Source organism: Rutidosis leptorrhynchoides, chromosome 5 (assembly GCF_046630445.1).
Source record: "Rutidosis leptorrhynchoides isolate AG116_Rl617_1_P2 chromosome 5, CSIRO_AGI_Rlap_v1, whole genome shotgun sequence".
Classification (NCBI taxonomy): Eukaryota; Viridiplantae; Streptophyta; class Magnoliopsida; order Asterales; family Asteraceae; genus Rutidosis; species Rutidosis leptorrhynchoides.
In genome coordinates, this window is record NC_092337.1 from 368,799,857 (window position 1) to 368,860,804 (window position 60,948).

Here is a 60,948-nt window from a genome sequence, read left to right on the forward strand (position 1 = left end):
CAAGCTGACCTGGGGCTCTGTGGAGAAGGTCGACCCCAGCCAGGGGCTCTGCCCCTTGGACCCCGCCAGGGGTTGCCACCCCTTGGACCCCGCTTATCGGGGGCGCTGCCCCCGAACCCCCGTCATAATCAAGATAAGTTCAAACAAGTGTGCACTCCACACTTCCCCAAACTTGTTCGATATTTATCAAGATTATTTTGGTTACAAATTAATCCCATTACACTTAAATCATATTGGTGACATAAATCACAACACATTATAGATTGTAAGTATATATGTCAAAGAACGTTACATATAGTTATCGTTTTGAAAACTTAAGTTAGTGGTCCCAAAGTATACTTATAACTCATTGTTGTTAGTTCACAATGAAATGTTAAACCATCCTTAAATCATGTTAAATATGTATAGATATGTACATATACATAATCGTATAATTATCGTGTGTTATATAGTTCGTGATATCATCGGTCAAATTGGACGGTCAAACGTTGTGTAAAACTCTTTTCAAAAATATAAGTCTCAACAGTTTGGATTGCTTATCATGTTGGTAAGGTTTAATTTATGTAAATATTAATCTCATAAGTATAGAACGGTCGGAAAATTCCAGGTCGTTACAGATAACTTATATTATTTTCATAATAATATAATTAATAATCCTAATCATAGTAATAATGATAATAATACAACTATTAGTGATGATAATAATAATAATAACCATAATATTTATAACACTTTATAATAATAATACTAACAATAACAATAATAATAATACTACTAATAATATTAATAATGATAATAATATAAATCATATTAATGATAACAAATTTAGTAACCATGTTATTAATAATAATGATAATAATCAGTAATACAATAATCCTAGTAAGTAATAATAATAAAATAACAATAATAATAATAATAATAATAATAATAATAATAATAATAATAATAATAATAATAATAATAATAATAATAATAATAATGATGGTGATGATGGTGATGATGATGATGATGATGATGATGATGATGATGATAATAATAATAATAATAATAATAATAATAATAATAATAATAATAATAATAATAATAATAATAATAATAATAATAATAATAATAACAACAATAATAATAAAATAGAAACTACCTTCAGGAAGTTTATTAAAAAGAAATGCTTCCGACCGGACTCGAACCCGCGACCTCCCGCTAACCCGTAACACTCTTAACCATTACTCTGTATCAGTTTATCTGTTTTAAAATAGGATTCAAATTTATTTAACCCATTTTTGTTGCTCTATTTCATCTTCTTCCTCCCAAAATTCAATTTACCAAGACTAAATTAATCACAACAGATAATTTAAAGGTGTGTTCTTGGAGTATATTTAATCGGTTGTGATCGTGTTTAAAAAAAATAAAAGAAGTGGAATAGAACAACAGCAGCTGTAATATTACGCGAAAGAAAAAAAACAGAAGCTCAAACACTGATTCAACGATTAAGACCATTTTAGATAATGCTTTCAACATGAAATAGTTTGTAAATCATTCCTATAAACTTTCCAAATCATCAATTGTACCTGAAACATTAAAACGATTTCGAATTTTTGCAAAGAACAAAACTTTTGACTTTGTTTCAAATTAACTTTGACTTCGAAATTCAAGCTCAAATCGTGGAATTGGAATCTGAAAACTTTCAGATAGATTATGTAAATGATTGCTAACACATCTGTATTTTTACATTTTGAAATCTAATATGAAATCGAGCTTTTGATTGATTTGGCTCAAGAACAGGGTACGAGTTGTATTTAAAGAAAAATTTATGTTTTAATTCACCAGATAAAAGCTAAAGGGTTTGTATCTGATAATGATAATGTAAAGTCGAATAAATTCTCTCCAATGTCTTGTATTAATCGTTTGTTATATAGCCTGATATATGGTGGACAGAGAATAAAAGAATAAAATAAATATAGAAAGCAGATAGTGAAATTTAACAAATTGTACGATTGAAATTGATGTTTAACAAAAATTTGTTTTGTATTGAGGGTTGGGTCGACAGAATCACAATCAAATTTAAAAGCAGATGGCTGCATTCCCTCTTTTTTATCTGTATTATTATATTTAGTGTTATTAGTTAATAAATATAAATATATCATTAATAATAAAAATACTATTAATAATAATAATAATAGAACTTAATAATAATATTAATAATAATAATCTCAAGATAATACTAATAATAATAATGCTAATAATAATAAGAGTAATAATAGTAATAATATGATGATATTAATAGTAACAATAATACTGATCTTAATAAGCTTGATAATAATAATAATAAAAATGACAATATTAATTTAATATTACTAGTGATAATAATAATGATAAAAATAATGGTAGGCATAATTTTTAAATAAAATGATAATTAATAATAATAGAGTTTATAATAATAATAATAATAATAATAATAATAATAATAATAATAATAATAATAATAATAATAAAAGTAATAATAATATTAATGATAATAATAATAATTTTATTAATGATGCTAATAATATTACTAATGTTAGTATTATTAATGATAATAATACTAGTAGTAATATTAATAATATAACAATATAAATTTTCATATCTATATATCATATATTTATATTAATCATATTAATAATACTAATATTGCTATAACTATTGAAAGTAATAATAATATTACTATAACAATTATGATTTACTTTATAATTAAACTTATTATATTAGTTATTAATATTACATATTATTAATTATGTAATATATATAATAACATATATTAATTATTTAAATTACAATATATATAGAAATCATATATATATTCATTTCAATAACAACTTAATTATATTATTTTTACATTTTAATTCAGATGATTAAAGTGTACTTTATTAATTTAAAATATTATATATACACTTATATTTATATAAATTTTTATATATATATATACACACACAATTGTTCGTGAATCGTCGAGGATGGTCAAAGACTTAAATGTATCCATGTAAACAGTTTAAAGATTTTGTGATTCAATTAAATAAACTTTGCTTATCGTGTCAGAATCTTATAGAGATAAAGTTTAAATTTGGTCAGAAATTTCCGGGTCATCACAGTACCTACCCGTTAAAGAAATTTCGTCCCAAAATTTGAGTGGGATCGTCATGGTTATCGATAAAAAATGTTTTTATGATGAATATGAGTTGATAAATAGAGTTTTATCATCATTGAGTAATATGGATAAAACAATCCGATTATTCGAAGAGCACGAACGAAGCTATCATAAAAGAGTGAGATAAATAAATAAAGTTTCGTCTTAACTTTTGACGTTGTCTTGGTTGAATTCCGGAATTCCAGGGATTTAAAAGAAAATCTTTGGAAATCTATAAGATCTGATTCTTCGGCGAATAAGGAAAATCAGGATCTTTCTAATTAAATGTGGAGATCTGACTTGATTACTCTGTCTGGCATTTCCATTATAAATTAAACTCTTCCGTTCCATTATTCTCACCATTTCTATACTTTCTTTCTTAGTTCATACATCCAAAAGATTGTGAAAATGCTTAATCCCGTTCTAATCCTTGATATTTTCCTAATTATCATTTCTGTCATCCTTCTTTTCAATCTTCCACTAGAAGAATCTGTTTACTTCTACTATTACCTTCGGGTGATACTATTCTTAATTATACCGTGTCTTTATATTGTTATTCGTATTAATATCCACGGTTTGTACCCTCCGTGTTATTATTGGGCTTTATATTTTCTCTTATATTTTGGAGCTCTTTGCCTTTTTATTATCTTCTCGACCTCTAGTAAAGCGAGTAATGATCCAGAATTCGTAAATATGGAGTTTCGAATGAACTCCATGTTCTAAGCAAGAAAGAACGTGATCGCACGATTTGATTTGTCAAATTACCAGAATCACTGAGAATAGAACTATCAAGAACATATTTTCTTGATATGTTCAGAGGTTAAACAGAATGAAAGAGTTATGTAACATGACACATGATGACGTTATAGTCTGTAAATCATCATGTTTCATTAGAAACTCAGCATGACTTACTGTAATATAATCACGTTGGCCGGGCGTCATTATATTATACTAACCCATGCTTCAATTCCCAACTCTTCTCCATAATTCATTCATAATTTATACTTAGATTTTACAGAAGTTTCCAATATAATTGAATACAGAAAACACGAAGAGATAGATAATTTCGAACTAGAATATTTATGAAAATATCCTCAGAAATATCGAAGATATTTGTGATGATATTTTGGAATTTCCAAGTTCGGAAGTTGATGAAGAAAAATTTTTTGCAAGATTTTTAACATGTGTACGGAGCAAGATATTCGTTGAAGGTTTCATCGGGTCCAGAATTACCTGGTTTCTTTGAATATATAGTATGGTCCTTGTATTTGACCTTGGTCTCCTTCATGGTTTGCTCAATCCGTTTTTCAGTTTCAACTTTTCTGAGATTTGCAAATATATACTATTCTTTATCATCAAACTTTTGACTGTTAAAGTCGTGTACATTTATTGCTGTTGTATTTAGCTTTTTCAGAATTTGAAGTATTGATTTGTAGACTGGGTGCTTTTCAGAATTTCAGAATGGAAGATCATAATTCTAAGAGATAAATGTTATATGTATATATAACTTTTGATGTAGAAACGCTGCGAGATTCAAAATACTGTTTGCTGATTTCCCGATACTTGGCATGGCAATTCTCGTTACAAGATACGGATAAGGTTTTGATAAATATAATGATTTTTCGGAAAGTCCAAGATCAACGAAGTTGTTGGTAAGTTTACTGCTAATGTAATGAATTATAAACGGTTCTCCGGTAACGATGATGAAAGGCAAATTTATATATTAAGGTTATAATAAGGCTAATCCGAATGAAAGTCGAAGTTGATTTGTTGGAGCTGTGACAAAAGTTGCTAATTTGAAAAAGAATTGAAATGTTATTTTTGATAATAACAATGCCAAAGGAGCTAGAGCAGATACGTGTTAGACGTTTATTCAGGTTTCGAGTGTTTTCAGGTGCATAACTATATGTATCAATCTTTTCTTCCGTAGATGAAGTTCGGTTGGTTCATCCTCTCGATTGAGGTGTTTTCAAGAATCATGAAAGGTTTGAACGCAGATTGTAATCGTCAAGATACAAGTGAGGTTTATGATGAAATCAAATGGCAAACTTGAAGAAATGTTTAGTTTCATATGTTATAATCAATATTTTAATTCATTTTAATTGTCCAATGGTATTATTCCACAGTCGATAGTCCACAGTAACAGTCCAATAATTCATATATAGTTTAATATATAATATTCGAATTAATTAATACGTATCGTGACCCGTGTACATGTCTCAGACTTGATCACAACTCAAACTATATATATTATTGTAGAATCAACCTCAACCCTGTATAGCTAACTCCAGCATTACTGCATATAGAGTGTCTATGGTTATTCCAAATAATATATATAGATGCGTCGATATGATATGTCAAAACTTTGTATACGTGTCCCGATATTTAAAGTGCGTAAAATAAATAACAGAAATTAAATGACTATAAATAAAATTGCGAGAATTAAAATTGCGATAAATAAAATGCGATAAATAAATTGCGATAAATAAATTGCAATAAATAAAAGGTAATACGGAATTAACAGTTAACTAGGAACAGTTAGCTAGAAACAGTTAGTGTGGATTCTTAACAAAATTTCTCATAGTTAATTTGTTTGTTTCTAACAAATTTTATTTTGTCCAATGTTTTCTTCATTATGCCACTTGTTTGATCAAAATCCAAATATGAATTTGAATAAAAATGGTTATTCTGCGGTGAACGGATACATATATCGGTGGTTGTAAATAGGATAGTAAACAACTGTTGAATCAGATTCGAAGAATATACAGTGTAACTTATTAATGTGAAATCTAAATATTTCTAGGGTATTACCTACCCGTTAAAATATTTTTACCATTAACAGTTTGTACAAAAGAATTTTTAATTACATTCTTTATGAAAATATACTTACATATATATTTTCCTCAGATGTAATCATGGATTTAATGAGTTAATATGATATTAATCTCATTTGCTTTTCGGTTTGAGCTAGAATAAATAATCTCTAAGACTTTAGAGATTACATAATCGTCATGAAGAACGAAGGTAATTGATGTAGATCGATACGTAGAACGGTGATTATACTTGAGGTACAGAATGAGATGTTGAGGCGTGTGTTGTTGATGGTATGGGTGCTATTGCTGGTGGTCATGTTGATGTCGGTGATGTTGCTGAAGCTGGTAAGTTTGCACCATATTTTCCAAAACTATTACTCGAGCACGAAGTTCGCTGACTTCTTGTATTACTCCGGGATGATTGTCGGTCAGAACGAGTGGATGAATAAGGTTTAGAATTTTAGATAGTATATAATCGTGGCGAGATATTCAGGAATTGAGGGTGAAAATGGTGTTGCTGATAGGTTCGCCGGTAAGTGCTTCGGGTTCTTCACCAAGAGGTGAATTCGGTTGACGGAAAGGATCACCTTGTTCTTGTCTCCAATGATTAAGTAGACTACGATCTCATCAGATGAATTGGGGATGGCTGATTGGCTGATTTATTCTGGTGACACTGCTTCTGGAGCTTAGGTGAAATTTCATATCGGAATAGCTGTCGGAATCCGAGGAATTCGAACTGGTTGAGGGATTCATTTCGTACGATTATATGAAGGATTTTCAATAGGAAATAGATTATAGAATGTAGATTAGTACCCTGCAATATATAATTTACATATGCATATATAATACTAAAATCATATAAGTTACGGAGGAATCTACGGAAGCTGTCAGGCAAAGTAACAATAACAGATACGCTAAGATATGAATCTATCTATACATTGTCTATGCAATGGAGGCAGTAAGACGTGTCTGGACTTTAAGGATGATAAGCAAATAATTTTTCGACACTAAATGATAAGCAAAACTTTTGACATGCAGACACGGTCGAATTCCAGAGTCACTAATGTATCTAAACAACTATCAGTTAGACACACTAATGCAAGACCTGGTTCGCTAAGACCACCGCTCTGATATCAACTGATATGCCCCATTCATATACAATATAAACGATTCACAATAGTTGATTACATCACGAGGTAATTGACCTATATATGATACATTTTACAAACATTGCATTCGTTTTTAAAAGACAAACTTTCTTTACATCGAAAGTTGACGGCAAGTATACTATTTCATAATACCTTCAACTATAATTGACTTAATAATAATCTTGATGAACTCGAAGACTCAAATGCAACGTCTTTTGAAATATGTCATGAATGACTCCAAGTAATATCTCTAATATGAGCAAATGCACAGCGGAAGATTTCTTTCATACCTGAGAATAAACATGCTTTCAAGTGTCAACCAAAAGATTGGTGAGTTCATAGTTTTATCATAAAACAAAAAAATTCATCATTTTGATAGACCACAAGATTTAAATCCTGCATGGTACAAATGGGCCCAAATCTTATACCCACCTGTAATGTACATGCGATATCTTTTAAATACAGTACACCTTTCTCGTGTACGAAATCATCTTTCATAAATCTTAGTAACCGTACACATATCTTGTGCACAAAAATGACATACACATAACCTGAGTATAAAATCATTCTCTCGATACATAACATTCACTTTTCATTGCTTTCATAGCTTGGCTTGGTAACCGACCTTAACATATAATGCGCATAATAATATCCCCAAAACAGAACATCTCGTCTGTATAATAATCATATAAAATTCGAAGTACTAAATACCACGCCCACTAGCCCTTCCGTCTAGTGAACATTCTGGGTGGGGGTGTTAAACCCGGTAGCTACCTTTAGGATTCGCGTCATTTAGGCGTGCACTAATTCTCAAAATTAGTGATGTTCCCTAATTCTTAGGTTACCAAGCAATAATAATCAGGGGAAAAATATTCATATCAATTGTGGCAATTATCACGTCCACATAATTCAATGGTGGTAATTATCACGTCTACATAATTCATTCGAGGAATGTTTTGCTTGTGTCTATCTCGTCAAACATCTATAAAAGCATTTCATGTATTCGCAGTTCAAAATGTATTTCAAAAGCATTTAATAAAGCAATTGTAAAAGTAGCGCATGTATTCTCAGTCCCAAAAATGTAAAGAGTAAAAGGGAATTAAATGAACTCACTATACTGTATTTCTTAGTAAACATACATATGACGTCATTGAACAAGTGCAAGGTTGGCCTCGGATTCACGAACCTATATCATTTGTATATCTATTAAAACATATAATGGAAATCACATAAATTCATATATATATATATATATATATATATATATATATATATATATATATATATATATATATATATATATATATATATATATATATATATATATATATATATGATTAATATTATATTTAAAAATCATTAGTTTGTTATATGTAAGTATTTATATAAATAAAAATGTTAATAGGTTTGATATATAATTACATGAAATATTAATAGGATTATTGTATATGTAATAAGCATATTTTTATATACAATAAATTTATTTGTAAAAAAAAAAATTGTTAGTTTTGTTGTTAATGATTTACTAATAATAATAATAACTTTATAAAATAATAATTTATAATAATAATGATATTGTTAATAATGATACTTTTATTTAATTATAAGAATAATAATACTAATAGTTACAAAAGTGACACTAATACTAATATTAATGAAAATAATGATAACTTGTATTATTTTCATAATAATATAATTAATAATCCTAATCATAGTAATAATGATAATAATACAACTATTAGTGGTGATAATAATAATAATAACCATAATATTTATAACACTTTATAATAATAATACTAACAATAACAATAATAATAATACTACTAATAATATTAATAATGATAATAATATAAATCATATTAATGATAACAATTTTAGTAACCATGTTATTAATAATAATGATAATAATCAGTAATACAATAATCCTAGTAAATAATAATAATAACAAAACAATAATAATAATAATAATAATAATAATAATAATAATAATAATAATAATAATAATAATAATAATAATAATAATAATAATAATAATAATAATAATAATAATAATAATAATAATAATAATAATAATAATAATAATAATAATAAAATAGAAACTACCTTCAGGAAGTTTATTAAAAAGAAATGCTTCTGACCGGACTCGAACCCGCGATCTCCCGCTAACTCGTAACACTCTTAACCATTACTCCGTATCAGTTTATCTGTTTTAAAATAGGATTCAAATTTATTTAACCCATTTTTGTGGCTCTATTTCATCTTCTTCCTCCCAAAATTCAATTTACCAAGACTAAATTAATCACAACAGATAATTTAAAGGGTGTGTTCTTGGAGTATAGTTAATCAGTTGTGATCGTGTTTAAAAAAAATAAAAGAAGTTGAATAGAACAGCAACAGCTGTAATATTACGCGAAAGAGAAAAAAAACAGAAGCTCAAACACTGATTCAACGATTAAGACCATCTCAGATAATGCTTTCAACATGAAATAGTTTGTAAATCATTCCTATAAACTTTCCAAGTCATCAATTGTACCTGAAACATTAAAACGATTTCGAATTTTTGCGAAGAACAAAACTTTTGACTTTTTTCAGATTAACTTTGACTTCGAAATTCAAGCTCAAATCGTGGAATTGGAATCTGAAAACTTTCAGATAGATTATGTAAATGATTGCTAACACATCTGTATTTTTACATTTTGAAATCTAATACGAAATCGAGCTTTTGATTGATTTGGCTCAAGAACAGGGTACGAGTTGTATTTAAAGAAAAATTTCTGTTTTAATTCACCAGATAAAAGCTAAAGGGTTTGTATCTGATAATGATAATGTAAAGTCGAATAAATTCTCTCCAATTGTAACAACCCAACCCGTTAACCTTCCGAAAATGTGCCACAAAAAAAAATTTCCGGAACAGTTGATCTGGACGGCGTCCAAAAGCTTGGACGGCGTCCAGCACTTAAGACTGGGACGGCGTCCAGCCATCTAGGATGGCGTCCAGATGTACTAAAACATTCTGATCAGTTTACAAACACACGCGGGTAAAAAACCCGCTTCCTGACACTTTTAAACCAAAACACTTTCACAATATATTACAATAGTTTAAACTAAGAGTTTTTCATTTTTATATTATTTTTACATTTTAATTCAGATGATTAAAGTGTACTTTATTAATTTAAAATATTATATATACACTTATATTTATATAAATTTATATATATATATATATATATATATATATATATATATATATATATACACACACACACACACACACACAATTGTTCGTGAATCGTCGAGGATGGTCAAAGACTTAAATGTATCCATGTAAACAGTTTAAAGATTTTGAGATTCAATTAAATAAACTTTGCTTATCGTGTCAGAATCTTATAGAGATAAAGTTTAAATTTGGTCAGAAATTTCCGGGTCGTCACAATGTACATCTCTCTCGCAGATCCGTCCGTTGATTGTAACAGGTTTATCGGAGGGAGTGATGGTATCAAGTGCTGGGCAGGAGATCTCTTCCCAGTCTATCACTTCTATTTTTCTGAAATGTCCCGTTCATATTGATTATAAACGTTCCATATTAATTGATTTCGTTGCGAGGTTTTGACCTCTATATGAGACATTTTTCAAAGACTGCATTCATTTTTAAAACACCCATAACCTTTATTTTATCAATAAAGGTTTCAAAAGCATTACGTAGATTATCAAATAATGATAATCTAAAATATACTGTTTACACACGACCATTACATAATGGTTTACAATAGAAATATATTACATCGACATATGTTTCTTGAATGCAGTTTTTACATAATATCATACTAACATGGACTCCAAATCTTGTCCTTATTTTAGTATGCGACAGCGGAAGCTCTAAATATTCACCTGAGAATAAACATGCTTTAAACGTCAACAAAAATATTGGTGAGTTATAGGTTTAACCTATATATATCAAATCGTAACAATAGACCACAAGATTTCATATTTCAATATACATCCCATACATAGAGATAAAAATCATTCATATGGTGAACACCTGGTAACCGACATTAACAAGATGCATATATAAGAATATCTCCATCATTCCGGGACACCCTTCGAATATGATATAAATTTCAAAGTACTAAAGCATTCGGTACTTTGGATGGGGTTTGTTAGGCCCAATAGATCTATCTTTAGGATTCGCGTCAATTAGGGTGTCTGTTCCCTAATTCTTAGATTACCAGACTTAATAAAAAGGGGCATATTCGATTTCGATAATTCAACCATAGAATGTAGTTTCACGTACTTCTGTCTATTTTGTAAATCATTTATAAAACCTGCATGTATTCTCATCCCAAAAATATTAGATTTTAAAAGTGGGACTATAACTCACTTTCACAGATTTTTACTTCGTCGGAAAGTAAGACTTGGCCACTGGTCGATTCACGAACCTATAACAAATATGTACATATATATCAAAGTATATTCAAAATATATTTACAACACTTTTAATACATTTTGATGTTTTAAGTTTATTAAGTCAGCTGTCCTCGTTAGTAACCTACAACTAGTTGTCCAAATGCGGGTATTTCTTCTGGAAATAAATGCGGGTATTTCTTCTTCATCTGATCTTCTCGTTCCCAGGTGAACTCGGGTCCTCTACGAGAATTCCATTGAACCTTAACAATTGGTATCTTGTTTTGCTTAAGTCTTTTAACCTCACGATCCATTATTTCGACGGGGTCTTCGATGAATTGAAGTTTTTCGTTGATTTGGATTTAATCTAACGAAATAGTGAGATCTTCTTTAGCAAAACATTTCTTCAAATTCAAGACGTGGAAAGTGTTATGTACAGCCGCGAGTTATTGAGGTAACTCAAGTCGGTAAGCTACTGGTCCGACATGATCAATAATCTTGAATGGTCTGATATACCTTGGATTTAATTTCCCTCGTTTACCAAATCGAACAACACCTTTCCAAGGTGCAACTTAAAGCATGACCATCTCTCCAATTTCAAATTCTATATCTTTTCTTTTAATGTCAGCGTACCTCTTTTGTCGACTTTGGGCGGTTTTCAACCGTTGTTGAATTTGGATGATCTTCTAGGTAGTTTCTTGTATTATCTCTGGACCCGTAATCTATCTATCCCCCACTTCACTCCAACAAATCGGAGACCTGCACTTTCTACCATAAAGTGCTTCAAACGGCGCCATCTCAATGCTTGAATGGTAGCTGTTATTGTAGGAAAATTCTGCTAACGGTAGATGTCAATCTCAACTGTTTCCGAAATCAATAACACATACTCGTAGCATGTCTTCAAGCGTTTGTATCGTCCTTTCAATCTGCCCATCAGTTTGTGGATGATAGGCAGTACTCATGTCTAGACGAGTTCCTAATGCTTGCTGTAATGTCTGCCAGAATCTTGAAATAAATCTGCCATCCCTATCAGAGATAATAGAGATTGGTATTCCATGTCTGGAGACGACTTCCTTCAAATACAGTCGTGCTAAATTCTCCATCTTGTCATTTTCTCTTATTGGCAGGAAGTGTGCTGATTTGATGAGATGATCAACTATTACCCAAATAGTATCAAAACCACTTGCAGTCCTTGGCAATTTAGTGATGAAATCCATGGTAATATTTTCCCATTTCCATTCCGGGATTTCGGGTTGTTGAAGTAGACCTGATGGTTTCTGATGCTCAGCTTTGACCTTAGAACACGTCAAACATTCTCCTACGTATTTAGCAACATCGGCTTTCATACCCGGCCACCAAAAATGTTTCTTGAGATCCTTGTACATCTTCCCCGTTCCAGGATGTATTGAGTATCTGGTTTTATGAGCTTCTCTAAGGACCATTTCTCTCATATCTCCAAATTTTGGTACCCAAATCCTTTCAGCCCTATACCGGGTTCCGTCTTCCCAAATATTAAGATGCTTCTCCGATCCTTTGGGTAATTCATCCTTTAAATTTCCCTCTTTTAAAACTCCTTGTTGCGCCTCCTTTATTTGAGTAGTAAGGTTATTGTGAATCATTATATTCATAGATTTTACTCGAATGGGTTCTCTGTCCTTCCTGCTCAAGGCGTCGGCTACCACATTTGCCTTCCCCGGGTGGTAACGAATCTCAAAGTCGTAATCATTCAACAATTCAATCCACCTACGCTGCCTCATATTCAGTTGTTTCTGATTAAATATGTGTTGAAGACTTTTGTGGTCGGTATATATAATACTTTTGACCCCATATAAGTAGTGCCTCTAAGTCTTTAATGCAAAAACAACCGCGCCTAATTCCAAATCATTCGTCGTATAATTTTGTTCGTGAATCTTCAATTGTCTAGACGCATAAGCAATCACCTTCGTTCATTGCATTAATACACAACCGAGACCTTGCTTTGATGCGTCACAATAAATCACAAAATCATCATTCCCTTCTGGCAATGACAATATAGGTGCCGTAGTTAGCTTTTTCTTCAATAACTGAAACGCTTTCTCTTGTTCATCCTTCCATTCAAATTTCTTCCCTTTATGCGTTAATGCAGTCAAGGGTTTTGCTATTCTGGAAAAGTCTTGGATGAACCTTCTGTAGTAACCAGCTAGTCCTAAAAACTGGCGTATGTGTTTCGGGGTTTTCGGGGTTTCCCACTTTTCAACAGTTTCTACCTTTGCCGGATCCACCTTAATACCTTCTTTGTTCACTATGTGACCGAGGAATTGAACTTCTTCCAACCAAAATGCACACTTTGAAAACTTAGCGTACAATTCTTCCTTCCTCAATACTTCTAACACCTTTCTCAAATGTTCACCGTGTTCTTGGTCATTCTTTGAGTAAATAAGTATGTCATCAATGAAAACAATGACAAACTTGTCAAGGTATGGTCCACACACTCGGTTCATAAGGTCCATGAACACAGCTGGTGCATTAGTTAAACCAAACTGCATGACCATAAACTCGTAATGACAGTAACGTGATCTGAAAGCACTCTTTGGAATATCATCTTCTTTCACCCGCATTTGATGATACCCGGAACGTAAGTCAATCTTTGAATAAATAGACGAGCCTTGTAGTTGATCAAATAAGTCGTCGATTCTCGGTAGTGGGTAGCGGTTCTTGATGGTAAGTTTGTTCAACTCTCGGTAGTCGATACACAACCTGAATGTACCATCTTTCTTCTTGACAAACAAAACAGGAGCTCCCCACGGTGATGTGCTTGGTCTAATGAAACCATGCTCTAAAAGTTCTTGTAATTGGCTTTGCAGTTCTTTCATCTCGCTGGGTGCGAGTCTGTAAGGAGCACGAGCTATTAGTGCAGCTCCTGGTACAAGATCTATTTGAAATTCAACGGATCGATGTGGGGGTAATCCCGGTAATTCTTTCGGAAATACATCGGGAAATTCTTTTGCGACGGGAACATCATTGATGCTCTTTTCTTCAGTTTGTACTTTCTCGACGTGTGCTAGAATAGCATAGCAACCTTTTCTTATTAGTTTTTGTGCCTTCAAATTACTAATAAGATGTAGCTTCGTGTTGCCCTTTTCTCCGTACACCATTAAGGGTTTTCCTTTTTCTCGTATAATGCGAATTGCATTTTTGTAACAAACGATCTCTGCTTTCACTTCTTTCAACCAGTCCATACCGATTATCACATCAAAACTCCCTAACTCTACTGGTATCAAGTCAATCTTAAATGTTTCGCTAACCAGTTTAATTTCTCGATTCCGACATATATTATCTGCTAAAATTAATTTACCATTTGCTAATTCGAGTAAAAATTTACTATCCAAAGGCGTCAATGGACAACTTAATTTAGCACAAAAATCTCTACTCATATAGCTTCTATCCGCACCCGAATCAAATAAAACGTAAGCAGATTTATTGTCAATAAGAAACGTACCCGTAACAAGCTCCGGGTCTTCCTGCGCCTCTGCCGCATTAATATTGAAAACTCTTCTGCGGCCTTGTCCATTCGTGTTCTCCTGGCTCGGGCAATTTCTAATAATGTGGCCCAGTTTTCCACATTTATAACAAACTACATTGGCATAACTTGCTCCGACACTACTTGCTCCGCCATTACTCGTTCCGACACCATTTGTTCCTTTCGTTTTGTTAACCCCTGGTCCGTAGACCTCACACTTCACCGAGCTATGACCATTTCTTTTACACTTGTTGCAAAATTTGGTGCAGAACTCCGAGTGATACTTTTCACACCTTTGGCATAGCTGCTTCTGATTGTTGTTGTTGTTGCGGTTATTATTGTTGTTGGGATGATTGTTGTAGTTGTTGTTGTTGTTGTTGTTGTTGTTGGGCCGTTTGTTGTAGTTGCGATTGATGTTGCGATTGTTGGGATAGTTGTTGCGATTATTGTTGTAATTATTGTTGTTGTAGTATTGGTAATTCTTATCACCGTTTTCCTCCCACTTTCTTTTGACTTGCTTCACATTGGCCTCTTCAGCAGTCTGTTCTTTAATTCTTTCTTCAATCTGGTTCACTAGTTTGTGAGCCATTCTACATGCCTGTTGTATGGATGCGGGCTCGTGTGAACTTATATCTTCTTGGATTCTTTCCGGTAATCCTTTCACAAACGCGTCGATCTTCTCTTCCTCATCTTTGAACGCTCCCGGACACAATAGGCATAATTCTGTGAATCGTCTTTCGTACGTGGTAATATCAAATCCTTGGGTTCGTAACCCTCTAAGTTCTGTCTTGAGATTATTGACCTCGGTTCTGGGACAGTACTTCTCTTTCATCAAGTGCTTGAATGCTGACCACGGTAGTGCGTAAGCATCATCTTGTCCCACTTGATCTAGATAGGTATTCCACCATGTTAACGCAGAACCTGTGAAGGTATGCGTAGCGTACTTCACTTTGTCCTCTTCAGTACACTTACTTATGGCAAACACCGATTCGACCTTCTCGGTCCACCGTTTCAATCCGATCGGTCCTTCGGTTCCATCAAATTCTATAGGTTTGCAGGCAGTGAATTCTTTGTAGGTGCATCCTACACGATTTCTTGTACTGCTAGATCTAAGGTTATTTTTGGTATGTAGCGCAGCCTGTACTGCGGCTATGTTTGAAGCAAGAAAGGCACGAAATTCCTCTTCGCTCATATTCAAGGTTTGTCGAGTAGTCGGTGCCATTTCCTTCAAAATAGTCAAATGAAACGAGTTAATCATATAGAATATCAAGAGTAGTCAATAGTATTTCATAGCGTAATATGAATTTATTTATAAAAGCTCTTTCTTCATATTAGCCTTTTATACTCTTTAATTCGGGTAGTACCCACCCGTTAAGTTCATACTTAGTAGCTAACATACCATTTCAACTACTACAATTCTATATGAAAAACTAATCACAAAAAAAAAAATATCATATTCAAACCTTTATACAATAACTTGCAAACTTACAATACCGCTTTTTTTTACATATAGCATGAAATATAGCACATAAAACTTTGATACAAAGTAGTTGCGAAGATAATTCTAGTTAATAAATAAGGCGTTCAGCAAAGGCAATAAAGACACGTAATTCATACGTCCAGAAACAAGTCATGCATTCTGGTTTTACTAATACCACTTCCCATCCTTGGTTTTGTGGAACATAACCGTTGTGACCGATAGTAAGACAATGTGTTGTAACGTCGTCAAAAGGATGAAGGTTACGTAATGACCAACAGTTTCGTAATAACCTAAAAACCTCATTTCTTACCCCAATTACCGACTCCGTCACTTGTGGGAACGTTTTGTTTAATAGTTGTAGCCCGATGTTCTTGTTCTCACTTTGGTGAGAAGCGAACATTACTAACCCGTAAGCATAACATGCTTCTTTATGTTGCATGTTAGAAGCTCTTTATAATTCACGAAATCCTATGTTGGAATAATGTTGAGTCAAAATAGGTTCTTAACCCGTAGCGTAAAACTGCATTTGGGTTCCCCGCATTTAAAGCTTTAAAGAAAACACGGCGTAACTTAAAGTCTCCCCAATGTGATATACCCCACCTATCAAAGGAAAGCCTTTTATAAACTAAGGCATTTCTAGAAAGTCTTTCAAATGTTTGACAAGTTAATTTCGCCATAACTAAATGTGATGATGAATTCTGACCGACTCTAGACAAGATTTCCTCAATCATATTCTCTGGTAGGTCTTCTAAAATATTCGGTTATCTACCCTTAACGTCCATTTTGTTTTTATATTGTAAAATAGACAAGGATTAGATTCGTAATAACAAACAACACAAGCAATTTTTACATAGAACATAAAAGTACAAGCACACTACAATACATTTATTACACAACATGCTCACACCCCTCTAATCTGAATCACTGGTTTCTTCTTCTTCGGACTTGGTTCTTTTTCCTAATTTTCTAGGGATATATGATGTTCCTCTAATACTAGCCGTCGTTTTCCACATTGGTTTAGAAAAACCTGGTGGTTTAGAGGTTCCCGGGTTATTGTCACAACTTAAGAAATACGGGTGTTGACGATACATATAAAGTTCATCGGGTTTGGAATCAAATTTCTCTATTTTTATGCCCTTTCCCTTATTGTTCTCTTTTGCCTTATTAAATTGTGTTGGGGTAATTTCTATAACATCATCGGAATCCTTGTCGGGATCCGATTCATCGGAGAATTGGTAATCCTCCCAATACTTTGCTTCCTTGGCGAAAACACCATTGACCATTATTAACTTTGGTCCATTAGTTGAGGATTTTCTTTTATTTGACCGGTTTTCTGTAGTTCCTACTATTCCCCCCTCCGGAACCTCTTCTTCTTCCAGTTCCTCTTCTTCTGGTTCCTCTTCTTCCGGTTCCTCTTCTTCCGGTTCCGTTTCCTCTTCTTTCGGTTCTTCGGGAACTTGTGAATCTTGCCAATATATATTCGACTCTTCATTATTATTAAGTAAGTCAATGGGATTTGTTCTAGAGGTAGACATCTATCACATAATATCAAACACGTTAAGAGATTAATATATCACATAATATTCACATGTTAAAAATATATAGTTTCCAACAAAATTTGTTAAGCAATCATTTTTCAAGTAAACATGGTCGAAGTCCAGACTCACCAATGCATCCTAACAAACTCGATAAGACACACTAATGCAAAATTCTGGTTCTCTAAGACCAATGCTCGGATACCAACTGAAATGTCCCGTTCATATTGATTATAAACGTTCCATATTAATTGATTTCGTTGCGAGGTTTTGACCTCTATATGAGACATTTTTCAAAGACTGCATTCATTTTTAAAACAACCATAACCTTTATTTTATCAATAAAGGTTTCAAAAGCATTACGTAGATTATCAAATAATGATAATCTAAAATATACTGTTTACACACGACCATTACATAATGGTTTACAATAGAAATATATTACATCGACATATGTTTCTTGAATGCAGTTTTTACATAATATCATACAAACATGGACTCCAAATCTTGTCCTTATTTTAGTATGCAACAGTGGAAGCTCTTAATATTCACCTGAGAATAAACATGCTTTAAACGTTAACAAAAATGTTGGTGAGTTATAGGTTTAACCTATATATATCAAATCGTAACAATAGACCACAAGATTTCATATTTCAATATACATCCCATACATAGAGATAAAAATCATTCATATGGTGAACACCTGGTAACCGACATTAACAAGATGCATATATAAGAATATCCCCATCATTCCGGGACACCCTTCGGATATGATATAAATTTCAAACTACGAAAGCATTCGGTACTTTGGATGGGGTTTGTTAGGCCCAATAGATCTATCTTTAGGATTCACGTCAATTAGGGTGTCTGTTCCCTAATTCTTAGATTACCAGACTTAATAAAAAGGGGCATATTCGATTTCGATAATTCAACCATAGAATGTAGTTTCACGTACTCGTGTCTATTTTGTAAATCATTTATAAAACCTGCATGTATTCTCTGTGACAACCCGGAAATTTCCAACCAAATTTAAACTTTAGTCTTTATATGTTTCCGACACGATAAGCAATATTTGTTAAGTTAAATTGCAAGAATTTTAAACTATGTTCATACGTTCATTCAACCTCGACCATGTTCCAACGATTCACGAACCATTAAACGAATATAATTATATATGTATATGTGTATATATATTATAACTTGAAACGTAAACAAAATATTAGATTAAATACTTTATATGATTGTATCTGTTTCAAAATATTTATCAATGGAATTAGAAGATAAGATCAAATGATTGAATTATCAGATATATTGAATTATGATTACAAGTCTCTGTTGAAAGGCCCACGTTGATTTGAGAAATCTTTCCGTTTTAACAATATTCGAAAAATGGTAAAGTGATTTATAAATAAGAATAAATTGTCAATCATTGAGAACTAGACAAAGGATAGTGGAAGATTGAATCTCATAAAGACTCGATTGATCTATTTAGTTTCAAACGTACAAAAACGTTTTTAGTTTAAAAGGAACTTTATTATTAAAACGTATATAACTTTTATAAATATCTAGAACCACTTTTGACAACTCATTACTTAACTAGTATGATAAAGATAACGATATTTATATTTTATTTTATTAAATATATATAACGATTTAAATTAATATTATATATATTTATACGCGTATTATACGTACATAGTTTTATACTTTTACTATACTTAAACTTTACCTTTACTTTATTTTTACTTTACTTTAACTTTAATAATTCACTTTAATAATTCATACTTTAATAATTCACTTTAATAATTCATACTTTAATAATTCACTTTAATAATTCATACTTTAATAATTCACTTTAATAATTCACTTTAATAATTCATACTTTAATAATTCACTTTAATAATTCAAAAATCTATTATAAATAGAATTCAATAGGTTTCATTATTTCATAGAAACTTGAAAATATTTTTCTCTAAACTCTCTCAATCGATTTACATATATATATTTACTCCGTATTATTTCAAGATATTATTAGTATACATAAAATATTACGACGGAGTGCTGTCCGAGTGATTTCGAAATTGTTTTTCGAGTAGGATAGGATTAAGGAAATTATGGGTTATAGCTATGGAGGTGATTGAGTATGGTTCATGGGTATGCTCGTGAGGTCAATATAGTGTTTATCATTTTCGTTGCGTCTACGTACCTTTCCTGCAATATTGAATCTCAATATTGATACGTGAGTACTCATAATTTAACTTTTACATACTAATAGTGTATCCCTGACTAGTGCTCGAGTATTTAGGATTATGCATGCTTGTACTTTTGATATTGCCCTTAGACATGTTAGGTTGAATATTGAATTAGTTACACTTGCGGTTGAGATAAGGTATTAGATATGCATGTCCTTGGAAAGCTAGCGAAAAATTAAGGACTTTTCCTTTAGATATCGAATGGTTTCGATGAACGGATTAGAAGTTATAATCAATTGAATTTTCAATATTTTTATTAAAAATGATTATTATTATCGTCGTTTTTATCGTCGTTCTAGTTTTATCTTATTATTATCATTATTATTATCTTTATCAATAAAAGAGATTTATCATTAAAAATTGTTATTTTTTTTTATTATTACTATCGTTATTATCGTTAAAGTTATAATTAGTATTATTATTATTATTATCCAATTATTATTATTATTATTATTAGTATTATTATTATTATCATTATTAATATATACATCATTATTTAAAAATGGATATTGTCATTGTTATTATTATTATTACTATATTATCATTAAGATAATTATTAGTATTATCGTTAAAAATGTTATAGTAACTATCATTATTAATATTAGTGTAATTAAAACAAATATTTGTAACACCTAATTATTTTGATTACTATTATTATCATTATTATGAACACGATATAAAAGACGATTAAAAGCTATTAAACAAAACGATTAGGAAATAATGAGTAAGAGTATCATGATGAAATTAAAATATTATAAGATATTGATTTAGATAAAATTATCGTTCTTATTATTTTTATCATTACTATTATTATTAAAAATATCGTTAGTATTAAAACTATCATTTTAACAAAAATTATCATTTTAATAGAAATGTCATTGTTACTATAAAATATCATTATTATTATTATTTTAAATAGAATTATTATTTTAAAGATAATATTAAAAATTATCGTAAATATTAAAGTTATCATAATTAGAATTATCGTTTTATCATAATGTCATCTTAGTAATTATAAATATTGATATTTTTATAATAATAATTATTATTACAAAATAATACAACTTTTACTTACTATCATTATAGATATTATTTAATCAAATAAATATATAATACAAAGATATTTTACTACGTGTAATAACTTAATTTAATAATACCTATCATATTATCTTTATGATATTAAATGAACCCTATAAATTTTATTACTTAATATATATAAAAGTATATTATATTATATAAATTTAATATAAAATTTTATTTATTAATAAATAAATTATATTATTTACTCTAATAAATCTTTTTAAAATATTTAAAAATATAAAACGATGATATTTAAACTATATATTAATCATGTATAGATTTTTGGAAATTATTTTGAGTCAAATTTACTTTTGTTGACTTTTGCATATTAGTCTCGAGCATTAGGATTGTGGTACACTATGACTTGGCCTAATTTGTTAGACAAATATTGACCAACACATAATTATATATAATTAATTTAGGTTTGTGAATCTGAGGCCAACCTTGCACTTGTTCAATGACGTTATATGTATTTTTACTACGAAATACAGTATGGTGAGTTTCATTTTCCTTTTTACCCTTTATATTTTTGGGCTGAGAATACATGCGCAATTTTTATAAATGTTTTACGAAATAGACACAAGTAATCGAAACTACATTATATGGTTGAATGATCGAAATCGAATATGCCCCTTTTTATTAAAGTCTGGTAATCTAAGAATTAGGGAACAGACACCCTAATTGACGCGAATCCTAAAGATAGATCTATTGGGCCTAACAAACCCCATCCAAAGTACCGGATGCTTTAGTACTTCAAAATTTATATCATGTCCGAAGGAGGATCCCGGAATGATAGGGGATATTCTTATATGTATCTAGTTAATGTCGGTTACCAGGTGTTCACCATATGAATGATTATTTTTGTCTCTATGCATGGGACGTATATTTATGAGAACTGGAAATGAAATTCTTGTGGTCTATTAAAATGATGGAAATAAATGATTATGATAAACTAATGAACTCACCAACCTTTTGGTTGACACTTTAAAGCATGTTTATTCTCAGGTGTTAAAGAAATCTTCCGCTGTGCATTTGCTCATTTTAAAGATATTACTTGGAGTCTTTCATAGCATATTTCGAAGAACGTTGCATTCGAGTTATTGAGTTCATCAAAGATTATTATTAAATCAATTTATAGTTAGATAGTGGATATTATGAAATGATATGCATGCCTGTCAATTTTCGATGTAAAGAAAGATTGTCTTTTAAAAACGAATGCAATGTTTGTAAAATGTATCATATAGAGGTCAAATACCTCGCAATGTAATCAACTATTGTGAATCGTTTATAATGTATATGAACGGGTCCTTTCATTCTCATCCCAAAAATATTAGATTTTAAAAGTGGGACTATAACTCACTTTCACAGATTTTTACTTCGTCGGGAAGTAAGACTTGGCCACTGGTCGATTCACGAACCTATAACAAATATGTACATATATATCAAAGTATATTCAAAATATATTTACAACACTTTTAATACATTTTGATGTTTTAAGTTTATTAAGTCGGCTGTCCTCGTTAGTAACCTACAACTAGTTGTCCAACGTTAGATGTACAAAAAAAATTGATATATATTATCTTGAATTAATCCACGACCCAGTGTATACACGTCTCAGGCTAGATCACAACTCAAAGTATATATATTTTTGGAATCAACCTCAACCCTTTATAGCTAACTCCCACATTACTGCATATAGAGTGTCTATGGTTGTTCCAAATAATATATACACATGGGTCGATATGATATGTCAAAACATTTGCATACGTGTCTATGGTATCCCAAGATTACATATTATATTAGAATACATGTATAATACAATATAAGTTAGCTAGGATATGATTAATATAGATTTGTTACCAATTTTCACGTTGCTACAACAAGAAAAATTATCCAATCTTGTTTTACCCATAACTTCTTCATTTTAAATCCGTTTTGAGTGAATCAAATTGCTATGGTTTCATATTGAACTCTATTTTATGAATCTAAACAGAAAAAGTATAAGTTTATAGTCGGAAATATAAGTTACAAGTCATTTTTGTAAAGGTAGTCATTTCAGTCGAAAGAACGACGTCTAGATGACCATTTTAGAAAACATACTTCCACTTTGAGTTTAACCATGATTTTTGGATATAGTTTCATGTTAATAAAAAAAATCATTTTCCCAGAAGAACAACTTTTAAATCAAAATTTATCATAGTTTTTAATTAACTAACCCAAAACAGCCCGCGGTGTTACTACGACGGCGTAAATCCGGTTTTACGGTGTTTTTTGTGTTTCCAGGTTTTAAATCATTAAGTTAGCATATCATATAGATATAGAAAATGTGTTTAGTTGATTTTAAAATTCAAGTTAAAAGGATTAACTTTTGTTTGCGAACAAGTTTAGAATTAACTAAACTATGTTCTAGTGATTACAAGTTTAAACCTTCGAATAAGATAGCTTTATATGTATGAATCGAATGATGTTATGAACATCATTACTACCTCAAGTTTTCTGGATAAAGCTACTGGAAATGAGAAAAATGGATCTAGCTTCAAAGGATCCTTGGATGGCTTGAAAGTTCTTGAAGCAGAATCATGACACGAAAACAGTTCAAGTAAGATTTTCACTCGAAATAAGATTGTTATAGTTATAGAAATTGAATCAAAGTTTGAATATGAGTATTAACTTGTATTAGAAAGATATCTTACTGTAAATAAGAAAGATTTCTTGAGGTTGGATGATCACTCTACAAGATTGGAAGTAAGCTAGCAAACTTAGAAGTATTCTTGATTTTATGAAACTGGAACTTGTAGAATTTATGAAGAACACTTAGAACTTGAAGATAGAACTTGAGAGAGATCAATTAGATGAAGAAAATTGAAGAATTAAAGTGTTTGTAGGTGTTTTTGGTCGTTGGTGTATGGACTAGATATAAAGGATATGTAATTTTGTTTTCATGTAAATAAGTCATGAATGATTACTCATATTTTTGTAATTTTATGAGATATTTCATGCTAGTTGCCAAAAGATGGTTCCCACATGTGTTAGGTGACTCACATGGGCTATTAAGAGCTGATCATTGGAGTGTATATACCAATAGTACATACATCTAAAAGCTGTGTATTGTACGAGTACGAATACGGGTGTATACGAGTAGAATTGTTGATGAAACTGAACGAGGATGTAATTGTAAGCATTTTTGTTAAGTAGAAGTATTTTGATAAGTGTCTTGAAGTCTTTCAAAAGTGTATGAATACATATTAAAACACTACATGTATATACATTTTAACTGAGTCGTTAAGTCATCGTTAGTCGTTACATGTAAGTGTTGTTTTGAAACCTTTAGGTTAACGATCTTGTTAAATGTTGTTAACCCAATGTTTATAATATCAAATGAGATTTTAAATTATTATATTATCATGATATTATGATGTACGAATATCTCTTAATATGATATATATACATTAAATGTCGTTACAATGATAATCGTTACATATATGTCTCGTTTCAAAATCATTAAGTTAGTAGTCTTGTTTTTACATATGTAGTTCATTATTAATACACTTAATGATATTTTTACTTATCATAATATCATGTTAACTATATATACAACCATATATATGTCATCATATAGTTTTTACAAGTTTTAACGTTCGTGAATCACCGGTCAACTTGGGTGGTCAATTGTCTATATGAAACCTATTTCAATTAATCAAGTCTTAACAAGTTTGATTGCTTAATATGTTGGAAACACTTAATCATGTAAATAACAATTTCATTTAATATATATATAAACATGGAAAAGTTCGGGTCACTACATTTTCTTCCCCTCTTGTAGGTCCCTAGTTTCTCAATGGCGAAGCATTATGTGATCGTCAGTATAGAGTTGTCTGCATTTGGTTTCTTTTCTTCGGGCTTAGGTTCTTGCTTCAGTGTCTTCGGGTTGCGTATGCCCTTTACCAGATACGTTAATTTTCCAGATCTGACTGCCTCCTCTATGGCCTACCTCAACTGTATGCAGTCATCTGTTTCGTGCCCGAAGTCATTGTGAAAGTCACAAAATTTGCTTGTATCCCTCATCTTCCCCTTGCTATTTCGCTTTGGTGGAGCTTTAAAAGCTTGGGCAGCTCTTTCGGTAGCTAGGATCTCTTTAAGCGACTTCATCAACGTTCCGAGGATCTCGGGGGTGTTTTCCCTTCGGTAAGGGGAAAACCTGTTCCGTTCGTTCCTTCTTCCGGGCTTCTCTTCGCGGTGACTTGCCTTTTATTTTCGCTTAAAACCTTGAGATTATTCGTATACGAAGCTATTGGCGGTGTCTTTAGCATCTAACCAAACGTATGCCTTATCTAGCAAAGCTTCGTAAGTATCGGGGAGATCTCGACTAAGATGCTCTACCAACGCTCGGGTCCTAAATCCGTATAAGAGTTCCGAGATTCTTTGTGACTCGGGGAGTCCTGGGATTTGTTGGGTTTCATCCGTATACCGGATGAGAAAAGCTCTCGAAGCTTCGTTATCCTTCTGCTTGATACTGTGAGCAGCAACATGGTTCTTCTTGTGTTTCTTTTGCTGGCTCAACTTTGACCTGAAAAGTCGTTTAAGGTCCTCGAAACTCGAGATGGAATCCTTTGCTAAAGAGTTGAACCAGATTCTTGCATCGCTTTTGAGCACGTATGAGAATGCATGGCAAGCTACAGCAGTGTCCCATCTTGACATTCGAGCCGCACCTTCGAAGACATTCATAAAATCATCAGGGTCATCTTTCCCCTCGTAATATCCCAGATGGGAAGGTATCTTCATCCCGACAGGTAGCGGGTGATTTTGTATTAAAGATACAAAAGGGGTTTTCTGACTTTTCCAGGATTGGTCTAAGTATCCACCAACATTTCCATTAGCTTCGTGGTGAAGATTGTTCGCTACGAGGGCGCCTCCGGCATACACATTTTGGTAGGGTAAGCTAACCCACTGATTACCTCCGTTCCATATTTGCGGCCCCATAGGTAACGAAGCGTTTTGATGAGTCACCATGGGAATAACTCTTGTGGCTGGTGGGACCGTGCTGATGTTAGGCATGTTTTGCGAAACAACGGGAAACGGACTCCCGAAGGTATATTGCTGCGTAACTGGTCCTCCGGTGTTGCCCAACGGGGCACTGGTGGTTATCATTGAATGAGCCGGTTGCGAAGGCACCGGCTGAAGAGTGATGTTCGGAGGGATTGCCAGTTGTAAGATCTAGGGTTGGTTGGTAAGAGGGAGACTTCTTGTTGGTCTTGCCTCCATTTCTATTTCTTTGTCAACGTCCTCGTTATCATACGTGAGGGTTCGCCGACTGTGTAGGTGCCCATCTTCTCGTAATTTTTTGATAACGGCGTGTATGTTATCGTAGTTGTTGAGTATGAAAGTTTGTCGATTAACGGCGGTGGCCTAGAATCACTCCGATCTGTGGTTATTGGCATAGTAGGAGTGATAGGCGTCCGTGTCCTGGTTTCATGCTGGTCTACCTCAGATGGTAAAGAGAAACCGGGTGGTGGGTGATCAGATTCTGCCATGATCTTGTGTTTTTCTCAAACAAAGTGAATATTGAAGTGAGTCCCACGGATGGCGCCAATTGTTTGTACAATTCTTGGCAACCCTTGTTAACGAAACAAGGATATTGAGATCTGATCGCTGAATGGACGATATAGCAGGATATTGTGATGAATGTATGATTGTTGGCGATTCCCCGAAGGTAGTACGAAGGTATCGTACTTTACGCCACCAAGATACGAAGGTAACTCATTGAGAGTATTGTATGTGAGTAATTATGACTTAGAGTGAAATGTGTTCTCCTGAGATCATGTTCTCCTTTTTATAGGGTTAGGCAATAGCTCTATCACCAGCTTTCTAGGTAGATTCAGTCTTCGAGGCGATTTCTGATGAGACAAAGGGGACTTTCCCTTCGGCCGACTGCAGCTCATGCTGGCTCAAGAAAGCTACCCTGCAACATTCCTCTTTTGTCATTTGGATGTTAGTGTAAGCGTATTTGGTCAACCCGCTTACTTCTCTCCTTCAGTTTAGGTAATCTTGTGACTTTGGGAGAAGTCCTTGTCCATTGGTAACCGTGATCTCTTCGTCACTGTGTTCCTTCGTTACCATTGCTTCGTATAACGGAAGTGGTTCCGTACTGACTCTGAATATTGGGATTCTTCTTTGGTAGCATTCTTCTTTTATCATTTGGGCGCCTTTATTTGAGTTTGGGGATATCCCGCCCTTGGTTTGTATTTGACATATGTGTTCTTGTGATCCATTCTTATGTCATTTATCCTCGTTAGGCACGATATCTCCGTTAGCTTAGCTTCGTTTATCTTGTCGGGGGATACACTATCAGTAACCCTTAGGCATTGAGAGTAGAAAAATTATAAACACAACGTAGAAACGGTACCTTTGCAGTCGTGTTGTTGGGAGCTTATACATAATAAGGTATCGTTTGAGGGCATGCCCAATCTTTGGGCTGCCTTTGCAGTGGCTTTTAAGGTATACATCTCAGGACGTTTATTATCATTGTTATATATATACTGTTTGAATAAGAATAAAATCTTATCCCGTATGCATTTTCAATCAATATAATATCAATCACTCATCTCTCTATTAACCATATTAGATGTGCATTATAAGCAGTTTCGAGCTCCGGTGAAGAAGGTTTCGTCGCTAAAAGGAGGTGTTAAGAAAGGCAGTAAAGAAAAGGGTAGTAACGGTAAGGATGTCTCACTTCGTTTACGTGACTACAATGATTTATGGCGTCGCGGTCCAAGGCTTGTTTGATGTGGATCCGGTTGCCGGCCAATTAGGAAGTCGGGTTAAGCTTGGTTTTTTTTTCGAGTAGTTAGCGAGTCAAGGATTGATCCCTCCCTCTTCGGGCACTCTTGTCGGTGACGATTCGGTAATATGTTGACTTATTCCTTCAATACGGTCACTTCCAACGAGGTAGATGGTTTGGGTTTCAGGTAGTGTTCCAAATCTTCTAAGGGTAAGTCGTGCAAAACATCAAAGTTACATTACTATACATAATCTATTTTTGGTACGAATTAGAGATGACTTGTTTATCCACCCATCCATCCACCCATCCATCCATCCATATGTTTTCATAATAAGGAATCCTAATACTATTTTCCATTCTGATCGTTGCGAGTATTACACTAGTCTCTATCTATATAATACACTCATCTCCACTTTTTTCATTTTCTTCGTTTTTCTCCGTTTCCGATAACAATAATTCTCTGTTAACCCTTTCTCCCATCAGGTAACATAACCTCCTAACGTTCTTTCAGTTTTCATCTCCTTATTATTTAATTTTATTTATTATTCTCATCAAATTCATAAATCACACGATCTATACAGTATAATATAAATTGTTCTTTTGTTGATTTCAATCAGATTTGTGTATGTAAGTTGTTTGATGTAATATATGCTATTTGACCTAATTTTGAACAATTTGAAGCGACTAATTTTGTTATTTATTTCTACAGATTCTGTATTATGCTATATCTATCTAGCGTAGTTGATTTTAGGTTTTTTTTTTTTTTTTTTTTTTTTTTTATCTGCAGTGACTCGTTTATTGTGTTCTATTGCGTTATTATAATTTGATTTGTGTTTTTAACTGTTTATTTATTTCTGTATGTATGTATAATATAATTAGATGTGAATTGCTATATGACAGTAGCTTGAATTATTTTTCAATAATATTTGTGTGTTTGTGTAGTCTTTGATAAGTTTGTGATATAGTTGTTCAAAGACTGATAAGTCAATGGCGGACGCCGATCACTCATATCTCGCACTCATAATACTCCTTCCAATCATCCTTCTAATATTGCTCAAACTCATCGTCCGTCCACGGCCGACTAATATCCCAATCAAATCACGCCACGTGTTCATCACCGGCGGATCTAGTGGCATCGGTTTAGCCGTAGCTCGTCAAGCCGTATCAGAAGGTGCACGCGTCACTATTTTAGCTCGTAACTTGGAGAAATTACAAGAAGCTAAAGCTTCGATACGTTTATCTACTGGTATAGATGTTGATATTGTTAGTGCTGATGTGTGCGATTATGATGCTGTTAAGAATGCGGTTGAGAATGCAGGTGTGATTGATGTTTTGGTGTGTAATCAAGGTGTGTTTGTTGCTCATGAGATTGAGAATCAGGAGATTCGTGAGATTAAAGAGATGATTGATGTGAATTTGATTGGGACATTCAATTTGGTGAAAGCTGCGTTGCCTGGAATGAAGAAACGCACTGATCGGAAACCGGTTTCGATTGCTTGTATGTCATCTCAGGCCGGTCAGGTACTGCGTGTAATGTATGTATGCTATTCGAGTTAAATTACTTTCATGTTGATTAATTAATGAATCTAGGATTTATGGATCGAGGTTGTGCTATGATCAGCACTTTACTTGTTTGGCCTGTAGTAATTAGAACATATGATTGTATGCTGGTTGTGGATGTTAAATGATAGTATTTTTCTGTTAGAATTTATAGTGCTTTGAAGGATTATCAACTTTTCTGATTAATTAGTAAACTTAGTGTTTCTGAATTGATAATGTAAGGTGTGATTGGCATGATGTGCTCAATTAGTTGTAATTAGATCAGGAGATGAGTATGTTGTACGACACCATGAATGTGTTTAGACGAATGTTGATTTGAATTCAAATGACATTATATACACATTAAAATATGAATATCCTACTAGTATTTGGCAGATATTAGCTTTGTTGTATCTTTAAACCATAGTTTTCCAGCTTATAAGTCTATACATGTTGTTAGCCGAGTGATACTGTTTATGTTGTTGTTTTAGATCTTGGAAGGCTTAGTTTGTTAAATTGATGGATTCACTTGGTTGTAGGTGGGAATATATGGTTATACATCTTATTCGGCTTGTAAGTTTGGTCTAAGGGGTTTAGCAGAAGCACTGCAACAAGAAGTTATTGCTGATGACATTCACGTTTCACTTATTTTCCCACCGGACACAGATACACCTGGTTTTGCACAAGGTTCGATTTCCATATCTATCAATCACTCTAATTAATTGATTACCTCATGTTTGTTACTTATCATCACTAGTGCTGTACCATACATGCAATTTCCTTAATGTATTCTGATAAGCATTTGTTTGGTTCAGAGAACAAGAGGAAGCCACGGTTGACAAGCATTATAGCAGCATCATCTGGTGCAATGCAACCTGATGAGGTGGCAAAGATAGCATTGAATGGCATTAAATCTGGATCTTTCTTTGTGCCCTGCAACTTTGAAGGATACTTGTTGTCCATTGCAACTGCTGGTCTCTCTCCTCAAAGATCATACATCATGGCGTTTGTTGAGGTTATTTTTGCTGGTTTATTACGTATTGCTGGATTGTGTTTTCAGTGGACTTGGTATGGAAGCATTGAGAAGTAGATCGTTGTATTTAAGCTGATTTATATTTTTTGAAATTTTGTTCCATCTTATTTTAATATACTTGCAATTATATTTTTTAACTTTTTAATTTTTTTTTTTTTTTTTTTTCTCTCGAGTTGGAAACAAGTTTTTACTAAATACTAACTTTCAAGAATCTTTCCGTTCTTTAACTTTCAAGTGTATGCTACTCCATCCTCCTAGAAATAGCATTAATTATATCTAATCTTATGGTGGTTATGGTTTTAATTGATCTGAGTATAAATAAATTGGTAGTTATATAGGATAATATTTGGTTGATGCACCTGTTTAGCGTCTCTCATTTGTTGGCCTAATATCATCTTTAACAAGATAGCACAGTGGTTAGTGGTTGGAGTTCTGATTTCTTCATCCAGCCTCATGTTAAAACCTCATTAGCAGAAATACACAGATGAGCACATTTATAACCGATTAGCAGAGTGACAATAAACAAAATGATACACGTCATATAGTTAGTAGTCCATGATGTTTAAAAACTAATATAGAATTCTAATTTTGGTAACAAGTTTGGCAACACTAGGACATGTGATGTGATTCCTTCAAAGTCCTAATTCCATGGTTCATGGTTGTCACATTTAACCATACGTATGGCTAACCTATCATTTCTTGTTCTCATTAGTCTTCTCTCAATCATCCTCATCATCATCCTTAAACTCATTGTCCGTCCCCACCCAATTAAAATCCCAATCAAATCACGTCGCGTTCTCATCACTGGTGGGTCCACCGGAATCGGCTTAGCTCTAGCTCGCCAAACTGTAGCCGAAGGTGCACATGTCACTATCTTAGCTCGTAACTTAGAAAAATTACAAGAAGCTAAAACTTCAATTCGTTTTACTACCGGTATAGATGTTGATATTGTAAGTGTTGATGTTTGCGACTATGAAGCTGTTAAGAAAGCAATTGAAAATGTGGGTGTGATTGATGTTTTGGTTTGTAATCATGGTGTGTTTGTTGCTCATCAACTTGAGAATCAGGATATTGAAGTGGTTAAGAGAATAATTGGTGTTTAGTTAATTGGGTCTTTTAATGTGGTTAAATCTGCATTGCCTGAAATGAAGAATCGTAGTGATTGAAAGCCAGTTTCTATTGCTTTTATGTCCTCTCAGGCCGACCAGGTACTTTATTGTGTTACTAGAGTTATCTTACTTCTTGTTAAGTGACGATCACATGAAATAGAAGTTAACCTGTACAGGAAAATGTAATTTTTTGACATGGTTTTCAAGATATAAAAAACTCACCTTTTATTTTTATTTTGAGAAGTATTTTGCTTAAAAGTATAAAACTGGCCAAACAGTTAGGTTGTGAGTTGAAGTTTTGTTTCAAAAAAATGTATATATATGTGTGTGTGAATATATGAGTTTTAACCAAGGAAAAAGTAATTACGATTATCTAAGAATCAAAATTATAAGTCCATTTTAGTTTCTAAAAATTAAAGACGTTCCTTTTACGTAAAATCTAGGAACCTGTTTTCAAACCGGTCTCGTACTTTAGAAACCCCTATATGTTTCATAACCGGTTCATATTCCTTTTTTTTTTTTTTTTGTAGCAGTGAAGTAATACATTTATCAAAAGTTTCTAAATAACTTGGTAACTAAAATAAATGGTCATAAAGTTGAGCGATATTGAATTAGTTGTGAGTTAAAGTCTATTATGATATACATATTATGTAAGTTAGATAACTTAATCGGGTTGGTTCTCTAGAAAAAAAATGTTCAAAGAAAAGAATGATAGTTTCTTAATTTCCACAATTTCTTCATGCAAAAAATTGAGGTTATGTTCTCTTTATTTTGAAGAAATTAATCTTACTCATCTCAACTGGAAAATCTTATAACCCAAAGTACCAAGTACATTGTCATGAAATTTGCTCAAAATCTTGCAACAAAACTTGTTTTATAAATTATAAATAAAAACTAGCAATGCATGATATTTGAAACTAGAGAGAGGCCCATTTCCCGCGTTGCTGCAATTTTTGCGACAAATTGTATTCAAAAGATTGTTATGAGTTAATATCCCTAATTGAGCAGTGAACAAACTTTATTTTCATAATTTTGAACATGCTACTGATTAAGTATAAGAAAGAGATACATATGCATACAAAGAATCTGAAAATAACCTATGATGAATTGCACAATTAAGGATTCAAAATCAAAAAATACCAGTTCAATAGCTACTGTCTTCTTATGCACTTTAAATATTGAAACCTGAAATATTGGCAACAAAAACACCAATCAAATGTCAAAACAAAAGAAGAAGCATAATAGTCTCTTCCGACGATTTTTTTTTTTTTAAATAGTAATTTTTTTAAACAGACTTGCAAAAATGGAAATTTTAGCAAAATCATTTCGAAAATGGTAAAACCGAACTTCCAAAGTTCGGTTTTGGTCAAACCCGAAGTTTGAAAGTTCTGTTTTGATACTTTATCCATTTACACAGTGACTTGGCAGACATGTGTACAAGCTTAGCCACCCGTGCCCTAAACCGAAGTTTGAAACTTCGGTTTTGCAGGCTTTTCAGCAAAACCGAAGTTTGAAACTTCGGTTTTGGGCCCTGCCATATTTTGTTCACTTCTAAGCCGAATCTTGCTTTTGCAGGTCGAAATCTATGCTTTTATACATCTATTTATACAAGTTGAAACTTCATTATCAATTACAACATCACATACAACACAACCATATTTCAAACACCTCAAACTGAGTTTTAATTTTCACTGAAATCAGCAGTTGAAAACTAAAAAAAACACAAAATCACATTCTAAAAAAATGGCCAATGATGAGAACGATGGATGGGAATACCTACTTGATATTGATGATTCTGATCTCACTCAATCTGTATCAGTTTCAAAACCCATTCAAACCATATTGGTGCCCACTGAGTCGCCACCATTCCCCCGACCTTTAGAGTTCCCCCAACTTAACCGTCAAAAACAAAAGCAACCTATTTCACCACAACGACTTGTTCTTCGCGTTTTCGGGTCTAACAAAAAGAACAAATTATTCTACCGAATCCCTGGACCCGCTGGTGTTTTCCAAGATGCGTATGAACTTCGAAATAACGAGAATAACGTTGTGGATGACATGTCTACGCAAGATTTTGTAAGGGAAATAATCAACAGACCTGAAGCAGATGATTCGTTTACACTGGATCCGTGGCTACGCGCGATGGAGTTTGCATATCCGTACGGAGGTAAACAACAAAATTGTATACTTATTCTTGAAACCGTAAGCCAACAGTTTATGTGTATTGTTGTAACTGTAGGTAGATCTGATATAGCAAGCATTTTGAGACAACGTAGATTTTTTACCAGCTGATCAAGTTGTTGGTGTTGTTAAGACTTGTGAGAAAAATTGTGTCGGTGATCTGTCTGTAACGCTCAAAGTGAGTTTACATCACTAACTTATGTATATTTTCATAATTGTATTGCGTTGACTAAAACAGGTTAATGTAACTATATTCATTTATGTTTAATAGGACACTACGGGTACTATTCGAGGAACAGTATCTAGCAAGGTCATCGATGGTGTACATGGAAAGTATGAAGGTGTAAAAGACATACGTGAGGGAGCTGTTCTGGTGCTACAAAATTGTTCTATCTTTTGCCCTAGTGTGAAGGTTAAAATCCTTAACATTACACGCAAGACGTTAATTAAGGTGTTCTTTAAAGACTGTGGATCTACGTAGAGAATTGTGTTGTTGTTGTTGTTGTTGTTGTTTAAAATAAACTATTGTTATTGTTGTTTTAAATAATCTATTGTTATATGTTGTTATTGTTATTTAAAATAAACTAGTTGTTAGTTTTGTTTAAAAACGATACTAAATGTAAATCACAAACGCAACGAATATATTAAAACAAGTTCAAAAGATAAACATTACAACCAATATAATTAAATACAACTAATCAATGACCATGACGTCCCCCACGTATATATCGTAGGTGATGACCGGTTCCACACCTTGTTGGTTGTGTTTGCCTTTGACTCCTCCGCGGTACTTGTTGCCGGTTTTCATCATCGCCCATGGTTAAATCCTCGACAGGCTCATCCTCAAGTGGGTAATCAGAAACACTCACGTCAAGAGGGCTTCGAGAGGACGAGCCACCTACATATGTTCGGTTAGGGGTCCGAGAGGAAGATCCATGATATGTTTCTTGAGGGGTCTGAGAGGATGATCCAAGATGCGTGTTCAACGGGGTTTTCACATGGCCTTTTTTCATTTGCCAGTTTTTATTTTTACGGATTAAAGGTATTTATGGGGGATAAAATTACAGTAAATGGGGTAGCTGGAAGTTAAAGCAAAACCGAAGTTCCAAACTTCGGTTTTGACACGTCCCCAATCCAGTCATCAATTCAACAGACCAAACGAATAAAGTATCAAAACCGAACTTTCAAACTTCGGGTTTGACTAAAACCGAACTTTAAAAGTTCGGTTTTACCATTTTCGAAATGATTTTGATAAAATTTTCATTTTTGCAAGTCTGTTTAAAAAAATTACTATTTTAAAAAAAAATCCTCTTCCCACACAAATATGATAAAAGTTTAAGTACTTACTAAATACCACAATTATCAAAGATGCAAAAACAACTAAAAATAACAGCATGTGTCAAAACGCTTGTAATAACGAATACTTTTAGCAGAATGCACCTGCAACATTCAACATTCTCAATAAGCGACTATGTTAACACCTATTTCCTTATGAGGTAAGGCTTAGTGTGTCAACAAGATACTAGAAGTAATCTAGCTTTAGGAGGGCGGAGTGTTGCCGATTGATTTTTACCCTAGGGAAATAATCCCTGCAGACCCGGTTCACAAGTGTAGAAACTTGTGGGGTGGCTTAATCAATCTGTCGTCCGTAGAGCGTAAAAGTGCTAGCCAGATGACTTCTAGTGAGAGAAAGTAGAGAGAGAAAGTAGAGAGAGAAAGAGAAGTGAAGTCTCAGCTCTCAAAGTTGTCAGAATATCTGAACTGTGTGAAATGACGACCCAAGGGGTCTATTTATAGTGTCAGATCCACCAGATTGTTCGGGGACACGTGTCAGATGATGATACGTTCTGTTATTCGTGATCCGAAATTTATGCTGAAGGTGGCGTTCTCCGGCCAGGGCTTACGCGCTAGGCGGCCTTCAGGGCTTACGCATGACGGAGCAGCCTGTACAGCGGAGAACGCTGAACGGACAACTCCACGAAACTGTTGTTTCCAGCCTTTCTGATGCTACTTTTATGCAACTATTATGCCTTTTATGTGTGTATACGATAGGATACACCATTAAGTCCCTCCAGTTTAATGACTTAAGCATTTGAAAAATGATTAAGTTGTTAAACTTTTAATAACGCATGCCAAACCAGCCTGTTCATTGCCCACTTGCATCGGGGATAACATTTTAGGCATTAAATGCAGACGAATTTTACTGACGCTGTTATGATTAATTTTTTACGGCTGAGATCCTCCACGCGCCTCCAGCTGTAAAAAGTGTTATTTCGTACCCTACGTTTAAACGCACCCATACACGTGTCTCAATCATGGCCATAAAAATTGCACCGATGAACCCCTATAAAAACCGTCATAACCCTTTTACCATCACTTTTTTACTTTTGCCAAGATCTAAAAAGCACATTTCTCCCCCAAATCTTCATCGCCTTCTTCAATCTTCAACTTTTTAAGGTTTACCGTTTTCCAAGGTCAGTACACTCCATCTTACTGCTATTTTCTTCTTGTTGGTATCTTTTACTGTATTATCATGTCTTCTACTCCAAGTACTGGCCAAGAACATGCAAAGCCTTCTTCGTCAAATACCGCTGACATTCCAGAAGTTAGCACGATGGCTTCATCATTGACAAGTAAAATTTAGTGTTATTAGTCTACGTTTCAGCAAGATGGATTGCTGACCACTACTAGAACATCCATTGATCCACCTAATGTGATTGTGCTAGAACCTGAACAATAAATCATCTCAATTTCTTTTATCTCCAACGGTTTCGTCCAATTTTTAGATTTGAACGTATACCTAAATTTTTTTATGATCAAGTCTCTTTCATATTTGGATACCGGTATAACATATCTACTAATTGTTCGATATGTCACAACTAATTTGCAACATTTTTTATTAAATAGTCTTGCAAAACATTAAAGTTACATTACTATACATAATCTATTTTTGGTACGAATTAGAGATGACTTGTCTATCCATATGTTTTCATAATAAGGAATCCAAATAGTATTTTCCATTCCGATCCCGCAAGGTTGCGAGTATTACAGTAGTCTCTATCTATATCTATCTATCTATCTATATCTATATTCTATATAATCTATATAATACACTCATTTCTCCACTTTTTTTTTTTTCATTTTCTTCGTTTTTCTCCGTTTCCGATAACAATAATTCTCTTTAAATGACGATATATAAAATTGCGAATAATAAAATGACAGGAAATAAAAGTACGATGAGAAATACAATAAAAGAATTATGCTTATATAAACTTCCGTAATCATGATGTTTGATGTTTTGATTTTAATTTATTTCTCTGGGTTAATTGTCCTTTATCCTGTTTTATTTGATACCTATCTGGTTTTTGTCCATAATAGTCCATCGGTCATAATTATAAAATGCTCGTTAAATTACCTTATTCCCGAAATCAAATATTCCAACTAATTAGGGATTCGAACTGTAACAAGGTTTTAATACTTTGTTAATAATTACACCAGGTTATCGACTGCGTGTAATCCAAGGTTTTAATACTTTGTTAACAATTACACCAATTATCCTTGTATGTAATCCACCCATGTTTTAATTAATCCATGATACATTAATTTATTTACTTGGCCATAATGAATAATCAATTACCCAATCCAATTGATTAATTAAATGATTGTAAACGATGTCGTATAAACGTCACTAAATAGGACATTTATAATCATTTTAATAATTATTAGATTAACTAATTTGAAGATATGTTCGACAGGTTCCAATGAGTTGTCATTCAATTAGACAATACCCCCACCTATTAATAGTCAATAGTCCAATGTTCACAAGTGTCGGTCTTTTGTCCAAACCCTAATTATGGTACAAAATCCAATAACCTCGTCTTTAATATTTAGTCCAACATCACGATTACTTCGGCTCAAATAAGCATAATAATAATTTAGTTACGAGACATTAATTTAAAAAGGAAGAACATAGCTTACAGTGATTATTAATAGCGTAGCGTTAAACGGACAGAGTTCCAACTTTAAAACCCGTAAAACATTTCTTACAATAACCCAAATTATTATTAATATTAAATTAAACTTTAATATTATAAATATAAATATATATATCGTATATAGATAGAGAGATTGAGTGAAAAAGGATGTAGAATTCGAGCAGAATGCGTGAGCTTTTATAGGCCCACTTTGAACTGTACAGCTCCGCGAGTGCGGTACTTTTGTGCCTTACAGCTCCGCGAGTGCGGAGCTTCGGATTCCAGCTCACCAAATTGAGTTAAACGTGGGCTGCTGAATATTATAATATATAATATAATAATATATAATTTTATATAATTATATATATATATATATATATATATATATATATATATATATATATATATATATATATATATATATATATATATATATATATATATTATATTCTTGTGCATAGTTGACTTGTAATTTTAGCTCCGTTGAGTCGTACATTGATACTCGATTTATGTCTCGGTTCCGGATTTTCGAACGTCGTTTCGTACGCGTAGATATCTTGTACTTTGCGTTTCGCGACTTGTACTCTTGTCAATATTTAGACGTTAATTATCAATAATTAGAACCACTTGGATTGTAACTTGTACATTTGAGCTTTTTGGTCATTTGCGTCTTCAAATCGTCATTTTCTTCTTTTGTCTTCGCACTTATTTGTTTAAACGAATATTACATAAAAATAGAACAATTACAACTTAAAGCTTTACATATTGGAAGGATATTGATACTAAATATATGTTCATTTAGAGCACTATCAGCGGTATTTTTCCTTGTGAAGAGTTTTTCAAGAGTGTCCCACATCTCTTTTGGCGTGCTGATATCACGAACGTGTTCTATGCACTCTTTGCCTATTTATGTCCTCAATGCAAAGAGAGCTTTCCCACATTTTATCTTCCATTTTCTTCGTGACTCGGCTTGCTCTGGAACATCTATGGGCACTATGGCATCACTTCCAGCCACAAGTTCTCATAGGTCTTGACCTTGAAGGTAAGCCTCCATACACATCTTCCAATACTTGTAGTTGTTGCCTATAAGTCTTTCCATTTCATTTATCATACCTCCATTGTTTACGTTTGTGACCTCCATTTTTGATAGCATGATAACTAGTTTGGAACTTTGAGTATTTGCACACAAAGATTTAACTTAGAACCAAGCTCTGATACCATAAAACAACTAGTCACTTGCTGGAAATGAAAGGTTTGGTAAAACAAGAGTGAAAGAACAAGTAAAAACTGAATGTGTAATTGGATTGTATTACTTTAATTCAATTGGGCACATATTGCCATCTTAAATACAAGAGAAATCATAAATGCTTAGCCTAATAATCTAAACTAATAAAACTAGATGACAACCATCTTTATGACTAAACCATGCTTAATATCTTAAAGATAAACTAGTCTACAAAGCATTAAATGAACAAAACAAACAAAAAGATTCGGAGATAAAATGGGCAGCAAAAGTTGACAATATGCAGACAAAAAATGTGCCGCATTTAAGGCTAGATGCGCCGCATTTTTTAGCACAAAAGTGCGCCGCGTTCGGTATAAAAGTGCGCCGCATTTTCTGTTTCACGCATCACTTTTGCAAAAAGGTCGCCATCAAGTACTGCTATTGGAAGCCCAAATAATTATTGAAGATGGATCTGAAACGATCAATAGTAGATCATTTTATCGCTGGGTGACTCCTGGGTTTACTCTTTATTATAACATTTTTATTCCTTAGGGTGTGTTTATGCATCTTGAATTGAAAGCGTGGTAACCATTTTACGATGTTGTATCGTTACATCATGGTAACCCTTAGGCATCGAGATTAGAAAAATTATAAACACAACGTAGAAACGGTACATTTGCAGTCGTGTTGTTGGGAGCTTATACATAATAAGGTACCGTTTGAGGGCATGCCCAATCTTTGGCCTGCCTTTGCAGTGGCTTTTGAGGTATACATCTCAGGACGTTTATTATCATTGTCATATATACTGTTTGAATAAGAATAAAATCTTATCCCGTATGCATTTTCAATCAATATCAATCACTCATCTCTCTATTAACCATATTAGATGTGCAGTTACAATATAAAGTCACATACACTATATACTCCGTATAAATTTATATAAAATAGTCTGACGTCACAACACTTGAGTTGGAGTAAATGGATTATCTAATGATGCTTTATATCTCTTGATTCTTACGGATTATATGTTAATATACTATGGAGCTGTGTTATACTCCGTAAGACTTTGTGGTCCAGATTGACTCCTAATGGCTACACATTTGATACGATTAGGAATAAGGCTAACACAATGGTTAAATCCATTTTATTCCTATGATGGGAATGTTTACATATTCCAATTAGTTTCCATCACACACATCTTTGCAGAAGTTTAGCATTGACACATTTAATTTACTTTTACATTAAATACATACATATTGCCAATACCTAATACCTGAAATTGTGTTTATGAATTGGGTCATGATATATCCACTCATGTTTTGATAATTCCACCATTAACCATGCATCATAAGCAGTTTCGAGCTCCGGTGACGAAGGTTTCGTCGCTAAAAGGAGGTTTTAAGAAAGACAGTAAAGAAAAGGGTAGTAACGGTAAGGATGTCTCACTTCGTTTACGTGACTACAATGATTTATGGCGTCGCGGTCCAAGGCTTGTTCGATGTGGATCCGGTTGCCGGCCAATTAGGAAGTCGGGTTAAGCTTGGTTTTTTCCGAGTAGTTAGCGAGTCAAGGATTGATCCCTCCCTTTTCGGGCACTCTTGTGAGTGAGGATTCGGTAATATGTTGACTTATTCCTTTAATGCGGTCACTTCCAACGAGGTAGATGGTTTGGGTTTCAAGTAGTGTTCCAAATCTTCTAAGGGTAAGTCGGTGGTTGAGTAGACCGGTTGCTGATCCGGTTTGTTTGGTTTGTAGCGGCTCACGAGTTGTTATGTTTTCTTTTGTGTATTATCATGTAGTCATTGGTTTTTGTAGTAAATTTTGGAAGTTAGACATGTCTTACTTAATGTGCAGCAGAGATCTTTAACTCCCCCTATGTTTCAACATTTGGTTAACATGTATGCTTTGAAACATAAAAGGTTTGCTAATTTGTACATGTAAAATTTAGTGTTATTAGTCTACGTTTCAGCAAGATGGATTGCTGGCCACTACTAGAACATCCATTGATCCACCTAATGTGATTGTGCTAGAACCTGAACAATAACTTAATCATCTCAATTTCTTTTATCTCCAACGGTTTCGCCCAATTTTTAGATTTGAACGTATACCTAAATTTTTTTATGATCAAGTCTCTTTCATATTTGGATACCGGTATAACATATCTACTAATTGTTCGATATATCACAACTAATTTGCAACATTTTTTATTAAATAGTCGTGCAAAACATCAAAGTTACATTACTATTACTATACATAATCTATTTTTGGTACGAATTAGAGATGACTTGTCTATCCATATGTTTTCATAATAAGGAATCCAAATAGTATTTTCCATTCCGATCCCACAAGGTTGCGAGTATTACAGTAGTCTCTATCTATATCTATTTGGGGCTGATTCGTACACCACTAAATTTAGCCATACACCACCAACTATGCATTACAGTATTGTACAGTACAATATTTTAATGCACCATTGGTGGTGTATGGCTAAAATCCAGTAGTTTACAATCAGCTCCTATCTATCTATCTATCTATCTATATATCTATCTATCTAATACACTCATTTCTCCACTTTTTTTTTTTTCATTTTCTTCGTTTTTCTCCGTTTCCGATAACAATAATTCTCTGTTAACCCTTTCTCCCATCAGGTAACATAACCTCCTAACGTTCTTTCAGTTTTCATCTCCTTATTATTTAATTTTATTTATTATTCTCATCAAATTCATAAATCACACGATCTATACAGTATAATATAAGTTGTTCTTTTGTTGATTTCAATCAGATTTGTGTATGTAAGTTGTTTGATGTAATATATGCTATTTGACCTAATTTTGAACATTTTGAAGCGACTAATTTTGTTATTTATTTCTACAGATTCTGTGTATTATGCTATATCTATCTAGCGTAGTTGATTTTAGGTTTTTTTTTATCTGCAGTGACTCGTTTATTGTGTTCTATTGCGTTATTATAACTTGATTTGTGTTTTTAACTTGTTTATTTATTACTGTATGTATGTATAATATAATTAGATGTGAATTGCTGCTATATGACAGTAGCTTGACTTATTTTTCAATGATATTTGTGTGTTTGTGTAGTCTTTGATAAGTTTGTGATATAGTTGTTGAATGACTGTTTGATAAGTCAATGGCGGACGCCGATCACTCATATCTCGCACTCATAATACTCCTTCCAATCATCCTTCTAATATCGCTCAAACTCATCGTCCGTCCACGGCCAATTAATATCCCAATCAAATCACGCCACGTGTTCATCACCGGCGGATCTAGTGGCATCGGTTTAGCCGTAGCTCGTCAAGCCGTATCAGAAGGTGCACGCGTCACTATTTTAGCTCGTAACTTGGAGAAATTATAAGAAGCTAAAGCTTCGATACGTTTATCTACTGGTATAGATGTTGATATTGTTAGTGCTGATGTGTGCGATTATGATGCTGTTAAGAATGCGGTTGAGAATGCAGGTGTGATTGATGTTTTGGTGTGTAATCAAGGTGTGTTTGTTGCGCATGAGATTGAGAATCAGGAGATTCATGAGATTAAAGAGATGATTGATGTGAATTTGATTGGGACATTCAATTTAGTGAAACCTGCGTTGCCTGGAATGAAGAAGCGCACTGATCGGAAACCGGTTTCGATTGCTTTTATGTCATCTCAGGCTGGTCAGGTACTGCGTGTAATGTATGTATGCTATTCGAGTTAAATTACTTTCATTTTGATTAATTAACGAATCTAGGATTTATGGATCCAGGTTGTGCTATGATGCACTTTACTTGTTTGGCCTGTAGTAATTAGAACATATGATTGTATGCTGGTTGTGGATGTTAAATGATACTAATCTTCTGTTAGAATTTATAGTGCTTTGAAGGATTATCAACGTTTCTGATTAATTAGTAAACACTTGGTGTTTCTGAATTGATAATGTAAGGTGATTGGCATGATGTGCTCAATTAGTTGTAATTAGATCAGGAGATGAGTATGTTGTACGACACCATGAATGTGTTTAGACGACTGTTGATTTGAATTCAAATGAGATTATACACATTAAAATATGAATATCCTACTAGTATATGGCAGATATTAGCTTTTTTGTTGTATCTTTAAACCATAGTTTTCCAGCTTATAAGTCTATACATGTTGTTAGCCGAGTGATACTGTTTCTGTTGTTGTTTTAGATCTTGGAAGGCTTAGTTTGTTAAATTGATGGATTCCACTTGGTTGTAGGTGGGAATATATGGTTATACATCTTATTCGGCTTGTAAGTTTGGTCTAAGGGGTTTAGCAGAAGCACTGCAACAAGAAGTTATTGCTGATGACATTCACGTTTCACTTATTTTCCCACCGGACACAGATACACCTGGTTTTGCACAAGGTTCGATTTCCATATCTATCAATCACTCTAATTAATTGATTACCTCATGTTTGTTACTTATCATCACTAGTGCTGTACCATACATGCAATTTCCTTAATGTATTCTGATAAGCATTTGTTTGGTTCAGAGAACAAGAGGAAGCCACGGTTGACAAGCATTATAGCAGCATCATCTGGTGCAATGCAACCTGATGAGGTGGCAAAGATAGCATTGAATGGCATTAAATCTGGATCTTTCTTTGTGCCCTGCAACTTTGAAGGATACTTGTTGTCCATTGCAACTGCTGGTCTCTCTCCTCAAAGATCATACATCATGGCGTTTGTTGAGGTTATTTTTGCTGGTTTATTACGTATTGCTGGATTGTGTTTTCAGTGGACTTGGTATGGAAGCATTGAGAAATAGATCGTTGTATTTAAGCTGATTTATATTTTTTGAAATTTTGTTCCATCTTATTTTAATATACTTGCAATTATATTTTTTAACTTTTTAATTTTTTTTTTTTTTTTTTTTTTTTTCTCTCGAGTTGGAAACAAGTTTTTACTAAATACTAACTTTCAAGAATCTTTCCGTTCTTTAACTTTCAAGTGTATGCTACTCCATCCTCCTAGAAATAGCATTAATTATATCTAATCTTATGGTGGTTATGGTTTTAATTGATCTGAGTATAAATAAATTGGTAGTTATATAGGATAATATTTGGTTGATGCACCTGTTTAGCGTCTCTCATTTGTTGGCCTAATATCATCTTTAACAAGATAGCACAGTGGTTAGTGGTTGGAGTTCTGATTTCTTCATCCAGCCTCATGTTAAAACCTCATTAGCAGAAATACACAGAATGAGCACATTTATAACCGATTAGCAGAGTGACAATAAACAAAATGATACACGTCATATAGTTAGTAGTCCATGATGTTTAAAAACTAATATAGAATTCTAATTTTGGTAACAAGTTTGGCAACACTAGTACATGTGATGTGATTCCTTCAAAGTCCTAATTCCATGGTTCATGGTTGTCACATTTAACCATACGTATGGCTAACCTATCATTTCTTGTTCTCATTAGTCTCCTCTCAATCATCCTCATCATCATCCTTAAACTCATTGTCCGTCCCCACCCAATTAAAACCCCAATCAAATCACGTCGCGTTCTCATCACTGGTGGGTCCACCGGAATCGGCTTAGCTCTAGCTCGCCAAGCTGTAGCCGAAGGTGCACATGTCACTATCTTAGCTCGTAACTTAGAAAAATTACAAGAAGCTAAAACTTCAATTCGTTTTACTACCGGTATAGATGTTGATATTGTAAGTGTTGATGTTTGCGACTATGAAGCTGTTAAGAAAGCAATTGAAAGTGTGGGTGTGATTGATGTTTTGGTTTGTAATCATGGTGTGTTTGTTGCTCATCAACTTGAGAATCAGGATATTGAAGTGGTTAAGAGAATAATTGGTGTTTATTTAATTGGGTCTTTTAATGTGGTTAAATCTGCATTGCCTGAAATGAAGAATCGTAGTGATTGAAAGCCAGTTTCTATTGCTTTTATGTCCTCTCAGGCCGGCCAGGTACTTTATTGTGTTACTAGAGTTATCTTACTTCTTGTTAAGTGACGATCACATGAAATAGAAGTTAACCTGTACAGGAAAATGTAATTTTTTGACATGGTTTTCAAGATATAAAAAACTCACCTTTTATTTTTATTTTGAGAAGTATTTTGCTTAAAAGTATGAAACTGGCCAAACAGTTAGGTTGTGAGTTGAAGTTTTGTTTCAAAAAAATGTATATATATGTGTGAATATATGAGTTTTAACCAAGGAAAAAGTAATTACGATTATCTAAGAATCAAAATTATAAATCCATTTTAGTTTCTAAAAATTAAAGACATTCCTTTTACGTAAAATCTAGGAACCTGTTTTGAAACCGGTCTCGTACTTTAGAAACCCCTATATGTTTCATAACCGGTTCATATTCCTTTTTTTTTGTAGCAGTGAAGTAATATATTTATCAAAAGTTTCTAAATAACTTGGTAACTAAAATAAATGGTCATAAAGTTGAGCGATATTGAATTAGTTGTGAGTTAAAGTCTATTATGATATACATATTATGTAAGATAACTTAATCGGGTTGGTTCTCTAGAAAAAAAATGTTCAAAGAAAAGAATGATAGTTTCTTAATTTCCACAATTTCTTCATGCAAAAAATTGAGGTTATGTTCACTTTATTTTGAAGAAATTAATCTTACTCATCTCAACTGGAAAATCTTATAACCCAAAGTACCAAGTACATTGTCATGAAATTTGCTCAAAATCTTGCAACAAAACTTGTTTTATAAATTATAAATAAAAACTAGCAATGCATGATATTTGAAACTAGAGAGAGGCCCATTTCGCGCGTTGCTGCAATTTTTGCGACAAATTGTATTCAAAAGATTGTTATGAGTTAATATCCCTAATTGAGCAGTGAACGAACTTTATTTTCATAATTTTGAACATGCTACTGATTAAGTATAAGAAAGAGATACATATGCATACAAAGAGTCTGAAAATAACCTATGATAAATTGCACAATTAAGGATTCAAAATCAAAAAATACCAGTTCAATAGCTACTGTCTTCTTATGCACTTTAAATATTGAAACCTGAAATATTGGCAACAAAAACACCAATCAAATGTCAAAACAAAAGAAGAAGCATAATAGTGTCTCTTCCGACGAATTTTTTTTTTTAAAATAGTAATTTTTTTAAACTGACTTGCAAAAATGGAAATTTTAGCAAAATCATTTCGAAAATGGTAAAACCGAACTTCCAAAGTTCGGTTTTGGTCAAACCCGAAGTTTGAAAGTTCTGTTTTGATACTTTATCCATTTACACAGTGACTTGGCAGACATGTGTACAAGCTTAGCCACCCGTGCCCTAAACCGAAGTTTGAAACTTCGGTTTTGCAGGCTTTTCAGCAAAACCGAAGTTTCAAACTTCGGTTTTGGGCCCTGCCATATTTTGTTCACTTCTAAGCCGAATCTTGCTTTTGCAGGTCGAAATCTATGCTTTTATACATCTATTTATACCAGTTGAAACTTCATTATCAATTACAACATCTCATACAACACAACCACATTTCAAACACCTCAAACTGAGTTTTAATTTTCACTGAAATCAGCAGTTGAAAACTAAAAAAAAAACACAAAATCTCATTCTAAAAAAATGGCCAATGATGAGAACGATGGATGGGAATACCTACTTGATATTGATGATTCCGATCTCACTCAATCTGTATCAGTTTCAAAACCCACTCAAACCATATTGGTGCCCACTGAGTCGCCACCATTCCCCCGACCTTTAGAGTCTCCCCAACTTAACCGTCAAAAACAAAAGCAACCTATTTCACCACAACGACTTGTTCTTCGCGGTTCCGGGTCTAACAAAAAGAACAAATTATCCAACCGAATCCCTGGACCCGCTGGTGTTTTCCAAGATGCGTATGAACTTCGAAATAACGAGAATAACGTTGTGGATGACATGTCTACGCAAGATTTTGTAAGGGAAATAATCAACAGACCTGAAGCGGATGATTCGTTTACACTGGATCCGTGGCTACGCGCGATGGAGTTTGCATATCCGTACGGAGGTAAACAACAAAATTGTATACTTATTATTGAAACCGTAAGCCAACAGTTTATGTGTGTTGTTGTAACTGTAGGTAGATCTGATATAGCAAGCATTTTGAGACAACGTAGATTTTTACCAGCTGATCAAGTTGTTGGTGTTGTTAAGTCTTGTGAGAAAAATTGTGTCGGTAATCTGTCTGTAACGCTCAAAGTGAGTTTACATCACTAACTTATGTATATTTTCATAATTGTATTGCGTTGACTAAAACAGGTTAATGTAAACTATATTCATTTATGTTTAATAGGACACTACGGGTACTATTCGAGGAACAGTATCTAGCAAGGTCATCGATGGTGTACATGGGAAGTATGAAGGTGTAAAAGGCATACGTGAGGGAGCTGTTCTGGTGCAACAAAACTGTTATATCTTTTGCCCTAGTGTGAAGGTTAAAATCCTTAACATTACACGCAAGGCGTTAATTAAGGTGTTCTTTAAAGACGGTGGATCTACGTAGAGAATTGTGTTGTTGATGTTGTTGTTGTTTAAAATAAACTATTGTTATTGTTGTTTTAAATAATCTATTGTTATATGTTGTTATTGTTATTTAAAATAAAGTAGTTGTTAGTTTTGTTTAAAAACGATACTAAATGTAAATCACAAACGCAACGAATATATTAAAACAAGTTCAAAAGATAAACATTACAACCAATATAATTAAATACAACTAATCAATGACCATGACGTCCCCCACGTATATATCGTAGGTGATGACCGGTTCCACACCTTGTTGGTTGTGTTTGCCTTTGACTCCTCCGCGGTACTTGTTGCCGGTTTTCATCATCGCCCATGGTTAAATCCTCGACAGGCTCATCCTCAAGTGGGTAATCAGAAACACTCACGTCAAGAGGGCTTCGAGAGGACGAGCCACCTACATATGTTCGGTTAGGGGTCTGAGAGGAAGATCCATGATATGTTTCTTGAGGGGTCCGAGAGGATGATCCAAGATGCGTGTTCAACGGGGTTTCCACGTGGCCTTTTTTCATTCGCCAGTTTTTATTTTTACGGATTAAAGGTATTTATGGGGGATAAAATTACAGTAAATGGGGTAGCTGGAAGTTAAAGCAAAACCGAAGTTCCAAACTTCGGTTTTGACACGTCTCCAATCCAGTCATCAATTCAACAGACCAAACGAATAAAGTATCAAAACCGAACTTCCAAACTTCGGGTTTGACTAAAACCGAACTTTAAAAGTTCGGTTTTACCATTTTCGAAATGATTTTGATAAAATTTCCATTTTTGCAAGTCTGTTTAAAAAAATTACTATTTAAAAAAAAAAAAATCCTCTTCCCACACAAATATGATAAAAGTTTAAGTACTTACCAAATACCACAATTATCAAAGATGCAAAAACAACTAAAAATAACAGCATGTGTCAAAACGCTAGAATGCACCTGCAACATTCAACATTCTCAATAAGCGACTACGTAGTCACAATAAGAAAAATAAAAAATAAAAAAGCAAGAGCATATACTAGGGATGTTCTAGCAATCAAATGCGTAGGACCCATCGGTCCAGATTTGTCATAAAGTGCAATCACATCCTGATGTTATTTCAGCTCGCTAGCTAAACTATCTTTACAGTATAAACGGTAACTGAAACTCAAAAGTAAACATTAAGTTGTTTCACAAAATTATAAATTTTAACAACATTATCCACAAAAACTGATTATAAATATTAAAGTATATCATACCAAGCTGAAGCTAGAGCATGCTTTGTTTTTGGTGACAAACCACCAACTACAACGAACTCATTTTACAAATATTTCATGTTAAGGGATGCATTCGGTTCCCAGTTATAGCTTTAAAGCATCTTTTTGAGACATTAGACACTGATTTATTGTGTTAGTCCAACTATAAACTGCCTGGATTAGATAAATTGAGACAAAAACATCAATGAAAAAACACTCCATCTCAGAAATGGTTGCAACTAAAAGAAGGATACAAAGATAACAATTATTAAAATCAACAAAAAGCATAAAAAAATATTAACATATGAGGCTGCATACACATCCTGAGAAATAAAGTAAGCCTATTTAAATGATGAGGTGCTCTTATCAATGTTAATGAAGCAATAAATGTAAACAACAATCAAATCTACCTGAGAATAAACTTACAGTCACAACAAAGATCAAAAGCAAATTGCCGCTTCAATTTTAATTGTTGGGTTTTTTATTTAAGTTTCCAAATATGAGGAAAGCTTAGCCCAAGCCCAACAAAATAGGTCCAAGATGTTTGTTGACTTGGTCAAGTGTCTTAGGCATTATTTGAATCAATTGTGCAGCTGTATTCAAGAGTGAGAGATTACAGAGACTTGAGAGATCAAGAAAAAGAGTCAAAAAACTCCATTTCCGTCTACAGTGACAGCAGGACAGAAAAGAGACGATCCCCGGAGATCTAACCGTTGGATCTTCATTAAATTTGGGCTGTGTCTTCCTGACATCAGTGCCAAGGTTTTCAACCGTTGAATTCGTCTAAAGAGGTCTGTAGCTCAAGTTACAACAGGTCGAACAGTAGCAGAATTTTGGGTGATGTTATTACTCTTTTGTCTTTAATTTCTTCATATACTTGTTGATTATTGTTGTTCAAGAGTATGATGATGTTGTATACCTCTAGTTGATCTAGAGAAGGATTATTGTATTGCTCTCCTTGTTGATGATAGTGGAATTTAAGTGGCTTACGAGTCCCGTGGTTTTTACTCTCGATTTTGAGGGGTTTTCCACGTAAAAAGTCTCGCGTGTATTGTGTGTGCTTGATTATTCGTTATTAGTTGATTTGCTACTGATTTGGGGACTGATTTGGGTTGGATTTGGTATAGCTTATTTGTTAGCATCCTCACGGTTTCATACGAGTCGGGAAAGTGTTTGTCAAACGGGTTTGTTTCCGCTTTGTAGATTATCCGTTGTGATTATTTTCCCATCAAATTGGTATCAAGAGCTAGGTTATTTGATTTGACTTGTGTGAAAGATGGAAGCTAATACAAGTAAAATGATTAGTTTAAATGGTTCAAATTATCATGTTTGGAAAGGCAAGATGAAGGATCTTCTTTATGTGAAAGATTATTATTTGCCTGTTTTTACTGAGGATAAACCTGAGGAAAAATCTGATGCTCAATGGAAAATTTTGCATAGACAAGTATGTGGGTATATTCGGCAGTGGGTTGATGATAATGTTGTGAATCATATTACTGGGGAGACTGATGCTAAAGCCTTATGGAAAAAGCTTGAGCAGTTATATGAGCGAAAGACTGGGAATAACAAGTTGTTCTTAATTAAGCAGATGGTGGCTTTGAAGTATCATGATGGGACTCCTATTACAGATCACCTAAATGCATATCAGGGTATTATAAATCAGCTTGCAGGTATGGGTATCAAGTTTGAGGATGAGATTCAGGGTCTCTGGTTACTTGGTACATTACCGGACTCTTGGGAGACTTTTAGGACATCTTTGTCCAACTCTGCACCGAATGGTACTATCACCGTGGAATTGGCTAAGGGTAGTATTTTGAATGAAGAGATGAGAAGAAAGTCACAAGGTTCCTCTTCACAGTCAGATATCTTGGTCACAGAAACGCGGGAGAGAAGTCATAGTAGAGGTCAGGGTAAAAGAGGCAATCATCATAGCAGCTCACGCAAAGGTAAATTTGCTAATGTTGAGTGTTATAATTGTCATGAAAAGGGGCACACAAAGTGGTATTGTTCAAAGTTGAAGAATGAGAAGAAAAAGGCATATGACAAGAATAAACAAAAGAAAAGTGATGGTGGTGATGATGATAAGGTTGAAGTTAACGCTATCACAGATGAGTTCTTTGTTTGTATTGATTATGATATGATCAATCTTACTCATGATGACACGAGTTGGATTGTTGATAGTGGTGCTACATGTCATGTTGCAATTTGTAGAGATCACTTCTCATCTTACACTCCAGGTGACTATGGATTTGCTAGGATGGGTAATGCCGGGTTATCAAAGATCGTTGGTATTGGAGATGTTTGTTTGAAATTTGACACGGGAATGGAGTTAGTTTTGCATAATGTAAAACATGTTCCGGATATGAGACTTAATGTTATTTCAACAGGCATTCTTGATGATGATGGTTATTATAACGGTTTTGGTAATGGTATTTGGAAACTAACTCTCGGTTCTATGATAGTGGGAAGAGGCAAGAAAGACTCAAGATTATACATCACGCATTCTAAGATCATCCAGAACATTGTTAACGCAGTGGACAATGTTGATTCTACTGAGTTGTGGCATAAAAGACTTGGCCACATGAGTGAAAAGGGGATGTCTATCTTGTTCAAGAAGAATGTGTTGTCGGGTGTTAGTGGTATTGATTTGAGTAAGTGTTCTCACTGTTTGGCAGGGAAACAGACCAGAGTTACGTTTAAGAGTCATTCTCCTTTTCGAATGGAGAACATACTTGATCTAGTTCATTCTGATGTTTGTGGGCCTATGAAGACTAGGACACTTGGTGGATGTTCCTACTTTGTTACATTCATCGATGATCATTCCAGGAATGTGTGGGTTTATACCTTAAAGTCAAAGGATCAAGTATTTGAAAAGTTTAAGGAATTTCATACACTAGTTGAAAGGCAAACGGGGAAGAAACTCAAGTGTATTCGGACTGATAATGGCGGTGAATACATTGGCAGATTTGATGCTTATTATAAGGAGAATGGTATTCGACATCAAAAGACTCCACCAAAGACACCTCAGTTGAATGGCTTAGCAGAGAGGATGAACAGAACTTTGGTTGAGAGAGTTAGATGTTTGCTTTCACATGCAGGGTTGTCCGATTCTTTTTGGGGTGAGGCTTTAAATACAGCAGTTCATATTATTAATCTAACCCCTTGTGTTACTTTGCATTTTGATGTTCCTAACAGGGTTTGGAGCGGCAAAGATGTTTCTTACCGTCATTTACGAGTTTTTGGATGTAAAGCTTTTGTTCATGTTCCCAAAGATGAGAGGTCAAAGCTTGATATAAAGACTAAGCCATGTGTTTTCCTCGGCTATGGTGAAGATGATTTTGGGTACAGGTTATATGATCCAGTTCAGAAGAAACTTGTACGAAGTCGAGATGTTGTTTTTACAGAAGATCAGATGTTAAAAGATGTTGAGAAGACAAATTCAGTTCCTCAACCTAGTACTGATCTTGTTGATTTGGATCCAGTTACTCCACAACATGTTGGAGATGATGTTCAGAATGATGAACATGGTACTGATGTTGGTGATGCTCCGGAGCAGGTAGAGATTCCAGTACCAGATGTGCCCCCATTTGTCCCACTTAGGCGGTCTACCCGAGACCGTCATCCTTCTGTTAGATATTCTGCTGATGAGTATGTATTAGTTACTGATGGGGGAGAGCCAGAATGTTATTCACAAGCAATGAAAGATGAGCATAAGAAAGAGTGGATTGAAGCTATGCAAGATGAGATGAATTCTTTGTATGGGAACAATACTTATGACCTGGTGAAGTTACCTAAAGGCAAAAGAGCTTTGAGAAACAAATGGGTATTCAAAGTGAAGACATATGAGCTTACTTCACAACCAAGGTACAAAGCAAGGTTAGTCGTTAAAGGATTCAGCCAGAAAAAGGGTATTGATTTTGATGAGATTTTCTCTCCGGTCGTGAAGATGGGATCTATTCGAGTGGTTCTTGGGTTAGCTGCTAGTCTTGATCTTGAGGTTGAACAGATGAATGTCAAGACTGCTTTTCTTCACGGTGATTTAGATAAGGAAATCTACATGATGCAACCTGAAGGTTTTCGGGTTAAAGGTAAAGAAAATTATGTTTGTAGACTTCAGAAAAGTCTATATGGGTTGAAGCAAGCACTGAGACAGTGGTATAAGAAGTTTGAGTCGGTTATAGGAAAGCAAGGCTACCGAAAGACAACTTCAGATCATTGTGTTTTCTTTCAGAGGTTTGGTGATGATGATTTCATTATATTGTTGTTATACGTTGATGATATGTTGATTGTTGGTAAAAATATGAAAAGAATTGCCCAGTTGAAGCGAGAATTGAGCAAGTCTTTTGCTATGAAAGACTTAGGACCAGCAAAACTGATTCTTGGCATTCGGATTTTTAGAGATAGAGGTGCTAAGATGTTACATATATCACAAGAGCAATACATTGAAAAGGTGCTTAGTAGATTCAACATGGAGAATGCTAAAGTGGTTAGTTCTCCTCTTACTAACAACTTTAAGCTAACAGATAGAGATTGCCCTTCTTCAAAGGAGGATGTTGAGGAGATGGATAAAGTTCCATATGCTTCGGCGGTTGGTAGCTTGATGTATGCTATGGTGTGTACTAGGCCTGATATAGCTCATGCGGTAGGTGTTGTTAGTCGGTTTATGTCAAATCCGGGTAAGAAGCATTGGGAAGCAGTTAAATGGATTATGAGATACTTACGAGGTACTTCAAAGTTGGGTATCACATTTGGAAATGGAGAGCCGATGCATGTTGGTTATACAGACTCAGATATGGCAGGAAACAAAGATAACATGAAATCCACTTCTGGGTATTTGATGACTTTCGCAGGGGGAGCAGTTTCATGGCAATCAAGGTTACAAAAGTGTGTTACATTGTCTACAACCGAGGCTGAGTATATGGCAGCAACAGAAGCGTGCAAAGAACTATTGTGGATGAAAAGGTTTCTACAAGACCTTGGGTTTAAGCAATCACGATATGTGGTTCTTTGTGATAATGAGAGTGCGATTCATTTGGCTAGAAATTCTATGTATCATAAGCGGACAAAACATATAGATGTGCGGTATCATTGGATTAGAGAACGTCTTGAAGATGGTTCGTTTGAACTTGATAAAGTTCACACCGTTGATAATGGTTCCGATATGTTTACAAAGGCTTTAGCAAGTGAGAAGCTTAAGGTATGTTGCTCGATCGCCGGGATGGCGATTCCTTCCTCATAATTGGAAAGGGGGAGATTTGTTGGGTTTTTTATTTAAGTTTCCAAATATGAGGAAAGCTTAGCCCAAGCCCAACAAAATAGGCCCAAGATGCTTGTTGACTTGGTCAAGTGTCTTAGGCATTATTTGAATCAATTGTGCAGCTGTATTCAAGAGTGAGAGATTACAGAGAATTGAGAGATCAAGAAAAAGAGTCAAAAAACTCCATTTTCGTCTACAGTGACAGCAGGACAGAAAAGAGACGATCCCCGGAGATCTAACCGTTGGATCTTCATCAAATTTGGGCTGTGTCTTCCTGACATCAGTGCCAAGGTTTTCAATCGTTGAATTCGTCTAAAGAGGTCTGTAGCTCAAGTTACAACAGGTCGAACAGTAGCAGAATTTTGGGTGATGTTATTACTCTTTTGTCTTTAATTTCTTCATATACTTGTTGATTATTGTTGTTCAAGAGTATGATGATGTTGTATACCTCTAGTTGATCTAGAGAAGGATTATTGTATTGCTCTCCTTGTTGATGATAGTGGAATTTAAGTGGCTTACGAGTCCCGTGGTTTTTACTCTCGATTTTGAGGGGTTTTCACGTAAAAAGTCTCGCGTGTATTGTGTGTGCTTGATTATTCGTTATTAGTTGATTTGCTACTGATTTGGGGACTGATTTGGGTTGGATTTGGTAAAGCTTATTTGTTAGCATCCTCACGGTTTCATACGGGTCGGGAAAGTGTTGGTCAAACGGGTTTGTTTCCGCTTTGTAGATTATCAGTTGTGATTATTTTCCCATCATTAATCAATGAAATTCAAATCAGTCAATAAAGCGGCAATTAGTGATTATAAAATAGGTAGGCTCAGATCTAAAAATGGAGGTTAGGTTTGGGATAAAAGAATATTTGATATCCACCATGGCTACAAACACACACAGTTGCACCAATCATATGCCTTCCGGGTATTGCCCCGTCAAGATACGGGTCGAATATCCAATTTCCCTTTGACATGTTGCCTAACAACAATAACGATCATCATAGCCTTTAAAATTAATCATATCCTCTCAGTTCTTCTGATACCATCAATCTCAGTTGATTCTAGGTTTACAAACACATCTTTCTAGGCTGATAAGGATCAGAGGATCCGTTGGAAGACAAACGCCCTTCTCAACAAACAATTAAAATCACCAACGTGTTTTTAATTTGAACATACGTATATAATCAATACGTAAATAGGACAATGAGTATCAAACTCAAGTTTTATTAATTTAAAAGATAGATTGATACGTGTACATGCGGAGTATATATAGAGGTAACATAAACCGACTTAGACTCCTACAACTATCCCAATTCTAGTTTAATCCTATAAACAAATAGTTTAAATAAGTAAATAAATAAACCTAATAGAAACTATTAAATTAAATACAAGTAAGTAAATAAACTAATAATTAAAATAGATACTCAGTTTCACATCAGTCTTCCCCACTTGAAAAAGAACTCGCCCTCGAGTTCCAACTCGAATAAAGCATTATACCCGGATCAAAGATAAACCAATTAATGACAACTCGGTGAACAATGCAACTCACATCAAAGGATATGCCCGGGTTAAATGCAAACATACCAATTACAAATTCATCATTGCCATTCCAAATAAGTTTGCGACGACCTCTTGTAAAAGTATTTAGCTCTAAAACCCTTTGAGCATTCTCCCCTTCTTAAAAAAAATCGACCTCGAGTTCTCATTGCTAAACACGAGCAAATCTCCTTTATTAATCCTCTTGCTTGCATCCAGGGAGTTATTCATAGAAGCAATTAAAATCTTATTTCCTCCGTTATCTTTTGAAACTGTTACATCGTCACTTTTAGCAACGATACATTCGGAACTCGCGACTACTTTACATATGGCTAAATTCTCCTCTTCTTTACCTTCGTCAACACTAATAACAACTTCATCACTCTCCGCCTCCTTGATTTCATCTTGAGCGATAATATTTAATTCATCAAGTATATTGCCAACTGAAGTTAGTTGTAGTGGCGACAACTCATCTTCATTGACAATTTGTGATTCATGTAATTGTTCATGCTCATTAGAAATCAGGTTTAAATCTCCATCTTGTGTTACTGCAGTAGGAACATCCGCATTCAATAATTGTTCAACTTTTATTTCTTCTTCTGAAACTCCTAGAAGCACATCATTTGAAGATGATTCATCTTCATCATTTAAATCGTACAATGGTGATGATACTTCCGGCTCATAAGGGATGTGATCCTCGTTGTAAATATCTTGAAATGCATAGTCTGAGCATGAATAATCATCATATAAGCGACAATGATGATGTGTTGGTCGTCGAATTCGTCGGGGTGGTTGTTGTTGGTAGAAGATGGTGTGTTGATAATATGGTGGATGGTAGGGTTGTGGTTGATAGTAGACGGAGCGTTGGTGGTATTGTGGGAGTTCATATTGATAGTATTGTTGTGATTCGACCCAAGCACCATAAGTAGCTCTTCAAATTTCTTCTTCAAGCCATCATTGTTTTGCACGTTCGTTAGATTTGTTAACTATATATAACGTGTTCTTGAGTATTTTGAGGGCGGTAGCGAGATCGCGACTTTGATTACCCTTATCGGCGGCCATTGAAACAAGAAAAGAAAAAAAAATCTTTTTTTTGCGATGAACAGTAATTACGACGATGAACAGTAAATCTGACGCGTTTACTGACGATGAATAGTGTTCTGACGCGTTTTTCTGGCGATGAACAGTGATTTCGGCGTGAACAGTACCGTGAACAGTAACGACGATTTTTTTTTTGAGATAGAATATCAAAACCCAAACGTGGGAGAGACCCAGCTAATCGGAATTAAGATATGAGATAAACTATCAAGATCCAAACGTGGGAGAGACCCAGCTAATCGGAATAATGATAGGGTGGATCGATTGCTCTGATACCAATTGATAAGGATCAGAGGATCCGTTGGAAGACAAACGCCCTTCTCAACAAACAATTAAAATCACCAACGTGTTTTTAATTTGAACATATGTATATAATCAATACGTAAATAGGATAATGAGTATTAAACTCAAGTTTTATTAATTTAAAAGATAGATTGATACGTGTACATGCGGAGTATATATAGAGGTAACATAAACCGACTTAGACTGCTACAACTATCCCAATTCTAGTTTAATCCTATAAACAAATAATTTAAATAAGTAAATAAATAAACCTAATAGAAACTTTTTTTTTCGAAAGGCAATAATTATATTAAATTAATTAAATTAGCAAGATGCTAGGGATTACATAACACGAGTACATAACACGACCTCCGACATTCTACAACGTAATGACTTCAACACGAATCAACTAAAACAATACAAGATTAGTTGACAACTACAACATCCACGATTCTAAAACTCACACTCGAAGCAATCTAAACGAAAAAGCCTGCATCGCAACATTCGACAAAAACCCACCATGAATACATAAATCGACATAAATCGGCAATCACCACGAATCAACAACCGATATCCACGAACCACACTCGAAACCACACTCGAAACCCATTCGACAATCACGAATCAACAACCAATAACCACGAACCCACGAATCGACATAAATCGGCAACCACCACGAATCAACAACCAATAACCACGAACCCACGAATCGAAACCTCTGATGACCCGAAAATCGAAACCAAGATCACTAAAATCCACCGCAAACCACCCCCAACCCGAACACGGAATCACCCAAACCACAGATTCAACAAGAGTCACAAGCAGCCCGCTCAACACTCAGAGAACAACTCCGAAAGTGAAACCCCCAGAGTATCTCAAAATGAAGAACAAAACCGCTAGAAACTCACGAACAAGTGGTGAACAAGCGGGAGAGCAGCGGCACAGGGATAAAATGTCCGGAGAAAAAACGATAACGAGACGGGAAAGGCAATGAAGTAAAAGGAGACAAGGACCAGCGAACGTGGTGAAAAACTCGAAGCAGCAACCGAGCTGTCACCCGGGACCACCAAAACCCGAAGAAGCACGACACCATTTGGACAATCCATTGAAGTGAAATACACCGAAAAATAAATCAAACACATGTAACCCACGTAAAGTAAGATCCAATCTAAATCAACACCAAATAAACGACCAATCAGCGTCGAATACTAAGGACGGTGGAACCACCGCAAACCACTACCGAAACTCGAGCACGGAATCACCCAATCTACGATCTAAACCACCAAGCTAACATCATTAACACCTGTCACCCAATGGACAGCAGAAGCGGGTTCCGGCTGGAGTTGACCACCACCGCCGGAAAAATAACCACCACTCTAATGGATGACAAGCATCCTTGAACCACCACCAACAATCATCAGGTAAAAACAGAAGATTTGAGGAGTCTTGGAAGAAAGTAGAGCCCAAGAGGAAGGGCAGCAGCACAAGGTAACCACCTCCGGAGAGAGTCAACGTTGAGAAGATCGGAATAGCATCAAAAACAGAACCGGAGACCGAACACAGGAAACACGATCTCTGATGAGATCATGCTAGGATCCAAAAACCCGATCTCTGATGAGATCTTGCTAGCATCAAACACAGATTCGGAGATCACCTTCGCCGGCCGGCAACAATTCGCCGAAGAAGAAAAGTAAGCCGAGAAAGAAACTAACAAAACCCACCAGAGCGCGACGGAATAAGAGCATCAAACACCAAAATCACCGAACCTTCTACCGGTAACAGAGTAGGTGGAGACAACCACCCACTCGCCGCCTGCAACCGGCGAAAAGAAAGGCACAGGTGGTAATAAAACACTACGAACTATCCGGAGAAGGTAGATCGAATAAGAAAAGGGAAGAAACAAGCAGAAACCGAAGGAAAAAGCGGAAAATCCGGACCACCGGCGGTGCCGGTGGCCGGTGACCAAAGGTGTAGTGTTTTTGAAATAAAGGGAGCGTGAGAGAAGGTGCTTCAAAGTGTAAATCCCTAATAGAAACTATTAAATTAAATACAAGTAAGTAAATAAACTAATAATTAAAATAGATACTCGGTTCCACATCATAGGCACATTTTACCAGTAACATTTTCACAATAAAAACGCGTTCAAAGCATCATCCAACATATTAATCATCACAACCTATATCTTTTTAAAACATCGTAATTGGGTTTTGTCACAAATAATTGAGTATAGCTGCTGCAACTTAAGTGTTACCGTGCCAATACATTAACTACTCTTTCTAACATCATCTACCCATAACTGATAGAAATTTATTTAATTGCTTCTCAAGTAACCATCATCGCGGCATTGCAATCAAAAATCTTCTTAATATTATTAACTGTTGACATATAAATATGTGTTCAAGTTATAAAAATAACCACGTCACAAAAATTCTGTTTAATAGTTGCATAGTATAATTCAAAGGAAAACATCAACTACCATGCATGGCTGCAACAGAATAGTGAGTTGATTTATATACATCAACAAGAGTTGTTATAATAAATATAATAATTACACAAAATATGAACATGCCTGTACGATTGAAGCCATGACCAACATCAAACCCTCCCAATCAGTTCCCAAAACCATGGCATACAAATCGGAGATAAACAAAAAACTTACACCGATATATAGAATCGCACCAGGTATGGCTGTGACGGTACCAACGATGACTAAAACAGCAGCAAGCAGAGACGAACCCAATTTTTTTATGACAATCGAAGAAACCAAAAAGCTTTGTAAAAGAAACCTAATACATCTTTCAAATAGGTTCCATGAACGAAAAAAAAAACAATCTCTCACACCAGTTTAGTTGCAAAAAGGGATTAAAATAACACAGAGGGAGAAGACATTAATCAACCAGTAATAGGAGACAGCGATGATGGCACTGACGGCAAAATAACCGGTGACAGACGATAAGGAACGGAAGGAGAATCGCCGGAAGGGTGGAGAAGAAATCATTGGTGGGGTGAACAAATGAGAGGAGTGAAGGTAGATAAGCATTAAATACCACATACACTGATAAGACAAAAATACCCCTAACTTGGGATATAGAATGACTAAAATACCCTCGGTACTATTCATCTGTTTAGGCTGATATACTTAATAAGAATAAGTAACCATGATCTTTATGTTTATAGTTATTAGTATAAAGTTTATTTCTTTTGGTTTATTAAGTGATTTTTTTAACTCAGGCATTTTTCTTGGATGTGGTTAGGTGGGCATATATGGTTATACCTCATATTCCGCTAGTAAATTTGGCCTAAGGGGTTTTGCAGAAGCTCTCCAGCAAGAGGTTATTGATGATGACATTCATGTTTCTATTATATTCCCACCTGAAACAGATACACATATTTTAACGAAAGGTTTAAGCTTCTTACCTTTATCTCTTCTCCAACAAGAGGTGTTTGTCTGCTTGATTACTGTTTGTACACTTTCCGACGAGCCTTATCGAAGCGATAGAGTTAGGTAGCCCTAATAAGGAAGGTATATAAATCGGGTGAATGTAAAGGATTATTCTCTTCGTTGGCGGTTCCCCTAAGATAGCAAGACGTGACTTGCTATACGCCACCGCGAGAGAATGTATAATAAATGTGCATGACACTAGTGAGCTTTATTGTATATGTCCTCCTTTTCCAGAGCTTTATGGCCCTCTATTTATAGAGAGGGTGGATCCTTAAGTATTAAGGAAGTGTTCCCAAGGTATCAGCTCCCGAGGTACTGTGGCATCAGTTCCCGAGGTATTGTAGCATCAGGTCCCAAGCTGTCAAAGATGCTCCGTAATCAGTTCTCAATGCTTTGTAAAGAGA

The 60,948-nt window shown here is 34.2% G+C and overlaps 1 protein-coding gene and 3 pseudogenes across 1 annotated transcript; all 4 read left to right on the forward strand.

The window, feature by feature from the left end:
- Nucleotides 1-28,528: 28,528 nt before the first annotated feature.
- On the forward strand, nt 28,529-30,859 carry LOC139847624 (3-dehydrosphinganine reductase TSC10B-like). Its single transcript, XM_071837331.1, has 4 exons — nt 28,529-28,629; nt 29,089-29,667; nt 30,225-30,372; nt 30,501-30,859. Exons 2-4 carry the CDS (start codon nt 29,134-29,136, stop codon nt 30,773-30,775), a joined length of 957 nt encoding a protein of 318 aa, XP_071693432.1. The 5' UTR covers nt 28,529-28,629; nt 29,089-29,133; the 3' UTR covers nt 30,776-30,859.
- A 539-nt stretch (nt 30,860-31,398) lies between these two features.
- On the forward strand, nt 31,399-32,363 carry LOC139849725 (3-dehydrosphinganine reductase TSC10B-like; annotated as a pseudogene).
- Nucleotides 32,364-41,942: 9,579 nt separating this feature from the next.
- Nucleotides 41,943-44,131, forward strand: LOC139847479 (3-dehydrosphinganine reductase TSC10B-like; annotated as a pseudogene).
- A 491-nt stretch (nt 44,132-44,622) lies between these two features.
- On the forward strand, nt 44,623-60,611 carry LOC139849727 (3-dehydrosphinganine reductase TSC10B-like; annotated as a pseudogene).
- Nucleotides 60,612-60,948: the final 337 nt, after the last annotated feature.

Coding starts and splice junctions, on each gene's coding strand:
- LOC139847624 (XM_071837331.1), top strand. CDS start 29,134: ATGGCGGACGCCGATCACTCATATCTCGCACTCATAATACTCCTTCCA. Junction 29,668..30,224: donor TGTCATCTCAGGCCGGTCAG/GTACTGCGTGTA, acceptor ACTTGGTTGTAG/GTGGGAATATATGGTTATAC. Junction 30,373..30,500: donor TACACCTGGTTTTGCACAAG/GTTCGATTTCCA, acceptor TGTTTGGTTCAG/AGAACAAGAGGAAGCCACGG.